This window comes from Rhamphochromis longiceps, linkage group LG2 (assembly GCF_057381845.1).
Source record: "Rhamphochromis longiceps isolate RC_006_pf linkage group LG2, R_longiceps_female_GT1.1, whole genome shotgun sequence".
In the NCBI taxonomy this organism is placed as follows: Eukaryota; Metazoa; Chordata; class Actinopteri; order Cichliformes; family Cichlidae; genus Rhamphochromis; species Rhamphochromis longiceps.
This window is the reverse complement of record NC_140558.1, coordinates 34007924-34079323: the sequence shown is the minus strand read 5'-3', so window position 1 is coordinate 34079323 and position 71400 is coordinate 34007924. Positions and strand designations below refer to the sequence as shown.

General features: G+C 41.5%; 3 protein-coding genes across 7 annotated transcripts; 1 reads left to right on the top strand and 2 right to left on the bottom strand.

The window, feature by feature from the left end:
* The first annotated feature begins 32962 nt into the window (after positions 1–32962).
* Positions 32963–42360, top strand: fgf18a (fibroblast growth factor 18a). 3 transcript variants are annotated; one of them, XM_085424537.1, is made up of 6 exons: positions 32963–33581; positions 33725–34587; positions 37974–38013; positions 38102–38282; positions 39996–40102; positions 40247–42358. In XM_085424537.1, the coding sequence occupies exons 2-6, from the start codon at positions 34556–34558 to the stop codon at positions 40517–40519; spliced, it is 633 nt and encodes a 210-aa protein (XP_085280663.1). In that variant the 5' UTR covers positions 32963–33581; positions 33725–34555; the 3' UTR covers positions 40520–42358. The 3 variants fall into 3 exon arrangements, with proteins under 3 accessions (XP_085280663.1, XP_085280682.1, XP_085280673.1); XM_085424556.1 differs by having other exon boundaries at positions 32963–34587; positions 40250–42360; XM_085424547.1 differs by having other exon boundaries at positions 32963–34587; positions 38105–38282; positions 40247–42359.
* Positions 42361–45857: 3497 nt separating this feature from the next.
* fbxw11a (F-box and WD repeat domain containing 11a) lies at positions 45858–61848 on the bottom strand. Its single transcript, XM_085424498.1, has 13 exons — positions 61695–61848; positions 56686–56754; positions 55713–55932; positions 55181–55367; positions 54828–54918; positions 54223–54360; positions 53600–53718; positions 49214–49463; positions 48888–49006; positions 47618–47728; positions 47460–47538; positions 46794–46958; positions 45858–46684 (listed from the first exon to the last, which is right to left on the bottom strand). Exons 1-12 carry the CDS (start codon positions 61731–61733, stop codon positions 46797–46799), a joined length of 1584 nt encoding a protein of 527 aa, XP_085280624.1. The 5' UTR covers positions 61734–61848; the 3' UTR covers positions 45858–46684; positions 46794–46796.
* Positions 61849–63190: 1342 nt separating this feature from the next.
* etf1a (eukaryotic translation termination factor 1a) lies at positions 63191–69938 on the bottom strand. Of its 3 annotated transcripts, none has more exons than XM_085424511.1 (11): positions 69782–69938; positions 69288–69398; positions 67806–67981; positions 67426–67565; positions 67135–67273; positions 66844–67034; positions 66144–66273; positions 65871–66044; positions 65702–65766; positions 65461–65608; positions 63191–63926 (listed from the first exon to the last, which is right to left on the bottom strand). In XM_085424511.1, the coding sequence occupies exons 2-11, from the start codon at positions 69371–69373 to the stop codon at positions 63844–63846; spliced, it is 1332 nt and encodes a 443-aa protein (XP_085280637.1). In that variant the 5' UTR covers positions 69374–69398; positions 69782–69938; the 3' UTR covers positions 63191–63843. The 3 variants fall into 3 exon arrangements, with proteins under 3 accessions (XP_085280637.1, XP_085280652.1, XP_085280644.1); XM_085424526.1 differs by having other exon boundaries at positions 69786–69923; XM_085424518.1 differs by lacking the exon at positions 69782–69938 and adding an exon at positions 69516–69667.
* Between the last annotated feature and the right edge of the window lie 1462 nt (positions 69939–71400).

Below are 71400 nucleotides of genomic sequence, written 5' to 3'. Positions count from 1 at the left end.
TTATAAGATTCCCGCAAGTAGTAGACATGTTGAAACAGACTACACACATACACATGCATACACACACAGATATATGCACACTCACTGGCATACAGGTCCATAACCACTTGGTAACAGATGCAAACTCAGGCACACATGCAGAAACACAAACAGTCTGATAGACATAACAGACGTGCACACGCATGCACACATGCTGGGAAGAGAGGAAATTCCGGAGGGAACAGGTGGGAGTGGTGATAGAAATCTATTAGGATGACTTTGATCTTCCTCGTGCCTCTGTCACCACCACTGAAGTACAGTGGATGGATCAGGACATGCTAATCATAATGCATATCTATTCCAATATGTACAGTGCCACAGCAAAATAATTGCACAGTAAAAATGTTGCTTTTGTGGATCAAGGTGAAAATAAGTGGCATGGAATTCTTTTTATACTATGCTTAATGTTTTTCTACCCACTCTTCCCTGCGTTTTCTTGCCAAAGTAAATCAGAGTCTTGGGAGCTTTTTTCAGTGAGAGAAAATTGTCTGAAGGGGGCAGTGTTGAGGGAACCCAAAGGGAGCTGAGTTGGGTTACACCTGAAACATTACAAATACCTTAATAGGAGTGTAATAGGTGAAATAAAACAGCAGAATTTGACACAGTCGACTTTGATCTTTTAATGTTTATATTTTTCCCAAGATTGTCAACAAGATGATCTGAGGTTGGAGGGAGGGAAGAAAAACACGAGGAAGGAAATAAGGAAGAGACAGAGAGGAGACAGAGACACAGAGCTGGCACAAATGCAGTGTCTACTGAGGACAGATGCCAAAGGTTAAGTATGTGTGTGTTTGTTCCCTCGTATGTGTGTGTTTTCAGGGTGACCTGAACTTAAGGACTTATTTAAAAAAAATCATTCAGTACAATGTTTCATTACAAAACAGAAAATTCCAGAATGTCCGTTACATCAGCCAAGATTGTGTGTGTGTCTGTGTTTGGGTGTGCATGTGCGTGTATGTCGGTGGGTGAGTGCCAAGGCAGAGATGAGAGTGGAGAGCCCCTGCCTTAGGGGCAACAAAGACAGTTGATTGACAAGCCGCATGAACATGAATGTGCCTGTGTAAACCTCTCTGTATTAAATTCTTGTATTCACACCACCTTTCCTCTTTTGTGCTTCCACTCCACCTGTCCCTACTTCCAGCTCCCCTCTTTCCAGTCCCCATCATTTTCTACCCTCTTACTCTTTTGACCACCTCTCTGCTTCCTCTTGGCCTACTTTGCTGAGAGTATATTAATGACCCCCATGGTAATTAGCTACTTTAAAGCATAAAAAAGTCATGAATGGAGACTAAGCTATGAACAGGTTTGCACATAAACACGTTGGTCAGCTCAGAGAGTGCGCTGCATGGCCAAAACATGCACAGCAATCGAGAAAACATGCAAGGAGGAGAAAAAACTCAATTGTGACGGAAACTGTTTGCAGAAATTATTCATTTCCCTCCTTTTTTATGTTTTCCTTATGCTGACTCTATACCCCTCCCTTTCCCCAGTCTCTTTCTTTCACTCTCACTCTTTTCCTCTTGCACATTCCACTCCATTTTGCATATCTCTGACTCTCCCCCTTCCACTATACCTCACCACTTCTTAACACAACTTGCCCCCCCCCCCAATTCTCTCTTTTTGTCTTTCTTTTTCGCCACCTCATTCCCGCTCTCCCCTCACTACCTGACATTGTGGCTCGATGCCCAATGAGTCACACCTCTGCTAAAATCATCAGAGATGGAGGGAGAGGGGAGGGAGCAAAAGAAAGAAATCGTCAGGGAGAGAGAAAAAGCAGGAGAGAATGACAGAGAGAAAAATATAGAAAATAAAAATGGGAGGAGAGAAAGTTAGAGAGGCAGAAAGAGGGAGCCTCCGGGGAAAGAAAAGAGCATAGAGTGCATTTAACTTTTTGACTCCAGTAGTCAGTGTGTGCTTGTCAGTAACAGTTAGCCTGTAGACAACAACACTTTCCACACTGTGCTCAGGCACACACATATGCACATCGAACCATATGCACATACAACCATACACAAACACAGCCATTCAGTGACATCGTGCAAAAAGCCCACCTGCAGCTTCTACAGGCACACACATATGCATACAGCAATCAGACATGCAAACAAACCAGAGTAGAACGTGTGGCTGCAGCCCTGCCTCTCTGCTTCAGCCTCCCCCACCCTCTCTAACCGTTGCCTTTGGAAACCACACAAACACTCCCTGTTGGGCAACATCGGGAGTCAGGAGAGGACGTACATCGGTCACACACCTCCCCAGTTCGAAAGTAGATGCATGTGTGAATGTATGCATTTTGTACATATGCTTCTGCTGTACGTTGTTGTGCTTTTGCATAACACGTTACACTTTCTAGAACAGTGCTCGTGCAAAAAAAAGTGAAACCGGTGCTTATTTTACAAAATGTTGCACGAATTGTTGCACGATGAATGTAGCATAGCAGTGTGCAAAACTGTCCAAAAAAACTAAAGATCTAAGAGAGCAAAGGCACACCAAGTGCAGAAATCTGGCATGATGTTATATTCACAGCAGGAAAATCCCAAAGAGATGGATTAGTGGTAGGACTGACAAGTAGTGTTTACTACAGTAAGTCTCCCTTGTCCTCTGATTTTACTCATGGCGACCCTTATCCCTCAACTGTGAACTTGGCTTGCTTGTCACAGTGGGGGCGCTGGCTTTAACGAGGCTTGTGTTTTATGAACCCTGAGGGATCGCAACAAGCTGTGTGGATGTTGCACTGTGCCACGTGCCTGTCATCATTCAGCAGTGTTGTTTTTGAACATTTTTGTGGCTCAGTCAAACATGCTGCTGCCAAACAGACTGTTTCTGTTGATGAATCAATAGATTTGCTGAAAAATCACCCTGTTCATCAATCAATTGGATTTTCTGTCTTCAAGATCCTCAGGTTGGCTTATCTCTTCATGTCCAGATGGAAAAGAACCAAGCTGGTTTCATGTTTCCTTTATCTTGGGTTTTGCACTAAGGGATTCATTTAGATTTTAGGGAAAGCAAAAGCTGAAAAATCTTTAGTACCTTTACAAATGCTACAATCTATTCTGCTTTGATGGGGTCAATCCTAACTGAAGCCCTCGGCTTAGGAAGCGAAAAGGCCTCTACCCTTAGCTGTAATGTTTTTAAAGCCATACCAGCCAGCCACAAAGCTCCTTTACCCTTTGTACAGAAACACACCAGACAAAACCTTGGAAGCCATCCACTGCAAAGCACATTCCCAAAGTATTTCTCTTCTTTTTACAAGTGTGGGATGGGGTCGAACAACAATTACGGTAAAATGTGACTAATATGTCACAGACATACTGGTGTGTGTTTTTTTCTGACCTGCTATTTCTTTTTTTCTCTTTTCCATCCATCCTCTTCTCTCTTCTTGAAAATTCTTCCCTCTCACTTCAAACCCCTGTAATTACAAACAAAAGCGCTGACTCTTCTCCAGCTGAAACAATGATAATGATGGAGAGTAGTACGTGTGTGTGTGCACGCGTGTGTGTCTTCATCAAAGCGGCGTTGACGTTGATGGCTGTAGAGAAATGTGTGGAGGACAGAGAGGATTAACACAATCTGGGCATAAAGCCCTACAACTTCGAGAGTAGTGTGTGTGTGTACATATAATGACTCTGTCTTGATAGCAACGATCCAACACACAGCTGCTCTCTGAGCTTGGCATTTCAATGAGGCAAACAGACACTTGATTCAAATGGAATACAGACAGAGGCGGTGACAACACAGACAGATCGAAGAGATTTGAGGAGCAGCAGCGGACTCAAGAGCAGGTTGAACTTGAGTAAACAACAAAGCAGTGATGTGCATAGAGAGTAAAGTTTGAGACAGAGAAGGGTGACACGATTTCTTTTTCTCGTTGTTGTTGTTGCCATTTTGTTTTGTTCCCTCTTTTTGTCACCGCCTAACTTCACACTGTCATACCAAAACCCAAAAGGACATCTAAACGTTATAGCTTTCAGACAGAAAATGTGCATTTCAGTAGTATGTAGGCCATATGTATGCATGGTTGTGAGGTAGAGAGACTGTTCTGCCCGGTTGTGTTTGGAGCAGGCCCAGGCCAGAGGAGCTCAAAGCACTGAATGTCATCATCAGAGTTGTCGGGGAGCCAAGCAGTAATCACACCCAGATCACCTACACGCTCACGCCAACTTACAACACCAGTCACTCCAGAGTGGTGTGTGTATGTGTGTCTAAGAAAAAAAAGGCAGACTGAGATTGAGAGAGGGAAAGAAAAACGAAATATAAGAAGTATATGCAGCACGTATGCATCCTCTGTTACTGTGAAAAGTGTGTGCTCAGACAAGCATGTGGTGAGTGAATGAAGGTTAGGGATGCGTGTGCTGGAGAAGCGGGTGTATTTTTCTCTACTCTTTCTTCCTCCCTCTCTTCATGTCAGTCTTTTATCCCACCCCTCTATTTTCCATTTTTACATGCAGCTCCAGATGTGAAGGCAGTGAAATATAAAATTATAGAAATTGGCTTGTTTCTGCACTTTGGCTACATCAAAAAACAACTCAGCCTCTGCTCTTTCTTGACCTGCCACACACACACATTCACACTTTTAGATAACAACATTTGAAATATGTGTGACTATTCAACAGCTATCTTGTGTCCAGGGCCTTTATCATTTGTTTGAAAACAGAGCTATCACTATGTGTTCAAGTTTTCATTTGATGTAGCTCAAAATCAGAGACGAGCAGCAATCATTGCACGGATTTTGGAGATGAAAAAGTATATTGAAATGCAGTCCCTTTAAATGCCAGCTCCATGTAAGCGCTTACTAAGCTTAAGTCAAACGACCATTTCATCATTGCAGGTTTGGAACAAAAACATGAAATGAAACATCATTGAAAGTTTACTTCATGTTTATTCCCAGAACTGGGAGGTTCTGGAAATAAAGTTAGGCCTAAAATTGTGTGTTTCAAGCCAATTCATTTCAGATGAAATTGTATATGGGGATAGGTGACAAATTGAAGGAAAAACCAACATAAAGTTTTGGCCTGCCACGTGCCACCAGAACGGTTTCACTGAACCTTGTTATTAATTCTCCAGGTCTCTGGAACACAGCTTGAGAGATTAAGCACTATTTTTCTCAAAGATATTCCCTCACTGAGAATATTATCCCCAGCATCTAATCATTTTTGATGATCATCTTACATGCTGGGAGTGGAGAGTATTGGCTCACACATGAGTCCCAAAACTCTCATAGGTGTTCAGTTGGGTTTGGATGTTACTGGGAAGGCCATGGCATATGATTCACATCATTTTTACACTCGGTGAACTGCTCACTGACCCCTGGTGACCTGTTCGTGGATCGATTGTTATCCTGGAATCTATATCAGGAGAGAAGAGTTTCATCATGGATAAAGAACCCATTCAAACTGCCTCTCTAAGGGGACAAGCGGACCCAAACCATTTTAGCAAAAATGATCCCAGACAGCATACTCTAGCTAATGGATCCATCCCCTCACTAGGTTTTTCCTTTCATTTGTAACCATCCATTTTCTTCCGCTTATCCAATTCAGGATTTATGATAGGGCTAGAGCCTATCCCAGCTGTCAAAGGAGGAGAGAGGACAACCCTGGACAGGCTGTCATGTAGGCTAATACAAAGAGACAGAAAACTATTCATACTCACACTTACACCTACGGCCAATTTAGAATCACCGAAAAACCTAATGTCTTTGTAAGAGCAGTACCTAGAGAGAGAACATACAAGAATAGGGAGAACATGAAAACTCCACACAAGAAAGGCCCCAGTCAGCCAATGGATTCAAACCCAGGACCCTCTTGCTGTGAGACAACCACATCAGGCCACCATTTGTAACTGATCCGTATATGGAAGTAGTATTTATCTCTATGCCTACCCAGACAGCACAACAATGTATTACTGACATATATCTGCTGTGTGGGTAGTGGTAGGAATTACATTGCAGTGACATGTGTTTGCTCATTGGAAAGAAGTTGTTTCTTTACCGCTTAGCACTGCTTTGTCTACATTCAAATTCTCTCTGCACAACCCACATAGAGAGGGATTCGGTAGAATTAATGTATCTTTTTAATAGGCAAGACGTCGGGGCAGTGTCACCTACCTCCACTTCACTGACGCTGTCTGCGCAATCTGACAAGGGAGGCATCAGATAGCACTGACATTGTTTTCTCACTAAAAAGGTGTAACATGTAACAGCAACTTCCTACTGCTCTCTATGTTATATTCAAAAGCCAATGATCTTCCTTGTATCTCACCAACACTATTGTCTAATGTATGCTTTAAAATGCATCAAGCTTTCCTATATTCTGCCATCTACATAAATGGTAATAATCTTTAATTAATTGAACAAATAGAGAAATATAACACCTAAATACTTTTACAGTTACATGCTAAAATTCAATGTGTAGGCTACTACAAACATCTGTTCAGTATTAAAAAATGATCTATCCAGCCATAGTTCCCACATGTGTTACATATAACCCCTCTCCATGTATGCCTTGTTCCAGTAGCCCATTTCTCATCAGTATATCCTTGTTCCTCAACACCTGACACAAACCTTGTTAATCTGGGTGATGTCCAAGCTGGTAAGCTTTAGTTATCTCTCGCTCATATTCCCAAGTACCCTTGGTTAGCATGGGGGGAGCCATTGTTGGATTCCCTGATTGAGTTTCAAATCCAAATCTGTTGTTTCAAATACAGTATTTATGAGCCCCAAGCAATCGCCAAGCTACCCAGTGCACTACCAAATCCCTCTTCATGTGGGTCATGCAGAGACAGGTAGAATGTAGGCAAAGCAGCGCTAAGTGATGTAGAAACTTCCCAATGAGCAAACACATGTCACTGCTATGTAGGGGCTAACACCACCCACATAGGGCAAATATGCTATGTCTGCAACATGTCACAGCGCTGTGCTGGATGAAGCGTGATTGAATGAATACTGCCAATGTTGCAGTGATGGAGGGTGCTGTCTGGGTAGGGTTCATTCTTAATGTATTAATTCATATATTATTTACAGTTATGGATGGAATTTACATAAATGTATCATGGGTATTGATGTCTTGGTAATTTAGGGCTTTTAATGATTTATTTGAAAAGTTCTTTCTCCAGGGATGAATGACACCTTTACCTTTAATAACTTTAAAAACACAAGAATTGGGTGGATAGGTTTGAATGGTGGCACGGTGGTTAGCACTGGTGCTGCACAGCAAGAAGGTCCTGAGTTCAATTCCACCATCAGGCTGGGGTCTTTCTGTGTGAAGTTTGCGTGGGTTCCCTCTGGGTGCTCCGACTTCTTCCCACCATCCAAAGACATGCAGTTAGTGGGGATAGGTTAATTGGTTAATCCAAATTGCCCATATGAATGTGAGCATGAATGGTTGTCTGTCCCTGTGTGTTAGCCCTGCGAAAGACTGGCGACCTGTCCAGGGTGTACCCCACCTGTCACCCTATGACAGCTGGGATAGGCTTCAGCGCCCCCCGTGACTCTGAAAAGGATAAGCAGGAGCAAATGGATGGATGAAGGTTTGAATTTCTGTAATCAACACGGGCTCAAAAGTATACATACAGGTTTAAATATATACATACAATGTCTTTTCACTTGAAAAGGGCCATGGGCTAGCTTCTCATTAGCGATCATGATTGACTGCAGCTGGTTTAACTTTGCCAGCATAAGCAGGATTTGTTTGACAGCACTCATTAAACTGACCAATACTCAGAACAATAGGAAAGTCAGATGAACTCAGTGAAACTCTAAGGAGGATAATTTTAGATTTTGTGGATTTCCTTTTTTTTTCTTGTTGAGCCTTTATATTAATAATTAAGTCTTTTTTCTAGCAAAAAAAAAGAGAATATTTCAAAAATGAGACCACCAACTTGACATTGTCCTCATGCTACTTAGCTTCTTCCTGGGAAGGCTGTGACTTTGGCGAGAGAGTGGGCTGTTCACTAATCATAAGGTCTGTCAGAAACTTTGGGTTAGATAGTGAACCCCACAAAACTAACTCAGATGGGCAATCGATGTTTGAAAGATAAAGCACTGTATGCAAATAGATACAGAGATTTCTTGATACATATTTTTTTGAAAATTTTCCCTTCAGCACTTTTCTGAAAGTATTTAAAATACCTTTTTCATGTTTTAAATAGATTTTATCACTGAATAACACAACATTTTATGAAGTGCAGTCTAAGACAATTCTTTTAATTCAAATTATTTACTTTTAATACATTTGAATAGTAGTATCAATCAATCAGTATCAATTTTAAACTTATAACTGGGATCATAGTCAGTTAAAGTGCATTGCATGCATTCAGGTAGATAAGGGTAGATATCCCTCATGGCTACAATAACAATGATTATACGAACTGTTAGTGCCACAGTACTGCTTAGTATGGCACTATCTTGTTGACAGCTGGAGGTGGAGTGAGGCCAGCCTAGTCAGGCCACAGTTTAAAGAAGCTTTAGATAGCAGTTTTTGTCAAACCTGTCTTTAATGAAATCTATTGGCGTTTGTTTTTGTAAACGGCATAGAAAAATGACATCATCGGAAAAATGACATCATTAGATTAGTTCCCCATGAATCTTTCTCTCAGAGCTGCCATCAGATTGCCAGGTTAGAATATCCCTGCACTATATCAGATGTAATTTATGGCAAAGAAGAAAATGTCACCAAGTGCACAAATAAATCTGAAAGCATTTAGTGGCTAGCTAGCACTTTGAAGCTAACAAGCGCTCAGTGGCTAGCAGTTTTGCTACTGTAAAAAGCAACACAAAACCCTAATAATTCTCTGTTAAACTCAACAGATACATTTCAGCAGTAAGCTCTAGAGCTAGTTTACTTCTTAAAGCTGCTAGATAGTGCAATCCATTGTACAGATACTGGTACATTTGGTACCGTTAGTTAATTTGCTTTACGGATACATGAATAGTTCTACTGTTAGAAATGCAACCACCCCAAAGAAAAAGGGCTGCTTTATCAAAAGAACGAGAAGTGGGAGGGTGAAAGAAGATGGGACAAAGAAACAGTTAATCTGGGACAGGCATTTACATGATGAATTTGGGGATTTAAGGTGCTTCAAAACAGACAGCCAACTGGCATTATTTCTACTGATCAGTCACAAAACATGTCTGCCTGCTAAAGAGAGGCCTGTACTACAAAACAAGTTCAACGCACCCATGGTACCTTTTGGTTTCTCAAAATTCATACTTGTGATCGTATGGACTTGAGAAATGTCACCAGTCACAGCCTAAGTACAGTTCCAATTCAAGTCAGAAAATGCTCACAATGAAAAGATGTGTTGTTGCACCGCCTATTCTATTGAGGATGCATTGGTAGTGACTTGTGTGTACCAGGTGCAGCCGAGTATCCCAGGATGCATTTTGTCCGAAAATAAAAAGGCGCAATGGCAATGACATAATACTGTTTCCGTGACAAAAAGTAAACTTTAAAGATACAGCAACACCATTCACAATTATTGATATGTGTACTGGCAACAGAGTTCCTGATTTTTCAACTCAACATTAAACTATAATTTGGGATGAATATAAAGAGGTTGAACACCCAGACTGAACAGATTGAAAGCAATACAGTAGTGTGTGGGGCATTGAAAACACTGTAGAGTAGCTCCTATTATGAAAGTTTATAATAAGTTTAGCCTATTTGAAATCAATAATGAAAGCCAGTGAAAATGCCAACTCTGTGAGTTATGAGCAGTGTTGGTCAAGGTACTTGAAAATAGTAATTTGTTACTAATTACTGATTAGGAAAGTAATCCTGTTACTTTACTGTTTACTTATTTATAAAGCAGTAGACCTTTCAGCCCAATTCTATTTTTTCTGCATAATCCATCATATAAAATTGAATCAAAATAAAAAAGTCTCTTTTTAAAAATTGTTCTATTTGTTTTAATCTTTTAACTTTATGCATCAAGCAAACATTAAATTATACGTAACATTCTTTGACTTGAAGAAATTTGTTTAACATTTAAACCTATTTTCTGCAGATTTCAGAATATAAAATAAAATTATTTTTTGTGTTCACACTCACTCTTTCAAATAGATGCAAGTAAAACACAGCAAAAAACAAAAACAAAACATAAAATCAAAGATTCAGCGGCACTAAGTCCTGTCGCTCTTAAATCTATTTTCACTTGTTTAGCAAGAGTGGGGCCATTGGAGGTTTGCCCGTTGCCGCAGCAGTCATGTCAGTGGGGGGATCCGAGGGTTTCTCTGTGAATTTCACATTCCCATGGCAGCGTGCTAGGTGCTTGCTCAGATTTGAACTGTAGAAAGAAGTTTATTTCCCACGCAGAGTGTACAGCGGACGCTAACGTTTCATCACTTTTTACCGACCCAAACTCAAAGTAATTTAAGTACTTCCAAGCTTTAAACACTGCATGGCTGTACTCTCTCCCACACTCCATATTATTATTGATCTACACACGTCTGTTGCTGACACAGACGTCACACACTCATACATTATTGTCATTGTCATTCTCACAAACAAAATCACGGTTTGGTAACGCAGTAACACAGCGTACTTACGAGAAAGTAACTAATTACTTTTTTGCAATAGTAATGCCTTACTTTACTCGTTACTTGAAAAATGTAGTATCATAGCTCTATCATTAAAAAATGGGATAATATTTCATTAAATTAACATTAAAACGCATTTAGTTTTTATTCTGTCAGCTGCAGCCTCAGTGGTGTTTCACAGAGTGCGAATAAAGAATTTAAAAAACAGAATTCAAATATATGCTTAGACTGCAGATGACAAGTGAGATCAGCAACTACAAATAGATACACTATTAAAGGCTAATATAACTGAATACGTTGAAATCGTGCTTCATAGTACAAGCCTTAGTTTAGTATTTTCGTATGACCATACCACTGAAATGTGTAGTTGGAGTTTAAAAGGACTTTATTGGGATTTGATATTGCTTTGTGCAGTATTGTTAGCATTATCCATGCTGCTAACTATTGCGGTTATCAATAGCAGTCCAAAATAATCTAGAAATTAAGAAGAAACATCCACAAACAAAAAACATCTTGTGAATTCTATTTCTTTATAAAAAATAATAATAAAAGAATAAGCGTATTAACACTAAAGATGCCAACTAATGTGATGCTAATGTGTAAATCAGATTTAATTTCCAGTAAAGAAGTGCATAACCAGTTGTGCAGAGAAATCTCCAAGTGCTTCAGTGGCTAACAGCATTGCTAGTATACAAAGCGATATAAAATCGTAAGAATTTTATGCACATGGCACAACGAACTATGGGTGGAAGTGTACAATGATGAAAATGAAAATGCTTTCATCAGTTAGATCAGTTAGATTTCTTAATTTTTCACGGTACTCATACATTTTTGTTAAATCTGCTCAACAAACCATTGCTTAATTTACCCCAAACAAAAGTGTGTACATTTAAATAACTGAAAATCTCAAAAATGTTTAATTATGCTTAGATTTAATTAAAACGAGACATACAGGTTTTTACTGAGTAATAGTTACTATTACTTTCCTATTAGATACTAATTAACCCAAGTCACAGTTTTTACAGTGTATGCTAGAATCACCATGGCCAAAATGTGTCTATGTCAGGTTTAAAGGAGGTGCCATCAGTCAAATCAAATTAAAGTCAGATCAAATCAAATTCATGACTGTCAGTTTTTGAGGCAGTAACATATAGAACATGGTACAATCACTGGTTGCTTGGCAGTGATTCATGTAGATTGCTTGTTGTCACTGGGTGAAGTCAGTTGCAAAGAAAGTGCTGCATCAAAAACCTGTTTGCATTGGTTGCTTGTAGTTTTTCATGTGTGTCTGCCCATATTTGCCAACTACTAGCCCAGTGGTAATAAAAAAGTGTGATGCAAACCAAAATAGAGGTTCACCTTCAAAGTGAAATGTGTGCTTCAGGAGTGCAGCCAACATGTTTCATAAGCTGCAGATTTTACTTTGAAGGCAAACAGTTCTCATTTCCAGTTGTGTCACACTTTTTACAGTTTCACTATAGCTCGAGTATGTGCACAGTGTTTGTAGACCAGCTCACTACTTCCATTCAAACTCAGAATGCAGCAATGTCTTAGCGACCAAAGCAATTACAAGGAGGTTTTCATCAATCAGTTGGGGAATACATGTTTTTCCCTGGTGACAGGGCATTACCACAGAGTCACTGACCATGTCTGTAGGCCTCAATGGCTGGTCTTTAGCAATAATTTTCTTTAGCGACTGCCATCAATCTCCATCAATCACTCGCAACAAGTTGGGGAAACACACATTTTCCCCCCACAACCGGTGGTTGTCAAATGGTTGCGGACGAGTCTCTAGGTTTGTGTGTTTCAATGTCTACATTGTTACACGTGCAGTGGTGTGATAGCTAACGTCACATAGTTAGTGATCATGTCTTCAAAACTCAGCATGCTACAATAACTCAGCATATTGCATAAGTTATAAATCCAGTGTCATAACACAGGAAGGCTAGCCAGTTACATCCACAGTGAAACTTATTAGACACAAGAGTAAAATAATAGAGTTTCAAGTCAAACAGCAAAATGTAAAAATACAAAAACAGAAAAAATAACAAACCAGAATGACAGAGTTTTGAACATTTCACAGCACTTTTTTAAACCACTTTAGATCTCCAGTTGCTTCCTCTGAATAATGTTTTGTTGCTTGCAGTTTTGTCTATTAGTACAGTGCTTGTTGCCTTAAGCATGCGAGTATCAGCAAAGGTAGATGACATAGCGAGTGGATGTTTATTCTGTGTTATCTGAACTGATCATTATGAGATTACACAGAAATGTGACATCATCTGTTTTGATGATGATGAAGCCTGGAACAGGAAGGAAACCCTAATAAATGAGACCACCCCTCAAACAAATGATCTCAAGCACAACACTGCTGCACATGATGTGGAAAAGGTATTTCTTTATTGAATAATAAAGAAATACCTTTTCTGCCATAGCAGAAAACTTGCTAATGTCAAAGACTGCAGTATGACCCAGGAAACTAGCATAGCATAGCTAGCAACAATTACAGTGTTAGAACATCGCTTACAATCTATCAATCTATAGTTTTCTTTCGGCACATATGATTTTGAATGTGTAGACCTCTTGCTCACCTCCGCCATAAACCCTGAGAAATCCTGGGGATACACATGACTCAGTGATTGAGTGAAGACAACCTGATAGCAGTTTAGGATCACAGTAGAGTTAACACACTGTCAAATGCCAAGCAATGAGCACCTCAACAAGGAACAGATAAGAGTAACATATGATCGCATGCTGAGTGTGTGTATGTCTGTGTGTAGTATATGTAAAGGGTGAGCGTGAAATGAGCATGTCTCTTGTGTCAGTGTGTGTGTGTGGAGGGGGGGGGGGGTGTATATGTCTGTTTGTGTGTGTGAGGGCTACCCTGCTCAGAGCATTGACTGAATTGTTTCCACATGTGTCTTAATGCAGAGTTCTGGGCGGCTCTGGAGGACAAGCAAGGAGAAGGGCTGCTATAGTTGGTGTGTAAGCGAGTGTGTGTGCATTGAGTGGGGGGGTCAGATTTCACAGTACCATGCATTACATGGGCTGCAAGGGCTGAATGAAAGTTCCCACAATTGAAAACACGTAGCCTACACCTACTCACATGCATTGACAAACACCTTGATAAACCACTATTGGTACACAAACATCTGTGATGTGTAAACAGTCAGCATGTGCATATTCTCCACCATAAATACCAGTGCAATATACAGTTTTTATGCACACACACTCAGCTACCACACACATTGTACAACCAGTTACATAGTTCCTCATTTATGCAACTGCTCTTTAGTGCCCTGTTGCTTTTTAACCCTTGTTTCTCAAACGCTTAAGATCCACACTATCATGCTTGCCTACACATTCACACACATACACACGTACACACACAAACACCACTTCTTCCCTGGCACAGCTGTCCTAAATGCTGCGGGCACGCAGGCGTTTCACTGGCACGACACATGGAAGGAAAATCTGAATGTGTTCTTACTAATCAGTCCCCTATTCCACTCAGAGAGAGAGAGAGAGAGCGATGGGGAGAACTAAAGGATGAGGACAGACCAACGTGGGGACTGCACGACCTGTATAGCAGGTGTTGAAAGGTGAGGAGGCAGGACACAATACAAGTGTCAGGCTGAAAATTCAAGAAGAAAGAGAGAGTGTCAGAGCAAGATAAAAGCAGGTTAGAGGTGAATGGCTCAGAAGGGTGGGCGGGAGAGAGAGAAAAGACGGAGTGAGATGGGATAAATGGGGGCATGCCAGTTCTATAAATGTTTAATTGCCAGCAGGTTTATACATGTTAAGAAAGAGAGAGAGCAGAAGAAAGAGAGAGCTTAAACAGTACAAAATCTGTCTAGAGCCCCCAAATCTAATTTACACAACAAACAGAGAGGAGAGAAGAGAGGGCAAAAATGGAGGGGATAAGGGGGAGAAAGAAAAGAGGGAGAAAAATGCTAATTGGGTGCAGTTGGGCATGTCTGGCCTGAGATGAAAGAGGACAGTGAATGAGGGAGAAGGAGGGAGGGAAGAGAGTGTAGAAAGAGGAGTAAAGGAGAAATGGAAGAGAATGAATGGATGGATGGATGGATGGATGGATGGATGGATGGATGGATGGATGGATGGATGGATGGATGGATGGATGGATGGATGGATGGATGGATGGATGGATGTGTCCACATAATCAGTAAGTCTCATCTGCAAAGCATATACTGTGTTCTAGCAGTTACTCTTGCTTCCTTTATGTTTTCCTCATATTCTTTACCCAAGCCAAAAAAACCAAAAAGAATAAAAGATGCTACTGCTTTTGTTTCACATCACCGGGGTTAACCATCAAAATAGACGAGAAGAGAATGTGAGCTGCACACCGTTGCATTTCAGTATTCCAAACTTATTTGCACTGCAGCACTATTTCTCCATCTGTAGATGCATAGAATTTGAATGAAGTCCACAAATGAGTCAGATTGGACTTTCCCAGCTGTGCAGAGCTTTGGCGTTGTCTGCTGTACTGGTGCAGGAGTACTGGAACAGTTTTGGAGAGTCCTTCCTGAATTGAAACCTCAACTGCAGCACAAAAGGCTTAAAATTCTATTAGTACCTCATACTCCCTCTGTATGACAGAACACGTTTGCCTCATCCCAACCCATTTAGACTCTCACTCTGTATATTTCTCCCTTTGTGTTCCTTCTCATCTCCTCTTTCATCACATTTTACACCATCTCCTTCTCTCCGCCTCCCCTGTGTTTTCACTTAAGCCTATTCCTGTAATACCCCCTCCCCCCCTTCCCCCCATGAGCTACATGTGGAGCGCACAGCCCAAATGTCACAAACAAAACATGATACCAGTTTAATAGGTCAGCCTGATCTCAAGAAAGGTCAGAGTGTTTTGGGGGTTTTTTCTCTTTCTTTGGACTCAGCCTTTGGCCTTGGCTTGATGAGGTAGTGTGTTTTGTAGCAATGTGAAAGGTAGGGACATTCTTAAACAGTTTGTCTCCTCGTCTTTCTCCCTCTGTAATGCAGACCTATGTCTTCAGGCTAATTCAGCATCTGTGCTTTGTTAAACATATTACTGTTACGCAAGCATCTGGGGCAAAAACAACAACAACACTTGCTAAATATGTTGTTTATTGAAGTTAAAAATGCATTCAATTACAGTCATGGATTCTTCTTGTGAATGCTACACTCTGATTAATCCTGAAAACAAAGCAGCATTGGAAAGGTAAATAAAGGGAGCCTGCTAGTGGGGAATTTGCCTTCGGTGTGTACCTGACCGGGTTTGGACTTGAGCCAAAACGAGGCCCGGAAAGCAGGTCATGGGGTGCTGTTCTGCGGGAGATCTGCTTAAAGTCTCCTCTGTGTATGTTTTTATGTTTAGCACGGTTTAGTCAGTCTCAGATTTGCAAACATTTAAGGCCCTGCTGCTGTGCTCTTTGATTTTTCATTTAGTTGCAGCCCAAGGCCATGTCCCAGATTGGAGGCTGCTCCACGACACACCGATGTACTCTGCACCACACCATGCCTCTCCCCTCCTCATTGTCTGGTCTGGTCTGAGCAGATGAGGACCTGTCGGTGACCCCGATGCCTGAAACACACATTCTTGCACATTTCTATATGCACACTCATGCACATGCATACGCAGTAAGCGGACATATTGCTCCCTAGCTACACAAGCACAGACACAAGTGAACTAAAGAAACACAGACAGATCACACACACGCAGACAACATGCGGAAGAAGCCGTCTAATTCCACTAATACGAAAAGATCTTTGGAGACAGACAGGTATAACACAGTAGCCATTACAAACACAGAGAGAGACATTACACACACTCTAGTACGTAGTTCTGTGTTTAGTGAGGTTTAAGGCTACACATACGTAGGTGCACATGCAGACAGCTATGCACACATACACAGAAACACCTGATAACTAGTCACATCAAAGCTAAACAGTGTTAAATGAAGGCATACACACTCAGACACACTACAAAAAATGTCTAAATACACACAGATGCATAATAACCACATTTAAACCTGCACACAGAAAATAGAAATATATGCACATAAAATTTTTACACACAGACACACATACAGTAGATACAAGTGTCTGTGCACAAACACACACCTGTGGTTTCAGGCCAGCACACAGAGAGCTCTTTAGTCTTTGAGCTGTCTGTCCCACTTAAAGTGAGCGGAGCTTGTGAAGAGGACCTGACAGTCAGAGAAAACACACACACACTGATGGGTACACTGCTGGAGCAGAAGACCTGACTAAGCTGAATTTCCCCCTGCTCCCCTTTCCTATTTTCCATCTGCCTCAGCGCAGGGGAACCTGCACAGGGAAAAATAATGCCCACCATACACACGCCACGCTTCACTTTCTCTTCCTTTGCTGTGACACTTCTTTAAACACATACACACACACATCAACACACCACTAATCCAGTCTGTCAATCTCTGCACTTTCCTTCTGCTCTATTCACTGATTTCTTTTCATGCAGCCTCTCAGTATTCTGTCTCAACTCGTTCTTTCAATTTCTTTTCGGTACCCTATCTCCTTCAGCTCTCCATCTCTTTGTCATTTCTGTGGTGCTGTGGGGTTGACCAACAGCCAGGGAGAGACAAGTGCAGGAGTTTTGGCCAGACTTGCCTGCCTCTCTGCCCAAATTACATGGGACAGTCCCAATTACCCTGTGGCCAACCAAAGCATTTCCTGGGTTAGCACTGGTGACGCGTGGCCCCCCTTTGCTGTGGTTACAGGGGGTGTCATTAGATGCTTGTTTTACTGTAACCCCAAGAACGTGCCCGCCAGCCGCATCCACGCCACGAGAAGAGCAACTGCAACGTTCCAATAACTTTGCTGGGCCTGACGGATGACAAATGGGAGAACCATAGGGGTAACACTGGAGCTAGCAGTAAATTCTAGCCAGGCTGCTGTACAAAAAATAAGTGTGAGCTGTAGTTAATGAGAGTAAAAAAGCTGAGTTAAAAAAGTTTACACCAACACAATGAACGCTGTAAAGCACAAAGGTGGAGAGAATCATATTTTCAAAAACTTTTTTTTTTTAAAATGCCTTATGCAACAAATCATAGTGCACAACTGTAAGAGATTGGGTTATAGAGGCAAATAAATGTTACAAATTATAGGACAGAGAAAAACACACTGATTTTAAAGCATTTCAAAACATCCCTGTCTGTGTAGGTGCTAGTAACCCATTGTGGAAAATGAGATCTGCTCAAGTACTGTACTGTATACTTTAAATTCATAAGAGCGATTTTACTTTTAATAGAAGTGAACTTATTTGACAGCTGCATTTGCTAATTAGTTTGAATGTAATGTTTCTATAAAATAGTAGCTAAAAATGTTGCAGTTACAGTATTGAAATGTTGACCACTACCATTGTAGTACATCACTGCTTTTACTTTGATTTTAAGCCAAATTTTCCCTCTTTTTGCACCAAACAAAGGAAAGTAGGAGTAGGAAAAAGGAAAAGAGAGAAAAAGATAGATGTTGGAGAGGAAAGTAGGAAAACAGAAAAGGAAAAGAGTTAGCGGCTGACGCACAGAACAGGGCAAGGGTTTTGGGGGAGGGGGTTTGCTGGCAAGAAGTAGAGTGAAGTAATGGGCGAGAGAGGAGAGGGATTAGCTGAGTGACAGAGATGAAGGGATGCTCTTTTGTGTCACCCGTCCTCACTTTCACTCTGTCCATCATTCACTGCGAGCATCATGGGGCGAGTGTGCAGCAGCTGTGCATACCAGCTGTGTGCAAGTGAACGTGTGTGTGCAATCAACTGCTTGCATACATTTCAAAGTCTGTTTATGAACTTGTGTGTATTGTAGGTATTAATTTTCCTCCGGTCACTCTGTCATCATTAATATGCACAGTGTGTCTGTGGACATTGTATGTCTTTTGTGTGTATTTATGGTGTGTATGTGTTATGTGAATCTACATGTGTCTACCTCAAGTTGCCCATCTGGAGCTTCTATGCTGTGCTCCTCAGCCAGCACTCTAATAGCTCCAACAAGCCTGTGGTGGCTCATACAGACACACACACACACACATGAACACATACTTATATAAGTATGTATGGTACCACTGAAAACTACTTATTGAGAAATGTTGTTGTTTTTGAAAGAAACACACATTTGGTTTTAATTAAAATAACATAAAATTGATCAGACATGTACATGGCAATTAATGATTAATGACATAATTATTTATAAATCATTTATAATTTTTAATGGAATATCTATGTAGCTGTGCAAAGGTCCATTTTCAGCAGCCATTGCTTCTGTGTTCCAATGGCACACACTGTTACCGAATGCAAATTTATCATGTTAAAAGGCTAATTGATCATTAGAAAACCCCTTTTCAGCAATGTTAGCACAGCTGAAAACTTTTGCGCTCATTAAAGAAGAAATGCATCTGGCTATTTGAGAGCATTAGCCTTTATGGGTTTGATTATAGTGTCAAAATAGCCAAAAAAAAAAGTTTATTTTGGGAAAACTGGCAGTGTTCTTGTGCAACCCTATAAAGAAAGACAGAAAGACTCTAAGAGTGAACCAGAGGAGAGGACAGGAAGGCCAAAGGTAGGCTAAAACAGAAGCGGGCAGAGGGAGGAGCAGTGGACAAACAAGAAAAGAAAGAGCCCTAAAGAGCTAAAGGTTATGAGACACTGAAAGAGTTTGCTGGTGGATGTTAAGTAGTGAGTTGTGGTTTGGTCCAGTGCAGCATTTGGTTGTATTACAGTTTGGCTGTGGCTTGTGTGGGTTGGGTTGCAATGAGTAGGGGGGGCGAGTAGGTGAATTTGCTCAAAAAACACATATAACAAGTGCTTAATAAACTTATCTTCCAAGTGATTTTCAGCCATGTTGAGGTTGTAAGTGTCTTGATGAGGCAAATTAAGGTTCACCTCAAGCAGTTCAAATATTTTGAATCATATTTATGTTTGTACAGGTCTGCTGGAGTGAGCATTTTGTCCTACCCAGCTTGCTCCTGGCCCAGCTGTTGGGGCTCCGTTCAGTAGCTGAGTGTCTTTCCAGCTTTCAGGGCCACACTCGGTCCAGGTCCAACAAACTGAGAACTTATTTACATTTGGGGGAAAATACGCCTTTTCAAATATGCCTTACAAGTCACTTCTAGCCAGAGAAATATTTCTACACATGTAAACAGCACAAATTGTCAACTTAACTTTGACGTGATTCTCCTGGATGTGGTGGATTATGCTCAGATTCAAAGCTAGGTTGTTCCAGTTTATCCAACAAAACAGGTCTCTCTTCAACTAGATGTTTATTTGAATCCCACTGGGAAAAGCCAGGTGTTGCCAGTGTACACAGGCCTAATGTGGTTTAGGGAGTTTACCTCAGAGTGCAGACTACAGGTGCTTGTAGGAGTGTGCTGTCATGCTCTGAAGATAAGATGCTGAGATGGGAGGAGAGCATCTGTTCCAATATGCAATTGATAGAATGATAGATACAGACATACACACATACAAAAAAAGCCAACTTTGCCACAGTTACCTGCTCTCTCATTCTGTTCTTCTGCTCTTTTTCATTGCTCTCTCCCTCCCTCGTCTTCTGTTAATCTGTTCCAGAGCATTGTGATCACATGGAAAAAAAACATAGCAAGTGCACATATTTCCCCCTTAGCCAAGAGTGAAAAAGCACACACAGGGGTGGGGTAGGGTGCATGGGAGGTGGGTGGGTGGGGGGAGCGGAGCGAAATAAACTGTTTATTCAAAGGCAGCGCTGAGCTCTTTTGTTGTGGTGGGGACCTGTCTTTTATTAGCAGCCTGAAAAGCCTTCAAAGGTTGGAAAGACAGAGGACATGCCAACAGACGAGTGTATACAAGGCAGAGGAAGGGAGGAGGGAATAGGTGGGATGGCAGCAAAAGGGGGACGGTGAAGGGGACCAGGCGAAAAGGACATGAATGGGTAGAAAGGTCTCACGGAGGAGCTGATGCAGGGTTAAGAACTTGAAATTGTGCCACTGGCATTGAGGACACAGTGCAAAGACCAGAATGGGGGGGGGGGGGGGGGTTGCTGGGACAACTCCAGATGTTCAGGCCTGTTCTCATATGTTTGCAGGTTTTACACTGGCAGGACTTTCAGAGAGCCTTGTAACTGATTTTGTCAATGTGTGTGTGTGTGTGTGTGTGTGTGTGTGTGTGTGTGTGTGTGTGTGTGTGTGTGTGTGTGTGTGTGTGTGTGTGTGTGTGAGATGAGAAGCTTAAGAAGAGAATGATGTTTTGAAGAAAAGCTTGATCATTTAAAAAAAGTTCTGGTGAACTATTTGGGGTGTGTGCCTGTATGTACGCAAATCTGCACACAGTTATAAGATTTTATTTGTCAGTGCGCAGTGTGGTAGCTGTTTGTGTGCATAAACGTGTATGTGTGAAAGAGATGGATGTATTTGGGGATGGCCTGGAGAAGGAGACATTCCCTCATTGCGTAAATTCATCTCTCTTATCTCAGCTCTCAAAGTAAACTGTCAATACTGCGTTCCCACCTGTCTCTCTTCTTATCTTTCTCTTTGTCAAAATCAAGTCTTCAAGAGCATATTTTTCTTCTTTCTTTCTCTCTAACCCTGCTTTCCATCTCATCTCCTGAGCATTCAATCTGTTTGTCTACTTTGGAAAAGTGCTGTGAAAGTGATGTGGCACTATGATCCGACATTAAAGCACTTTGTGTGTCCGTGTGTGCACACTCAAAATATGCTGATGGAATGAACCGACAGGAGCGTACGTGCATAATCTATTTTAGTTTTGGTGCGTTGTGTGTATGCATGTGCATGTCTTTGCACTGTGACCGCTCTTGAAGCTGAATCAAATTGCTCTGCTTTCAATAAGAGTCACAATCAGCAAAGTGGCAGCAAGCAATGACATCACTGCAGCTGGGTCCCCAGCTGGAGCACAGAAAAGACTTTGGCAAGTGCGTGTATGTGAGTGAGTGTGTGTGGACATATATGAGTAACCAGTCTATGCATAGTTTATTTGTAATATGCATATTTCATGCAGTTCGTAAACTCTATGGCAGAGCAAAATGCAAGCAGGTTCATGCCAATAGAGTTACTTTCCTCCCTGGGTTTATGAATATGTGTGCAAGTGTTTGTTAGTATATGTATAGGGGCTGAACGTATAAATGAGATTTTCAAACTCAGTCCTCCCCATCAACCTCTCTGCACATTCTGTGCCTTGTTCCTATTGGAGCAGACAGTGCTGCGGTGAGAAAAACAACAAGAATTTCATCTGTCATTGATTAAACCCATTAGCGGCGGTGTCTGATGTCTTTTACACTCATTCCACACACACCGACATGGAGCTGCACTCACAAATACACAAAGTTACATACACACACACACTGACTCCCCCCACAAAGCACCGCTACCAAGACTACCATACTGTAAGGGACACAACATGGAATATCATCAAGATCCACACCATTACTGTGTGTGTGTCTATGTGTGGGTGTTTTTGTGTAGGCATGTGTGTGTGTGTGTGTGTGTTTGTGTTGGGTGTGAATGGATTTTCACACGCTAAGTCATGCAAGCCGGAAAATACTGATCATAAACTTCCAACCAGCATGAAAAACCGACAACCCCACAGAGAGCCAACACACACACACACACACACACACGCACACACACAGAGCTACTGGATGAACAAGCTACTGACTCGATTAACAAACATACACACACGCTTATTATAAAGTGCACTCATATGAGCAAACTGTACGTTCTCACACACACACATACACACACACACACACGCACACACACAGACCACAGCCACTGAAAACACTCTGCTACTGAGCATACTGTGCAACCAGACACTCGAAACTCACTAAACAAACGTCTGATGTTGTCACTCTGGTATTTACCATTCCACCACTGTCATTTTATAAGCCAGTCGCACTACTTTGAATACGTAAGCATTGTGATTTTAGCTGTGTGCTGAAAGTACAGCTCACATAATGTGACAGTTATTGGTTGGAAACACAGCTGCAGTGCTACATCTCTGTTTCATTGCAGAAAAAAGGTGAAAACCTTCATGTATTATCTATATGAGATCTATAAATGAAGTGTAATGTAGACAAAACAGAACTCAGAAACTAATGATACAAAAAAAGAAAAACAGATTCATATTCATTGTCTTATTTTATGTGAAAAGACAACTCAGTGTACTGCAGTCCAAATACTGGAATTGTGAATTGAAAGCAGTTGTCCTGGGTCCATTTATGGTATATGATAGGATTTTCTTTTTTTTTCTTTTTTTTTAAAAAGGTGCAAAAAGCCACCATGATATCACCCAGTAGTTTGGAAACCCCATTGCCATCACTGGGATCAAAAGTAAACATCTTAGGATAAAAGAGCAAACTGCTAAGTTTTCAATAAACATTTGCAAGCTGCTTTGATTGATACCACCTGTCAATCAAAGCAGCCAGTAAAAAAGTGAGTAACATAAAAGTCCATCCAAAGTATATTTGTCATGAGTGAGGAAAATTAGCGATAGAGTTGTTTTTTTGGACCGGTCTGTAATCACCTACCTATGTTGTACATTCTAAAGCCTGCACTGCTGGAACATATTTGTTTTAAATTCCTCTTTTATGCATTTGTTCATTCATCTTAAAAAGAATCTTTTCATAAGATTCTTCGCAGTTCTGTGAAAACTAAGCACACCCTTACAGCTTCCACAGGAATTAAAAAGGTCAGTGGGAGCCAGGTGTTGCTAATCAAAACCACTTGATTAACTTATCATCAGCAAATGTTAGCAGCCCTATAAAAACAGACATTTTGGCAGGGTGCTGGCCTGGTGTGTTTGTTAGCACACCTAAATACCACAATCTTCCCAGGAGTGGACGTCCCAGCAAATACACTCCAGTGTCAGACGGTGCATTTCTCAGAGAAATTGCAAAAAAGCCAAAAGCTACATCTAAGACTCTACAGGCCTCAGCATGTTAAATGTTAAAGTTCATGACATCACAAATATTAAAAGACTGAACAAGTAAGGCTTGTTTGGAAGGAGTTCAAGGAGAAAATCTCCTTTGAAAGAGCCTTTAAGAACTCTTCTGAAAACAACAGGGTAGCAGGGCTTAGGTTTGCAAAGTTGCATCTGAACAAACTTCAAGACTTCTGGAACAGTTCCCATTGGAGACATCAAGACCAAAGTCGAGATGTGTGCCCATAATGCTCAGTGCTACATTTGAAGAAAACCATTCACAGAATAAGGACACAAACATCTTCTATCAACTATAAAGCATGGTGGTGGAGGGGCGATGATTTGGGCTTGTTTTGCAGCCACAGAATGTGGACACCATCAGCCATTAAGTGAAACATAAACTTGTCTTTATACCAAAGTATTCCAGAATCATATGTGAGGCCATCTGTCTGGCAGGTAAAGCTTGGCCCAAACTGGGAAGGAAAATGATCACAACTACAGCAGTAAAAGGAAAAATGACTTGACTACAGGCCTAGTCAAAGTCTACATATCAACACAACTGTAATGCTGTGGTTGGACCATAACAGAGCTGTGGATAAATGAATGTTTGCAAAAAAAATTGAAGCAATGTTGTAAAGGGTAGTTTCCTAAAATTCTTCCACAAAGATATGAGAGACTGATAAAGCCAAACAAAAACCAATTACTTAAATTTATTGCTGCTAAAGGCAGTTCTGCAAGCTACTGAATCATGGGATGTACTTAGTTTTCCAGGTTAAGGTGGTTTGGATATGTGCAGAGGAGGGTTAGTGGATATACTGAGCAAATTATACTGAATATGGAGCTGCCAGGCACGAGGAAAAGAGGAAGACCACAGAGATGATTTATGGATGTAGTGATGGAGCACATACAGAGTGTTGGTGTGGCAGAAGAAGGATAAAATGAGATGGTGGCAGATGATATGCTGTGGTGACCTCTAAAAGCAGCAACCAAAATAGAGAGTGTAGAGTAAAAAATATATTTTTTACATACCTGTATACAGTTTCTTGCAGGTTATTCTCATTTTTTGTTTTCTCAGTAATAACAAGTTACCCTATTCCACAAAAGCCTCTCAAAGATAATCATTGTGCCTATAAAGGCCATGATTTCCATGCTGTGAACCATGGGTTTATATGAAAGCATTTAATTATTTGATTTCTTTAGCATTTGGTGGCTGTGTGGGAATATTTTTTGGCTTTGGATGATAGCGAGACTAAAGAATTATATCAAAACCACAAGTCAATTTGATGTTTTTGTTATGTGTTTCTCTGTTCTTTTTCCACTTTCAGTATTTTATCCAATGTGTAGCTGTTTGGGTATTTATAGCCTCTGAAGTTTCCTTTCACTTGGGTCAGTGCAGTTCTCACAGGATCATTAGGGTCCAAAATAGTTCCTTCATAATAAAAATTACTTTCCCCCAATACAGCTGAATACAGGCTGTTGAGCTGAAGAGAATAATTTAACCTAATGGTTGTCTACCAGCTGTCACTACTTGATTCATTCATCCTTTTATTACAGAGGCTAATTGAACCCATGACTTGCACACTACAAAAATAGAGCTCTAAAAACTCAGTTTATTGTCACTACAGTTTAATCCTCCATCAGTCCTTCTTAGCCTTTCAAAGCAGTCAAAGATAATAAAAAACGTATCATATCATTTGTAACAAACTATAACAAAGTGCCCCAGGTAGTTACGCTTTAAACAATAGAATAGATTAGAGTACAATAGAATAGTGCTTAACACAAAGCAGCACAGCAGAACTGGAGATTTAAGCCAAAACAGAAACCTGAGGGAACAGAGCAGTGATGAGGGATGGCTACCAGAGACACCCAGCAAGTCACATGGGTGTGTACAAGGCAACGCTAGTGCACTGGGGCCTTATGGAACACACATGGTTACACACACAGACACACATACAAGCGATGCTCAGTATGTATATGTATGTGCAGACCCAAGAACAATATGCTATAAGCACAGGTTTGTTTCAGAACACACTAAACACATAACTTCCTGATTATTGTCATGCATCTCTTCTTTGTTTCTATGTTTCTTTGCATTTCTTTTTGTCTATTGTTCTTCCTCAAGTAAATTCCAGAGATCCATCACATTCCATGTTTCCATCACAGGAGACAGCTCCATGGCCGTGCTGCTCTCCAGAAGTCCACCGCTCTGTCCAACACCCTCGTCTCACTCCAGAATCCTGTCATGGTCTATAATTTAGCTCTCTCCAGAACACTTTACTTTCCCTGTGACTGTCACTTCCCATACATCATCGTCATTCAGCTCATTTGTCGGGGGTCTAGGAAAAAGGGCTCTGGGTGACTGAGCCGATGTGTCATCAAAATCCTGTCTCAATTTTTCTTCATTGTTCCCACCAATTCTAACACATACACGGGCACACATCGGACCTGTGTTTGAATGGTGAAAGGCAGGTGGGCCTAAATGGAGTGAGAGGCTGAGGAGAGAAAGGGAGAAAGTGACAGAAGCAACAGAGAGAGTGTGAGTGAGGGGAGAGAGCATGAGAGAAAGAGGAAGAATGAGAAGAAAAGGGAGAATAAAACAACAGGCAAAGTGGGAGAGAAAAAGAGAGGGGAGAAATCCTCCGGAGTGCTTTTTTGCTCCAACGGGACAAAAGGTTACAGCATGACGGGGGTAGGTGTCAGGTGATGTGTGACAAGTCCAAATTAAAGATGACATAATGGCGGGGGCCCGGATGGGGTCCAAACTGGGGGCCGACTGAGAATGAGGGTGGGGGCAGATTGTGGCAACCAAGTGTAGCTGGGCCATGCTGGGCTGGGCTGGGCTGAGCCTGGGCAGCAGGGGGCTACCCTGCAGGCTACTCCATATGGATTGTGTTAGCCTAGCGAATGCTAATGAAATGCAGGCTGACGTCAGGCAGACACCCACCCATTGTTTTGCTGCTTAATTTGTTATAATATTTGTCTTACAAATGATGATCTTTTCCAGGACAAAGGCAGAATAAGACAATAATGAAAAGAAGGTGTGCAAAGGGTATTAGAGTAAGAGCTTAAAGGGGGCTTTAGCATTCACATTACAGTTTGGGAAAAGCTTGGGGTCTTAGCATAAGTGCTAACACAAGAAGGGCTAGGGCCTTAGCTGTCTAAGTGGGAGGTATAGTGACCGGAGGACTAGTATGGGTGGGTGCACTGGAAAGGGTGGGACTGCTGTAAGACTATGTGTTGATTGCATATGGAAGTTTTTAGCATAAACAAACATTTCTGCATTACTCACAACAATTAGTTTCTGGAATGCATCATTCATGCCTGCTTCAGCAGCTCCCTGCCTGTTTTATGCATCCTCATTTACACTCCTACCTTAAGTGTTCTTTTTTATAATTTGCACTCTCCTCCTCTCCTTTCTTGCCCATTCACTCTCTTTCCAACATACAGAGAAGTATTCCTAAAACAGACTCAATGGAGGAAGTTTAAGAATGTTTTTTTTTTATCACTATTATTAATATTATTCCAAAAGCAGTTCTGCTGTAATTGCCCACCACCTGGGCATCTGGAAGAAGTCACAGATAGCCAGAGTGAAGGCAATGCAGACAGGGAGGAAGGAACTGTGGATGGAAAGAATGAAAGAAATGACAAAACAAAGATGAACAAATGGAGACTGCGGAAAGACCAGAAAAGGAGAGAGATTAATGGTAAAAGAGGGCAGATGATGGAAAGTGTGTGCTATGCCCCCTCGCTCTTTCTTTTTCTCTCCGACTCTGACATGTCAATTTGAAGGTGCTTTATTGGCATGAGTAATGATGGGAGGTGTTGCCAGGGTAATTACATAGCACATTAAAGGGTTTCATAAACATTACAGTTCCTCCTCTGCCCAGTGGCAAGGCTAAAGAGGCAGGGAAAGGGAAAAAACAGAATGGGAGAAACGGACCCACTGAGCAGGAGCTGAAGCAGAACAAAGGAGAGCAGAGCAGAGGAGAAGGGAAGAGTAAAGGGCACTTACTGAAAACAAGGGGGAGGAAGAGAAAAGGGAGGAGTGTGGAAGACATGAACAGAAAAAGATGACAGGAGTGAAGGTTACCATGCTCATGGATTCCATCACTGAGCATCTGAACATGAAACGGGAAGAAAAAAAACAGCCACGCCACATCAGCGTCCAACACAAACCACAGCTGCAATTCACATCACAGTGAATGGGAAGCAGGAGAACTCTCTTACACACATTTCAGCCATGGAACGTACAACTTTATGCATACCCCTGTTGACACAGTCTTTTCATATAACCAGTAACCATTCACACTATAGCCACAAACCCCACGTGCTCAGCTGTGCACAGGCTGTCACTGAGGGTCATGGCACACTCCCTCAACCAAACACACACAACCACAAGGACCATAATTAAACAAACATCCACCCAGTCGCAGAGCATTGCATATTTATGTAAAACATCATTGGTCAAAAGCAATTAACTTGTACATCCTCGCAGAGCACACAAAACAGCCTCAGCTGTGTCACAGAGTGCAATGCCACTCCTGTCGTACATCTCTACATCTCGCTGTTTGATTTTTAGTAGTTTATCTTGTAGTTTTGTAGCATATATTGCTATTTTGGACATCAATGTCAGTTTAAATGTTCAGCTGTTCCTTGTTGTTGATGAAATTCATTTCAGCCTCCAGTTTAATTCTATTGGGATGGTCGAACGTTTTTGAATAGTTGGCCTCTGGTATGAGTTTCTGTCATGAGTTCCTTATGTTATTGATATATGATCCAGGTGCATAAAGATGGTGCCTTCCAAGTTTGATGTCTTTATGTATTTGTTTTGTTTTGTTTTGGTTTTTTATGCTTTTTTTTCACATACCACTTCATCAGTGCAAAATATCCAAACTTCAACAAGTGGTCTTGCCAGATGGCACAGAGGCAAAGATGAGACAGTCCCGCTGCTGGATTTGATATGTTTCTGGATATACTGTAGAGGCAGCGTTATGCTCTTTGTTAATCAAGGTACAGATGTTTTGTATTATTATGTACTTTGTCAGACCTCACTCAGAATAATGACAATAAACCACTAAATAACTTACATAATTAAAATTGTACTGCTGACCAGAATACAGGTGTTGTCTGAGAAACTCGACTACCTGAGCACAATTCACTCTGTAGGACTAGGACTTGGCCTAACACTGACAAGATAGATTGCGTGAATAATTACCCTGACATGAGTCCAAAGCAGCATCAAACCCTCCAACTTGAAAGTGTCAAAGTAAAGTTATTCCAGTGCCTCAGCTGGGCTATGTATAGAGACAACAGCTGCAATGGATTCCGAGATGGAGCAGAGTAAACGTTCATATTCACTGGATTAATCTTCCTAAGCAAGAGAAGGGAGCAGGCTGTGCACCACCAACATCGCTGCTAATAAAAACAATATTTTGCTCTTCTCTTCATCTCAGCCATGGCTCGCTATTGCTCTCCACTAATTAATTCCTGCTCTTGCTTAGTTGCAGCTGTCGATTCTCTCATCTTGCAGATGCAGACAAGTGGCGAACAGGTTCTCATTTCAAAGCCAGGCACACTGTACACATTCCTTGACTTTGCATGGGCCCCCTGTCATCAAAGGGCCTTTATTAAGTGTCTCATACATTTACACATTGGGGAACAGTTTAAACTTGGCCCATGATTAACAGAGTAGGGATATCTATACCAGAAACCAATGTTAGGCTGACATCTCAACATCTGATGTGAAGTTTAGGGTCCATGTCTGCAGGTATTAATCAAAGCCACAAGTCTTCTTCTCCCTTTGGAGGTCCCACATACACACAGACCTGATCCCTCTTCACATGCTAACATATACAGCCCATATCTTATAGACAAAGTTAATTGGACACAATCCACTGCACTTGACACATCTGAAATTTCCAAGTCTGCACAGTATGTCATCAGAATGATGGATTGCATTTATACTGTTCAAAGTTTTCAAAATGTCTAGCGCTTTGGAATAAACAGCAGGGGGACGATATTGCATGCCTGCCAACTTGTCTTTGCCTATATCTAAACCAAACTATTTGACTCCCTCTCCACACCTCCACACACGTATGCACAACTGCAATAATGAGTCAACAACTGGCCTGCGGCTCAGAACCCTCTGAGCTCTGCATTAGGTTGTACTCCAGTCACCCATAACATTGAATCCTGCATGATGACCTTGGGGTCAGGGCAGAATGCCCTCATATAATGAGAGTGCTGTTTGGGGATTTGTTGGACTGTGATAGAGAAAGGGCGAGCGCACGCAATGCACCCTGGGTCTTTGTCTGGGTGCTGACGGTATTGACGAGCGCTGATCGATGTTAATTGCTTGACAGAATGACCATATTGACCAGGCTCCCTGGAAGAAGCCTGCAGGCCCAGTCAAAGAGAAAGAGAAAAATACGAAGAGAGAGCTGGGCCCAGACCTACAGCAGCTACAGGGCCCCAGACTCACACCAACACAAACACACACGGGTCTCATTCACTTTAATGAGTCATGAGAGGAGCACAAAGGCATAACGTCCATCAATGCCAAGTCTATTCAACACAACAGAGGGTATATGCAAAAAATATCTGGTGTCCTGGTGAGTGCTGCTTTGGTTCTGTTTATGCACATGGGAGCGCAGGCACATGTACATGTATGAATAATGTGTGTGACAAAACTGGGCTGCAAAGTAAGATGGTTTTGGGGCTATTGGGAAATGGGAAGGGTACATCCATGTATCTGAGGATGTTTGTGCATACAAGTTTGTGTGTCTTAGTTAAGGATCAATAAGCAGGAGCTGCAGAGGCAAAGACATGGGCAATCAATATGCTGGCTGCAAACAGAGGGAGGGACAGAGCAAGCAGATAAAAAAAAAAAAAACAGCCAGAGAGATTAAAGACAGATAGGACAGGCAGAAAATGAATGGGCAAAGAAAGGTGACAGAAGGAGAGAAGAGCAAAGAAAAGGTCTGGTTGGCTTCATGTGACGTTTTCTTGAACTTTGTTATTTTAAAGGTTGTCAATGTAGTTTGGGGGTTTTTTTTCAGCAGCATGCAGAGGTAACATACATGGATGTAACTGCTTATTGTGAAGACTGGCCTTATTTTTTTTATATTTTTAAAGTGCCTAACATACAGGAAGTTCCTAACAATATCAACATAGATTTAAGCCTATTGCGTGAAACACAATGTAAATAAAAGTGAAATTAAGACGATGCAAAGTTCTGGGGGACACCAAAGTGCTGATTTTGAGTAATGACTAAAATTGTCCTTTTATGTCAACATTTCTGATGTCAGAAGAGAGGGACAGGTCCAAAGTTTGGGAACATACAGACATACAGAGCTCCATCTCCCTTGGTCCCTGGCGTGAAAGGAAAACATGAAATCGTCCCAGTGAAAAGTATCAAACCTGAAAAACCTGGGGAACATACCCCAGATTTTCCTTCTACTGCCTTTTAGTTGTCTTTTGTTTTTCTCTTTGCACCCAGTTAGTACTGATGACCTAAGATACATTATTGCTCGTTTCCAATAGATCATTTGTGTAGCATAAATTTCATTTCACAATGAGAGCCTTTGGAAAAATCTGTTACTACAAAATACAAATCTCCTTCTACTGTTAAGCCAAAAGGCCTACTACGCTTAGGCTTTTTTTATACTGTAAATGAATAGATCTGAGCTACTCTGCCTGTTTTTTCTTACTTCAAGATGTGCTATAGTTCCTGCTCTGAACCCTTCCATCTGGGCTTAAGAGTACCAGACAGGCCCATACCTCATCACCAAAATGTGGTTCAAATCCCTCTTCACAACATTTACACTCGTGTCCCTTGCAGCATTGTGGTGAGTGGTGAAAAAGAGCCCAGACACAGGTGCAAAGACAGAGAGAGCCAGTAGTAGGAAAGAAGGCCAGAGGCTTGTCTATGGAGCATGACTGGAAAGGCATTCAACCACAGTCAACCCCTACCCAGCCCAGCTCAACTCTGTCCAGTTGCAGAAGTCTCTGCATGTGTGTGTGATTTGAAAGTAGCCTACAATGTTGAAAAGAATAAGCCTGCACTTGGAGCCAAGATAAGTGTCCCTGATGTATAAAGCCAACACCCACCAACCTCTGTTACACACACACAGATACAGACACACACAAGGATAAATTTACTCTGTCTCTCTATTATTTCCCTGTGTGTGTGTGTGTGTGTGTGTGTGTGTGTGTGTGTGTGTGTGTGTGTGTGTGTGTGTGTGTGTGTGTGAAAGGTATGGCAGGAGTGTTGTGTTGGCTTGGCTGACCGTCTGCGGTTGTGCGGCGGTGAGAGGGAGTTTTGGGAGCGCAGAGCGGGCGTTGCTGCCGAAATCCCTGAGAAATGTTCGTTTTGGATCCGTGTCCGTGCTTACATACCGCCCTCCCGACTGTCTCTCATTCTCCGTTTCATTTTTCCTTCTTAAGGTTTAACTTAAAAGTTATGAAATTGAGAGTCAAAATACATCACTTAAAAGTGCGGCGACTCTGAAGGGTGTGTGAACGCGTGCGCGTGTTTGAGCGAGAATAATAGAGAGAGACAGAGAGAGAGATATGGAGCTCTGCCCTCTCCACCTTACAACCTTTATCCAAAATCCGGGGCCACTGAGGCTACGGAGGTGATGTTATCTTTTGGAGAGATGACGGAGGGCAAGAAGTCTGCTTTGGTGATCAGAGATTTGTTCACCTGGCTAAGGCAGGTGTTTGTGTTGTGAGATTTCTTTTAAATGCACTTTTTTATTTTACATTCTCTTTGGCCAAAAATACTTTCACAAGCCCATTTGTTCTGAAAGGGACTTTTTTTTTTTTGAAAAGCGAATTACTCCCGGTACTATGACATCATTCTAATTGTTTCCAATGCATTTTAGATTAGATAGAACTTTATTAATCCCTCGGGTGGGTTCCTCTGGGAAATTCGATTTCCAAAAAAGCACAGCACCGACAGAAGTTACAGAGTTAACAGAAGTTACAGAGTTAACAGAAGTTACAGAGTTAAGCTTGATTTAGCTTGATTCAAGAATTGCCACAAACAAATATTAGCTGTAACTGGACAGACAAAGTACAGAGGAAAAGTGCCCGATTCGATAAAATCATTGAAACAAAACGGTTTGTATTGTAAACAACTGAAATTATCTCACCTCATTACCAGATGTTTTCACATGGAACGGAGCACTTGTTAAAATGGATATTTGTGTAGTGTAAGTTTTGGTCGGCAGGGCAGAGCGACCAACTAATCCCATTTTGATCCAATAAGTAAGTGTGTGTGTGTGTGTGTGTGTGTGTGTGTGTGTGTGTGTGTGTGTGTGTGTGTGTGTGTGTGTGTGTGTGTGTGTGTGTGTGTGTGTGTGTGTGAAGGAGAGCAAGAAAGAGAGAGAGAGGCAGAGAGAGAGAGCGAGAGGGGTGGGAGGGAGGGAGGATTGATCCGCGTCTGTTAAAATCTTGTTCTGGTTTTTCTTGGAGTGAGGTCTGTGCCTGCCGACGCGCCTCTCCTGTGCAGCCCCCCTCAAGAAGAGCTTCTCTTTTTTTTAAGAAAAGAAACCTTGGAATTTTTTGAAAGGGAGAAGAATCTACATAATACCAGTGAAGTGGATAAAAGCGCACGGCTGGATTCTTTTTGCGTTCCCTCCTTCGTTTCCTCCTCTGGTGCCTGAATGAAACAGGGAAACAGAAACAGATATATGGGAAAGAGGAGGTGTGCAGGGTTTGCACTGGGAGTCGATCTGTCAGTGAGATTTTGCGTAAACATGTTTCCTGCTAGCTCGCGTTAACTTTTAGTCCTTCTCAAACTGGTGAACTCGACTCCGTTCCTCTTCCACCGCGGAGTTGTTTTTTCTCGGAACGAAGAGACTTTGGTGTTTTCCCCCCTTCAGAGAAACTGCTTAAACTTTCTGCGTTTGAAAAAAATAAATAAATAAAAAGATCGGATTGCATTTTCCCCCTTCAAACATTTTGGAGGTGATGTCATCGTGCTGTGTTTTGGCAGGTATTGTGTCGAGAGGGCGCAGGGAGGACTACTGCAGCCAGGCGGTAACCAGCGGCTGAGGAAAGCGGGGAAGTCCGGAAAATCAGGTGCAAAGTGCGGCTGTCATTTCCTCGCCGTGTCGCGGGTGGCTGAGTCCGCCACCCAGTCACAGCTGTTCCCATCATCTCCAGCCACCCCTCCCTTCCTCATCTTTCTTTCCCCTTTATTTCCCCCTCCGATTCTCATTCAGCACTCTCCATATACCCCTCTGAGCTGGACCGCTCCGGGACCTTATCACCCACTTTGTCATACGCTGTTGGTCGGTGTCACCTGAGCCACAGACCAGTTGAGTCAGCGTGGGGACGCAGACATGACCGTGCCCGCCTTGCATTACCCTGGGCCCGCAGAGCAACCTTCTCCAGGTCGCAGTTTCGTCCACCAGCACGCCCAGGTACCCCACCTCCAACAGCAACTGACCCTGCTCTACTGGGACTAAACCTGCCTCCTGCTCCCGTCTGCGGCGTGGCAAACAACCCGTCTCATCCCAGCAACCACATAACTCATTTTGGTGTCCGGGAGCCTGCTGTTACGCTTAAACGTTACGCATTGGATTACACAAAAGATTACGCACGCGCCGCATCTGTTCACTCGGCCAAGCATCACTCTGAGGGTCAACAGGGTCGACTGGAATTGGCTATCTTTAAGGCGTGAGCGCGCTTTCACCTGTTCCTCTCCTTGTCGGGTACGCGCAGCGAGCGTTTAAAATTCTAACTCTTTGCTCCTCCGCCCATCCGTTCCTTCCCCGGTCTGGACAGCTGTTAGAGGTTGCCCGGCGGTCACAGTGGCACAGTTCACCCAGCTTCAGACCCCAACTTGCCTGTGCCCGCACATTTACTTACGCCGGGGCAACCGGGGCACAACGCCGCCGATGCCAACAGGAGTGTCCGCTCACTCTTTGACTCTGCACAACGTCCACCGGTTTCAAAACACAGAGGGAGACTCTGAGCCACTCTGTCGGACTGGCTCAAACCGAGCGAGGAGACTGTCTCTGGGACAAGTTCCATAGTGGAGGGGGGAAGCAATGTGGTCCCTTCTTTCCACGCTGACCGTCTTGTAAGTCACTTCTATCACTTTATCATCAAATATTATTGCTTCACTCCTCAGGTTCTATTGTGTTTCAGTTGTTTAAACTAGTTTCTGGGTAGGCGAGAAGACGATGGAGAGAAAGGTTGCAGAATCTAGCGATTACATCATTCCTAATCAGTCCCCATAGAAAACATGCCATAGAGCCCTGTTTTGATTGGCTGACAGTTCAGGGTCACTGGGTCAGAGTCAGGGCCGTGTAACTCATAAAACCTGCCATAAACATCTCCATCACCATCTGCATTTACTTCAGGGATGGCCAGGCTGGCTTAGAAAAGACCATTTCTCATCTCCAAGAAAATGTTTTTTCCTATTGAAAATATTTCAGAAGTCAAATAACACAAGCTTTATCTAGTGTGATAGGAAAATGATAAAGTGCCAAGAGGAAATCTAAGGGAGGAGGATATGGGCTCAAGGGGCTCGAGTTTGCCCATTGGAGGTGTGTCTTGTTAAAAGCCAGGGGTTTATTTTTCTTTCTTTGTGTCGGCGGTGTTCTCCCAGATGGCAGTCATCTCCAGATACTTCTCATTCCTCACACAACCTGGACAGGGTGTGTGCTCCTGCTGCTGCTGGTGTCTTCCTGACTTTCCTTCTCTTTGTGTGTCTCCCTCACCCTCTCTCCACCTACCCATCTAACTGCATACATCTGTCTTGCTTTCTTCCCTATAATGCTTTTTCCATAGATACTTGCTCAGTTAAAAAAAAAAGAAAAAAGAAAAAAGTATGAATTAATAACTGATGAATGATGACGCCCCTGGCAGTGTCTGAAGATGAGCAGACTCACTGTTTAGTCTGCTGGTTTTAGTTTAGGTCTCCCTGAGCCAATCATCTCTCCACTCATCTCTGCCTCACCTATCATTTTTACAACAGCTCCATTTATTCATCTACATACTGTTTAACCAACTTCATCATAATTCTTCAGCCAGTGAGAAAAACCAAGGGCCTTTAGCCACAACAACCTGTTACTGCTCTTCTGCTAAAGCCACAGAACAATGTCTAGGCCCTCTGGTTTTCTCACAAATGTTGCGCTGTAAGCCCTGTTACTGCCAATACCACTCACACACCCACTCGCTGAACCAGTATTCTTAAGGCCTGCCGCAGAACATCTGAAACTCTTTGCACTGTGCTGAAGCCCACTGCTCCAGCGTTGGCCTACCACGTTAACCACTGCTACACACAGCTGAAACCGCTGCTCTGTGCTAAGTCCCACCAGGTCGACCACTCTCACTCCACACCGGTGCCCAGTCCTCGATACTGAGGCCTGCTCGTCTAACCACAGACTCCATATGGTAGATCTGCTGGGACGCACATTTATGATGTCAGATCATTGCTTGCTTTGGCCACTGGCCAAGGTGTACCGGGCTTTCCCTCTCTCCATACCTCCTTCTGTCTTTACTCTCCCCAACTTTTACTCTCTCCTATTCTCATCCCTCCCCCACTCCTGGCTGATCCTGTCTCCCTCTTTCCTCTCTGCTTCTTTTTCTCTCTGTGGCTGGCATAATATGGAGTGTCTGTGGTTTTTGTGGGAGCGGGAGAATCCAGTGCTGAGGCACTTTTCCTACAGTGTCCTCGGCAGCAGTGCAGCCGTGGTGTTTTAACAGCTGAGAGTCCTCACAATGCACAGGCGCTCAGGTTTTTTCGCCTGCGCAGGCAAAATGTGAGGGCCAATGCTCTACTGCATTTCCCAGGATGTCTGCATCTATTAGAACGATTCAGAAGCCAACGCAAGGCAACGCTGAGAAAGAAGGAAAAGAGAAAGAAAACAAAAGGGTTGTGATGACGTTTTGTTTATACATGTGTGTGTGACAGGAGGCAGTAGCGTGTTACCATGGGCATGAACCGAACACCTCTTCTCTTTCCTGTTATTTATCTTTTTCTCTACTTCTCACATCAGTCTACACTGTGGTTAAACGTGTCTCTCAATTTTGAGATGCATAACCTTGTGTTGTGTTGTTTTTTTTTTCCAGCGTGTCTCCTCCACCTCACATCTGCGCATTTGCCTGTTCTTTCTGATTTTATCTCCCACCTCTTTTATTCTCTGTCAGCCTTCTTTGACTTTGTCTCTCTTTCTCTTTTCTCAGTTCACCTTCCTCCCTTCCTCTGTCGTTGTACACTTCTCTCATCTCCTTGCTCTCTTCCTCTCTCAGCAGATTGTATTCCTTTTGCTTTAGCCCAGCTGTCAGCTGCCTGCTTCTCCTGTACACACACATGCACACATCTGCACATCTGTGTGCATGCCCATGACAGTGTGGAGGAGTCGCCTCGCTAACTCTAAACATAAAGGAAGATAGGAGGCAGGCATGGATAGGAATAGGTAGAGTTCGCAGAGAAACCATGAAGTTTGAAGAGAGATAGGGAGGAGAGGAAAAGAGTGGAGCAGAAAGAGAGAAGAGGCACACAGAGAGATAGCATAAGATGAGGTGGGGAAAGACAAAATTCGTGGAATTGCTTTTCAGCCCACACACTGGGTTCTGAACTTCATCAAGTCTTCAGCCACTAATTTAGAACAGTTCAAGAACTGCCAAAGTAGGCTTTGCGCAACACAATCACTCCCTTACTGAGGCTGTAAATAACATTCAATATATCCAAGGTCAAGGTCCAGGCTTCAATTAAGCAATGTGATGAAGTGAGAAAAATTATAATTGTAACTGTAACTAAGTGTTTAAATCTAAACATTATTTAAATGTTTAGCTAGAGAGCGATAACAAATAAGAAATAACACGCAAAAGTATACTTTTACGTGTGCGGTATTTATTATTTCTGCCTGCTGCATCACCACCAGTCAATTCCTTCATAAATTATCTTTCCACGTGTTTCAGTAGCTCTTGCTCTCGTCTATTCATTTCTAAATTTAACCACAGTCCACAGCTCTTAAAAGCCACATCACAGTAGAATGTACACCTGTAGTCCAACTCAGCTGTCTACATATGCAGAGCAGCCAAATATGCCAGCCCGCTCCCTTAGATGTCCGAACCAAAACATGTTCTAGCTGTCTTGGCATGTTTGCCATTTTTTGCTATGCTCCAATCAGGTCATTTGCAGGCCAGATTTTGGTGTAGCAAAAGTCATAGACAGGTCAGAAATTGGGTTCGGGCAGAAGGCTGGTAGCGTTACAATAAACACTGCTCTGGGTGTTGTCTGTCTGCTGATCCTTGGACATCTGCCTGTCTTTATGTCAAGTTGCTGTGCCAGCAGCACACCCAGAACTGTGAGTAATGACCCAATAAGGAAATGAGATGTTGAACAGAAAGAACGGCAGAGAAGAAAGAGATGGAAATGATGGTGTCATGCTTAACTCTTCCAGCATTCAGTGTTGCTTACATTCTTCTAAGCTCATCTGTTTTATATTATTTCAGATGTATCCAGATGTTGCTGGTGATGTGCAATCCATTACAGGTGAGAAACAGCAGGCATGACAAAGAGTGATTGTGCGGCATGAAGTTGTATATTGATCTTTACTCATGGGTGGGTGTGGGTGTTCCAGCAGGTACTTGGTATGGATGGAGTCAACTTCAGTGTGCATGTGGAGAACCAGACACAGGTGCGAGACACTATGAGTCGGCGACACCACAGAGTATACCAGCTCTACAGCCGAACCAGCGGCAAGCACGTCCAGGTGCTGGGACGCAAAATCAGTGCCCGGGGTGAAGATGGAGACAAATATGGTAATACACACACACAAACATGTGGGTACGGTGCAAAGTGGACAAGTTTAAATGTTATGTGTGTATGCACGCTGAGAAAGATGCTTACTCGCACCAAAGTGCACACTCACACTATCTAACAGCTGCAAGTACAAAGACTTAAAGGTTGACCAAGTGCATGCATGAATGGAGACAGAATGCAACTGTGCAGCCACACTCACAAAAGCACACACACATCTCCCCAGGCTTTGGCAGAGGGGCAGTGGAGCTTGTCTTGGGAGTACAAAGACCTCATCGACTGGCTGCTGACTCAATGATTCACTAGAGAGGAAAAGAAAGTTAGAGAGAGAGAGAATGAAAGAGAGAGAGAATGAAAGAGAGAGAGAATGAAAGAGAGAGAGAGAAGTTGGTGTGTGAAATAAAGTGTGAGTTAGATGGAGAAGCCTGCCAGGTAGAGTGACTGGCTGAGTGTTAGAAACTCATCTCCTTCATCGATCCCTCCATTGATTTTGCATCCTCACTGTTATCTCCTCTGGATTTAAAACAGCAGGAACCCCCCCACCCACCCCCCTTCTCCCATCCATCCTCTAACACTGTCCCTGTCCATCCCCCACTTCCTCCTCTGTCTGTAATGATGGCTAACCCATTCTTAACCCCCCTGAATCAATGGGAAGAAGAAAGCCAAGCCATAAAAGTGGAGTTCACATTTCTGCATGTGGCTCAGCAGCACATCCTTTGCATTGATAAGGGTGCCAGGTCACAAACACACCACGTCAAGCTAGGAACTAGACTCCAGATGCAAGAGATAGGGAGGATTTCTTTTTTGGACAAATACTACCTGAAAGACAGCAAATCCACCTAAATCCGACCAACTGTGGCAACAAGGCATTAGACATGGGAACCAAGTGCAGAGAGCGAAGATATAAAGCAAGTGCACGAAAGTCTAAAACATTAAGTGAAAGAACAGAAGGGAGATGAGAAGAGAGTTGGGGGAAGAGAGGCGAAGGGGGCAAGAGGGAGGGAGGTATTGATTTCTCTTGACCCCTTTGTTGACTAAGGTCATGTAGGAACCATTTTAGGGATTTTATTTTTAAATAGGCACAAACGCTCTGTAAAGATGTGTAGTTAGTGAAGCGCTGTTGCCTGGAAGGATGAAGGATAAACACACATGCACCTGCACACACTCAGAGGCAGAAGCGTACATGCACACATCTTAAAACAACAATATCACAGACATTCAGTCTGAGTGTTTTCCCGCTCCTCTCTGCTCATGGTGCTCCATCTAGTCTTGGCTCTTATCTTTTTTACAAGGCCCATTTCTGGTCAGCGGCCTCACATCCATGTGTGTGACCAGGCTTATCTGACAACCATCTGTCCAACCAGAGACATTTACATCTGTCTGTGATTTATCAGTGTGTTTAATAGCAACTATGAATCCTACAACTGTGATTCAGTATGAATGCCTTATCTGCTTTAAAGGGCTGGTTTAGATTTAACAGCAGTCAGTAATCTACGGTGCTCAAGAAAAGGTCTGTCAGTGTCAGTTTGAATGTTGTTCTTGGCTAGGCCGATATGCAAAACTAAACAAGCCCTAAATTTAGGACGCCGTTAACTTTCTGTCTTGTTATTTGTGGGGTGAAAGTCTTTAAATCTTGACTATATACAAGTACATAATGTGTCCACACTACCTATGGCTCTAATGTCTGTATGTCCCTTTGTATGTCCCTTCACAAGCCCAGCTCGTAGTGGAGGCTGATACCTTTGGTAGCCAGGTGAGAATCCGTGGCAAAGAAACCAATTTCTACCTGTGCATGAACCGCCGTGGGAAGCTGGTAGGAAAGGTGAGACTTCTTCTTTTAGACACATGTTAATCCAGAATATCTTCTTACTTCTTTCTGACCAGCCTTTTTTTCTCTCTCTCTCCCTCTGTGTGTGTGTGTGTGTGTATGTGTGTGTGTATACCTGTGGTTTTTCTGCTCTCTCAGAAGGCCAGTAATCGAAGTGCAGACTGTGTCTTTGTGGAAAAGGTCCTAGAAAACCACTACACAGCTCTAATGTCAGCGCGCTACACGGGCTGGTATGTTGGCTTTACTAAAAAAGGGCGTCCTCGCCGTGGTCCGCAGACGCTTCCCAACCAGCAGGATGTACACTTCATGAAACGCTTCCCACCGGGAGAGCAGCCTGACCTCACCACTCCATTTCGCTTCACCACCGTCAGCAAGCGGGGCAAGAGGGTGCGCGCTACTGGGCCCCGCTAGTTGTGGCTAACTCTAGCACCCACTGTCTTGTCATCCAAAGCCTTGACCTGAGCCTGCCAATAGCTAACCCTTTCATTCCTTCTGTCACACATGACTGAACACTTCCCTTTGTTGGGAAAAACATTGACCAGAATATTAATGAATCATTCATGGGGTTTAGCTCTACACCTGATTTGCCACTACAGCCTCTCTAGTTAATAATCATTCCTCTCAGTTTAAGTTCCCCTTACTGGACCAACGAGACCAATAATTGGTCCAATGCTGGAAGCTCTTTGGACCTGGTGTGCTTCCCTTCATTTTCTAGATACACTGACAGTGAACCTGAAGGGCAGCCAGAGTCCCTGGGGTCTACAAAGGCCTTTAGTTCACAACCACAAAAACCACAAGGCCTTTGTGTCTCCTGTTCTGTACCAGCTGGACAATGTCAAGTATGGGATTACAACTGGACCATGCAAAACGGACAAGGGTGAGAAAGACTGACTGAACAAGAGAGTGGGTGCTTAGCCTGCAGATAAAGGGAAAGAACGATGGAGAAGACATGAAAATGGTGGAATGGACAAAAGGGATATAGTGATCTGCTCAGATCAAATGGACCAGTAATGGACTGTTGACATGTGTCGCACTTATTTGTCTCACTGCTAAATTAGTGCCATCCTGTGAGGCTATTGGATGAATGGCAGGGTGAATGAGGGAATGTTCGAATGAGTGGCTTACTGAATAATTGCATGTTTGCAAGAAGTCAATGAGAAAATGTATGTTAGAGTGTGTGTGTCAGAGTGAGCGAGTGCAACAACCATGAGTGAAGCTGGATCACGGGGGACTCTGGAAAGGGACCATGTAGTCCCTGCATGAACCTGTGACAACTCACCGCAGGGACTGAAGCTTTAGGAACTGGAATGTATAAGAATAAAAATACACACACAAAAAAAACAAACAAGCTGCACCAAAAACAGCCAGCAAAATCACAGCAAAACCAAACTAACAACCTGACCAAAGACAACTGGAAGACAACCTTCTTCATGAATCCTCCCCCCCAACAGGACATGACATCCTCAGCCTTTAGGCACAGAGGATGATGAGTGCCGGGGCCGAGCCCGCCGGGGAGGGTGCCTTTTCTTTTAGCATCGCTATGGAAACGACCCAGGGGATGATGCTCCTGTGCGATACCGTGGATACAGAGTGCTGCTACCAGGACATTCAGTGGAACAAACCAAAGTCTCATGCATAAACACAGGAGAAAAAAATATTAAAGGGAACAATTTATTGAAAGTTCTATATATATATTATATATATAAAAGAAGACAGAAACCCTAAATAAGCAATCTTACTATGATGGTTACTATAATTATTATGATAAAATTATTTCATTTATTTATTTCAGCTCTGTGTGCAGCAGTCTTTCTCGACTCAGTAAACCTTACAGAAACATTTTCTTTGTCTCCCGTCCTCATTCAACTTCTTCTTCACCTGCCCCGTTCTGTTTAAAGGGCCACTTTCACAGACACACCTCATCTGACCTTCTAGTGATTAATACGTTGTTCGAAAACCTATCACTTGGCAGCCTTTTTGTTTTAATTTAAAAATTAAATATCTAAGTAATTTATTTGGCCAAATATTAAAAGTTTTGTAAGTTCTAGCTACTGTAATACAATGGGTCGATAGCTTTCTGTGTTTTATATCATTTAGAACTTGTTTTTTCAGGTTCAGGCTCACCTCTACGTAGATTTGGTCTGCATTAAGGGTCCTCACATACAGATATTCTGAACAAGCAGACAAAAGATAAGCTAAATACAACACACTGAGAAAGATAAATTATAATAGAACTTATGCAGCATCATGTAGGATTGCAAAATTGTGACTTCTGAGTGGTAGCTGCTGGAATAAAGCTGTTTTTTGTTGTTCTACGCTTTGGCATTAGAAGCCTTTCTACAAGAGGAAGAGAAACTCACTATGCAAACTGGTTAAGTAACACCAGTACCTAGCTAACCGCTGTAACAGTCTAGGCCATATCTACAGATATCTGGGTTCAACTGTGGGTCACCAATCAGCCTCTGAGACAATTTAACAATTTGAGTAAGAGCTCTGTTCTTTACAGATGAATATTCTCACACACACACACACACACACACACACACACACACAATAACAGATTCATCACTGTTGGGTGATGAAATCTCAAGACATCACCTTTGATTGAAAAGCTTTCGAAGGCATTAGGTTTGAGTTCCATAAGCTATGATCAGGTCAATCCTTATGCTTGTTTTTTATGTAAGATGCCCTGCTTTTTGCAACCCTCAAGGGATTTGTGTGTCCTACCAGAATCAAACCAGCTATCTTTAATTTATTAGGCAAATGTGTAAACCACTAGTAAACGCAGGTTTAATCTCTTTTTTATGTTTGTGGGAGAATTCGTGATCTAATGCTGTAAATCTGAGACAAGCAGGGTTTGCAGTATTTAACTTAATATTTTAAGCATGCAGGAGATAAATATCACAGTAACAGTATCGAGTATTTTGATATAAACTTATAACTTACAACAACCAATTTTGCCCATTTGTATGAGGCTTACTTTTTGCATTTATAACAAGATACTGGCTGCAAATTAAAATTTGTTGATAGCACATTATTTTATTCATTTTTTTTGTTAAACTGTTAAAAAGTTTTGAAACGGTTTCTGAGCAAATACCACAGGAATGCTGAGTAATGGCAAAAACCTGCCTCTTTTTCACCAGCCAGGTTTGGGAGGTACTGTGAAGTTGAAATGGAAGTTGAAATACAGCAACAAAAATACATCGTCCAAACTAGAAGTTCTTTTACCAGCAGATGTCTAACAGAGTCAAGGTGCAGGGGACCTCGGCAGAACAGGTTCTCAAGTTTTCATAGTCAGTATGGGCTGAATTAGTCACTGTAGCTCAGACATTAAAATGCATGGAAAATACATCTCTAAGATTTACCAGCCTAACACAGGAACCATTTGAAAATACTTAAAAAAATACTGAGCATTAGTTGCTGTGCAAAAACCAGCAGTCACTTCCCCGCTGTAAAGCTTTGCAGTCAATTTCCATCATGGAGGATCAGACAACAAGCAGTAGTGAGATACAGTTTAATAGTTGCTTCTTTGCTCATCTTATCCCCCATCCCTCCCCTTCCTTCCCTATCCTAGCAGGAGGTCAGTGAAAAGATGTCACTGCCAAATGACCCAATCATGTCTGCAGACACAAACAGCTGACTCAGGGGGGGGGGGGGGGGGGGGGAGGGTTGTACCAGAGGATTCCTGTTGCAAAGCAGCAGGAATCGGGAGGGGGGGGGTTGTACAAGGAGGAGACAGTGAGGTGGGAGGGATAGGATAAAGACAAGTGAGTAGGGGGTGGTGGCGGTGGGGCGAGCTGTTCATTTTTGGAACGTTGCTCCAGTTCCACTCGGGAATGATGGAAATATTCCGCATAGCCAAACCCGGAGTGGAAGGTGTATGGTAATCATGTCGAGGAAGGAATGCCAAATATGTGCGTGAGAACGGAGCTGTGACCTGAGAGCTGCAGGAATTATGGGCCAAAATCCCACAGACCCAGAGGAAGCACACACACCCATATCCAACACATACACACATCATATATTAATGGTGCTCCACCAAGCACAAATCCATCCCACATAACTTATTCCCAGAATTTGAAACATTCTACTATACTGAACTAAACCCAGAAATGAAGAAAACCAACCCCCTCAGCAGGCCACCTCCCCTCCTTCTCTTCCTCCTAGAGAAAACACACTGCACAATAACAAATGTATTATAGATCTCAAATACACTACCCAGAGCTTTGCTAGAAGTCCTCCACTGTAAGCTTTTTAAAGTATACATCCCTCCTTCACAGTTAGTGTTTACAACAGTGGGCATGTGATCTGCTGTAACAGGTTGTTTAGACTCCAAACCTTGCTACCCAACAGTCACAGAGGCACAGACTCATAAACAGATCGGCCTGTAGGAGAAAGCTGAGTTTATACCCCCACCTGGTGGCTGCATTCAATACTTGAACAGTAGCAACAGGGAATACAACCTCACTAGCATGCATTCCTTTCTTTTAAAAAAAAAATCTATATCTTTCTCTCTCATAGTTGACTATTGAGGCCAAGATGCAAACTGGCTTCCGTTAAATTCAAACTCTCAGCCACTGGCACTCATTTTCTGAACGTCTTCATTAATCGGAGACTGAAATTGATGATCACTAGCAGGGAGAATTGATAATTTCCCCATGGATTTTATGTTAAACATTTTTGTACTCAAATTTTGTGCAGTACCTAATGTACATGTTCCGAACGAGGTGTGCGCTTATAATGCGTGCCATCCTTTTTAATTTTTTAAAATAATAGGAAAAAAACCCCAAAAAACACCATTTCTATTTAGAAAACGCAATAGGGTAAAAGATAAGTACCTATCAAAGGGCTATGTTCCATGTTGACAGACGGCATTTACATGCAGCATTCTTTCAGATTTGCGTGTACTCCAAACAATGTGTCTGCAAGCAATCTGATAGAATACATTAAGTGTCATTGTGTGTAAGGGTATTTTCGGTCCAACGGTTTTCTTGTAGGTAACAACAGCTACTTCCTTCCCATCTAGCCTGCTTACAATATACTTCAGATAAAGGCCTAATGAACTTTCAGTCAGATGGAGAGGCAGTGCAACACACACATACACCACACGTACCATCCACACAGACGAGAACAGATAGACAACTAGACACTCATCCATGTTACAGTTGGCTCAACACTCCACCACTGTCAAGTACTTTATTCACAATAAGGTCATTTTCTTCTTTAAAAAATCATTTTTAATATACAACACAATTTTTGACAAGACAACTCCGTTTACAGCTAAATTTGAGCTCTTGAATTCCAGCTTCTCTCATAACCAAAGCAAGCACGATGATGATGATGATGATGTAAGGAGAGAAAGATGGTGTGAAAGGGACAGATGGACAAGAGGTCAAGATTAGAAGAAAGAATGAGGAAGAAGACAGAGAAAGAGCAAGAGGGTGGGAAGAAAGGACTACGCTTAGTATGATTTTTTCTTTGTACTAAGAACCAAAAATACTCAAATAAAATTAGAAAATAACAGTAATAAAAAAACGAAAAGAGTTTAAGAAAAAAAAAAAAAAAAAAAAAAAAAAAAAGAGCAGAGGTGTACCAGGATGCTGTATCCAAGGCACCCTCACATGCATGTCTGTGACGCTTCTGCTCCGTTCTGCCATTTCACAAGTCCACATACACACACACACTCTTGCAAACTTTGAGTGTGCATGTGCGCGCACCCCCATATTCCAAACGAGTGTGCATCTCTGGAGGTTGGGGAGAGGGAGCGTAGGAAGGGTGGGGTGGGTGGAGAGAAAGAGAGAGACAGGGAGACATAAGAGAGAGTGAAAGGGAGGAAGGGATGCAATCCCAAACACTTCTCCCTCCATCCCTCCTTCACTCCCTCCAGCTCCCATCCTTCCCTTCTTTCCTAGAGCTGAGTAAAGAGTCTCTGTCTCCCGCATCACAGCTCCGGTCATCCTCTGTCCAACTGTGCCACTGTGCGTGTACATATGTGTGTCTGTGTGTGCGCGCGCGCGCGTGTGTCTATGTAATATATATTTATAAATATATATCTATAAGCGATTCCCGATATCAGTGGAAACCAGTTTTGGCTGGGACTGAAAACTGAGGAGAAGCAGCTGCTTTAAGTTTGTATCAAGGGGACAAAAAAAAAAAAAAAAAAAAAAAAAAAAAAAAAAAAAAAAAAAAAAAAAAGGGGGGGCTTGTGACTTATATAGGGTCTAAGTTAATACTGTCATTAGTGTACTTTACAAAACATAAATTAGTAGTAGAAGGTGAGCTTCTTGGGAGCGCTGCATTGGTTTTGTAGTAGGGAATCCTCAACAGTGTTGACCTGTGTGTGTGTGTATATATATATATATATATATATATGTCGCTTTACTGGGCAGGCAATGGGCACAAGCTTAGAGTCTGTCAGAACTGGCAGAGAGGAGGAGGTGGTGGGGTCTGAGTGGGAGATGGACAGAGAGATGACAAGGAGGAACGAGAAGAGATGGGCTCCTTTCCATGACGGATGCACCGATCAACCAATCAGCCCTGGGTTCCTCCAAGAAAGGGTACGGTTGATGGTGACACCTGGGAGAGAAAGCCAGAGTGTCACACAGGTGGGTCTGCACCACAAGGGTAAACACAGAATGCTGGATTTTTATAGAAAGGTTTTACAGTGCCAGGTGTCGCTAGGTACCTGCTATCTAGAAATATACGTGTAGGTACGCGAAGGAGACCGTCCCTCTGACTGGCCGTTGGTTGAGACGTTCAGGAAGTCCCATATCAGAATGGTGTCGTCGTGAGAACTGCTGATGATCTGAAACTCATCAAACTGCAGACGGAACACGCGACCAGAGTGCTCCTGAAAACACAACAAATTAGGAAATAATTTTTACATAATTAGCACACAGAGCTAGATTATTAAAAGAACTACTGTTCTCCATAAATTAAAGAGGCCCGACTAGAAGTTCAAGCAATGGGTTTTCCACCAGAGTCACACAGTTAATTTGTAATGAATCATCCATGCCCAGTGCTCCCCACACCCACACCCACACACACACAAAATTATTTAATAAAGAGCAATAAGATTTAGTGGAGAGTATTTTCAAGAGCATTCATAATGTTTTTTGTTTGTTTTAGGTGAATGTACAAACTAATATCTGGATGGTGACTACGTTGAATATCAACAAATACGCACATTAAATGTAGTGACATTTACTGGTAGTTAAAATTATCCAAATTAAAAATTTCCTTGTATTTTTAGTATAAAAAAGGCAAACATCTACATTTTTCCCCTCCCCCAGAGGTGCTGCACTCACATCATTAGTCAGACACTTGGGGATGCTAAATCGCTGTTACTCACCACTAGAGTGCGCAGACATAATGTGCTGGCTGGGGCTCGTGGGTCCAGGGCTGCCTGCAGGTCCCATACCTTAATTTTGCTGCACGGTACATCAAAATGTCACAAAACAAACCCAAAACAAAAGTCTGTGCACAAAACGGTGTATTTACATGACTTACCCGTCGTAGGCGCCGCTGACAATCCTTTTGTTGTCAAAGCGAATGCAGCGCACCAACTCCTCGTGACCTTCCAACACTCGTAAGCATGCCCCGCACTCTATGTCCCATAACCTGCAGAAAGAGAAGCCTTTGTAAACAAACACCAAGATCCAGACCCTGCAGTTTTTACACAGCAATGATTCCAAACACTGACAAGTCAAACTGGGACTTTTAAACTTTCAGCTCACTTGTTGAGAGAAAAAGAAATTGCTAATGCTTGTAAATAAAGTGTTCATGTTAAATTCAGCTAAAATATTACAACCTTTGAAACTGACAGACTTCAAACAGACAACTAACAGTTGTGCATAACTCCTTATGTTTAAGTCAGTCACGAAGCCACAATCTAGTTGCCAAATAAAGTGACTGCTAAGACCAAAGACTCAATATTTATCCATTTGCCCTAACGTGTTTGCTGATTGTGTATTATGCTGATGCAATCACAATTCCTTTCGCTGTGCCTTCACATAAAAATCTCACCTGTGAAAACTGCAAGTTAAGAAATAGAAATGCAACACATTATTGACATTGAGCTTTGGAACCAAATTCTACTGTACATCAAAAATCCATCAAAATAACAGAACAAAGCTTCAAAGATTTTTCAACTGCAATCAGTTTGTAGTACTGCAGGGATTCAAATAAGACACAGCGACTAGGACTGAGCTGTTAGGTGACAGATTGCAGGTAAGAGTCAGGTGATTGGGGGCACATCTCCAAGAGGTACCTAAGATTTCCACTTATGTACACCACAAAAATAATAATGCTGATGGCTGCTCACAGAATGACGCCACACCTAAGTATTTAACAAATATGTCTGTTGCCAAAACTGAGCATAAACAAGCCAACTCTGGGATCTTCATTACACTGGCTGCCCTCTACACTCATGCTGTCATTTGATGGTGAATACAAATAAAAGAAGATGTAAACATAACTGAACAAACATATCAGACATTCTTTTTTGCATACTCAATCATAAACTCAGCTACTGTAATCTTGCCCCATCAGGAGACTGAACACGTTAGCCAGACATTTAATTTATGTAAGAGGTGTTTAATGGTGAAACATTGACAGGTATTCTACATAATCCCAAATTACTTTGCTTCTTTGCTTGCCTGTATTACTTAGCATGACTTTATCTGCTAACAAAGGCCGTGGTTTTAACTGACTACCGGATTTTAAATTAGAGGACATATGTTTGCTAGTTTAGCCATGAATTTCACACACACACACATACCGAATTGTGTTGTCAGATGAGCCACTAACCACCAAACGATCTCTGTATTGTAGACAGGCAATTCCCCGCTTGTGACCATTTAGAGTACGAACAAACTCACAGGTGCTGGTGCTCCATACCTACACAGGGGGACAACACAAAGTTTACAATATTTAAGGAAAATTTTAGTCGGAGGGTTTTTAATCATGTACATCTGTTCTACTGATAAATAAAACTAAAACTCTGACATCAAATTAATCCAAATTTTATCAGATGGATAATATTTCTGTAAAAGAAAAAGAAAGATGAAATGATTTGTAAAGGAACATTTCTCTAACTGTCGTCACCTTAATAGTGCGGTCCCCTGAGGCAGACACAATGTATTTGTCGTCAAAGTCAACCACATTGACGGCAGCCCGATGTCCCACCAGGACGCGGCGTAGACTGATGTCAGTAGGCGAGGCCATATCCCAGACTGCAATTGAACGGTCCTTGGAGCAGGTGACCATCAACCCATTTGCAAAACGCAGATGAAGAACTGCCTCATTGTGGTGGATCAGTGTGTTCAGCACCTCACCCGTCGTTACCTCCCACACCCTGTAGAGTGGAGGGAGACGTCAGCAGGGTCGAATGTTAAAGGCAAAGGTGACAGAAAGAGGAAGAAAACAGAACATGGCAAGAAGGAAAAACAGACATGTCAAGGGACGGGGTGTAAAAACAAAGAAAGAAGAAATGACACAGTGGAAAATGATTGAAGGAAAGAAAAATGAGATGGGGGCAACAGGAAGAGAGGTCAAAAAGGAGATGGAAAGGACATGGAAGAAAAACAAAGGAAAATGAAAAACAATAGAGACACACGAGATTTTAGGTTTTTTTTCTAGATTTGTAATAGAGAGTATTTCACACTTCAGACATGTACATACAGTGAGCTGTACTAAGGCGCCAAGAGTCAAACGCACAACACTCTGGAAAAGCTGACAACCAATCCCACAAACAAAGTGCCTGTCAAACTGTTGCTAAGGAAGTGAAGTCACATTTTCCTTGGATACTGCCCAGTGAGTACGCCTGAAGTGTGAAGTAATAAGAGAAATAATGTTGAGCTTCTGTGTGCAGTAGCCAAGCAAGTGTCAACCTATACACAACAAGCCAAGACGTTCAATATCTGCAATGAAATGCATCCAACTATCTCCAATAAAAACAGTAAAACGAATTTATTTTGATAGGATATATGCTAAAGTTTTTATATTCAATTTCTTAGATGCACAACACCAGCTGTAGTCATGACCGGCTGTGAAACAAGCACACATTAGGATTCCTCAATACATGCAGAAAGTATTTTGAGCATTCTAAGCTTTTACAAGACGGATGGGATGCTGTTAGAAAAGCACATTTACCAAACATATTACTAAATGATGTCAAATTAACATAAAAAAAAGAAAAAATACATAAGACTACTAAAAATCTCCAGGAGCTCTCATTTTCTCTTGCAGTCCAAAGACATGCAAGTTATGTTAGCTGGGAATATTAACCTGGCTGTAAGTGTGGACATGAGACAAGGATTTCAAGCTCATAGCATAAACTGCTGCTGTGTAGATGGGAGAACAGTGTAAAGGATTCTGAGTGGTTGCTTTTTCTTTCTAATCCAATTGGAGCTCTTTGCTGGAAAAAAGTCCAGGTTCTAGGTCATGTTCTTACACTGAATTTTATGTTTTACTTTGGATGCATCAGTAACCAATCTAAGAGATCTAAAAGAAAATGCAGACAAAAAACAAAACAAAAACAAACAAAAAAAAAAAAAAAAACAAAACAAACAAACCCTGTACCACATAGGATCTATCGCACATGTGTCAAAGTCAAGGCCCACGGGCCACATCTGGCCCGGCGTACATTTATATCCGGCCCGCGAGATTATTTTATATAGATGTACTATGTACCATGTTATGCATGGCCCGGCGATATGAGGCGCTAATAATATACAAACTACAGATCCCATAATGCAGCGCTGCAGCCTCCTTGCTGAACGCTAGGCTAACTGGGAACATTCCCGCGTCAATCAAGTCCAACTTCTGTTACTGCGAAGCTAGCCGCTCACAATGGTGGAGAGAAAAGTTGATTCTGAAAGCACAGCCTTTCAGCACCAGTGGGTGACTGAATATGTGTTTACAGACATTGCTGGTAAACCCATGTGTCTTATTAGTGGAACTAATGTGGCTGTAATTAAGGAATTTAATTTAAGACTGCACTACGAGACAAAACGTCAGGATAAGCTGAAAAACCTAAATGCAGAAACTACAGAAAGTAGAAGAGCTAAAGAAGAATCTGACATTTCAGCAGACATTTTTCACCAGAGCAAAATCGCAAAGTGAAGCTGTTGTGAAAGCAAGTTTTATTGTAGCAGATGAGCCAAATCAGCCTGCATGATGAAGGTGTGTGACGTCTTGTGTCCAGACAAAACGCAGATTTTGGCAAATGTGAGCCCGAGGAGAAATACAATTGCTGATCGGGTTTGTGAGATGGCCACTGATTTAACTCATTCACTGCCATTGACATCTATAGACGTCAATTGAAAAACTTACGTTGACTGCCATTGACGTCTATAGACGTCAATTACGTTTTTCAATGGGAGGGGCTAGAATACAACCTCGGGCAGCTTGTCAGTGAAAACTGAAGCCCACCAGCAGTAAAAGTAGACCTGCAAGGAGGTGCAGGGTTTGCGCACGTAAGGGATTGCGCAGTGAGACAAAAATGTGGTGCAAGTCTTGTTGTGTGCCCTTGCATCCCGGAAAGTGTTATAATGATTACCACACAAAAGTGAATTATTCATTGTGAATAAATGTTTCACTATGTACATTTTATTTTTCCATATATTTGTAAATAAATTGTTTTGATAAAACAAAACCTTTCTCAGTGTTATTTCTGTTTTATAGAAGTGAAAAACTATTTTATATGTTAGAGGTGTCACAAAGCAAGAAATATTAGTGTCAAAGGCACTTTTCTGCTTGAAATGTATTTTTCACAAAAAGCTCGTTTTCTCCCTTTTTTTGGTCAAAACAGGCATTTTTGGTGGAACCCACCTCTCCTCTACAGCTGATTACTAAAGAATGGAAAATGGTAGAAACAAGCTTTTTTTTTTGGATGAAAGAAGAGAGTCTGTTCTTCATTTTGGTAGGTTCAGCGTTTATATGATCATAACACACAGTTTTCTGTGGCTCTTCATAAATGAGTAAAAATGCTCAAAAACCCTGGCAGTGGGGAGTTACCTGATTTGAAAATGGCTGGCAGTGAATGAGTTAAGAACACAGTTGTGTGAAAGAAGCAAAAACTTCATTGCATACTCTCTTGCTATGGATGAGAGTATAGACATGCATTGCACAGCTGACCATCTTCATCCATGGAGAGGAAATATTGAACATTAAATCGATGCACGGGACAACGACAGGAAAAGCCTTTTTTTTTTTTTTTAAACGTATATCAAAGTGTAACCGACATGAAACTGCCCTGGGACAAACTTGTTGGACTTACAACAGATGGAGCGCCGGTGTTGTGCGGTGAAAAAAAGCGGACTAGTCGGCAGAATGCGAGTAAAGATGCAAGAGGAGAAATGTACTGGTGAGTTAACAGCATATCACTGCATCATACACCAGGAAACGTTGTGTGGTAAAGTCCTAAAAATGGAGCATGTAATGATCACCGTAACACAATCGTGGGATGTGTGGGAAATAGATTCAGAGTTTGCTGACATTCCTTATCATACAGAGGTCCGTTGGCTGAGTTGGGGAAAAGTTCTCAATAGAGTTTTTGAGCTCAGCAAGGAAATCTGTCAGTTCATGGACATGGCATGTATGATGCAGTGAAGGCATTTCAAGTGAAGCTGTCACAAATGCACTAGTGCAACCTGCCTCACTTTCCCTGTTGCAAAGTAATGTTGAACCAAGTCAGCGCACTTTGCTGAACTGCACCTGTGCAGATTCAGATGGAGCTGCAGTGTAATGATACACTCAAGGCAAAGTACGACAATGAATGGCCCGCACAGTTTATTAGTTCCATTCCTGAAGCAATGTCCCAGCTCCGTCTACATGCGGCTCCAACCTTGTGTATGCTTTCATTTATTTTTTCTGGGGTTTCTGGCAGCATGTTCATATTTCTAACTTGCATAATTTTGACAGGATATATTTTTATGAAGAGCAAAATATTTAAAGTTAAAGTTCATTTTTTTAAGTTTATTTAATCTGGAATAATATTCCTGTCTGTTTTTATTCATATTTATTTTTAAAATACATTGTTTTAGTGTGTTCAATAAATCTTTATCTTGTTTGGCCAGCGACCTAAAGTGTGCCTTGAGTTTTGGCCCCCTGTGCAATTGAGTTTGACAGCCCTGTCCTATGGCTTTAAACCAACTTCCAATTACCTACATAGATATCCATGCCATGGGATTGTAAAAAAAGAAAAAAAAAGGTTTATAAAAAAAAGAAGAAGGTTATTTTCAGATATTTGCCTGCCTTTTGAGACCGTTTTTAAAATGTTAAAGTTATGAGTGTTGAAACTGAAACTGTAGCACAAGCAGAAGTAAATATAGAGATACGATGTATTCATACTGAGTGGTATCCTCTGCTTTATTCAGACTTCCACAACTTTCTCTTCAGTAACTTGAACCATTTGTTCAGCTTGCTGACATAGCTTTGACCTACTCCAAAAAACACCCTGTGTTATTTCTGGAAAAAGATGCGCTGTACCTGACAGTTGAGTCAGAAGACCCGGTCACAATGACTCTCTCATCATACTGGAGACACAATACTGAGCCTGTGTGACCGGTCAGTATCTTCAGACACTCCAGAGTCTGTTTATCCCAGATCTAAAAGGAGCACAAAAAAAAAAACAAAAAAAAAAAAACAAAAAAAAAAATGGAAGATATGAGTGAAGCACAGGAAGATTTAGACAAAGAAAGAATTTTTTTTTTTTTAAAAGAATGCAGATTTGGGTCATGCTAAGAATGGCCCAGTCTCACAGCAGCATTCATGCCCCATTTCCCTACTGCTGCACTGATGTGCATAAGAGCCATTCAGCTGTTCCCTTGCTGTGCATCAGCCTCCTACATAACAATAAGATGACAAATCTGCTCTTCTCCTCCCCTATCCACCCCTTCTCTTCATCCTCATCTTCTTGCAGGCCCCTCACAGGCAGACAGATAAGTGGAACACACAGCATGCCTGGGAGTTGAGACTTTCTTTCCTATAATTCACTTGTTCTCTGTCTCACTCTGCTGGTCCAGACCAACACCACACACAGTAAGATGGTAAGCCATAAAGAGAAAAAACACAAGAATAATATGTTTTATTTATAACCAAGTCTCGGTTACCTTGATTGAATTGTCCCTAAGGCCACTGATGATCTTGTCGTCATCGTACTGGAGACAATAAACCCCTTTACTGTTTTCTGAGCGACACTGAATCCTCTGCAAGTTGTGTCTGCCACATCGCCAATTAGCCTCAATAGTCTAGATGGAAAGAGAAACAAAGAGGTCTGTAACAGATGCAACATCTACCACGCTACAAAATGGTTTCAGCATTATTGTGATGATAATTTAACACGAAAACAATAAATCATCTTTTCATTTATTACTCATAATCAAGAAGTATTTGTACAAGTGTAGCAAAATGTGAACGTGAAAATAAAACTTTAGACATTAATCATTCGAGAGGATAATTACATTCACATTGCTCTTTGCTGAATCCAAAATAATAATCCATGTAAAGCTCAGTAACTAATTGTTATTTTCAAACTTATACAGTTATGCCTATAAATGGTTTGCTTACTTAAGTCCATTTTTTAAAATCATGATGACAAATAATATCTGGTGCAATAATACAAACTGATAAAAAAAAAAAAAAAAAAAAAAAAAAAAAAAAAATCGAAGGTCATAAAAATAATGAGAATGTAATCACGTTAGGCGTTATGACTTACCTCTATATCTTGAATGATCTTGGGATAGAGGGAGTGATAGTAGGAGTTGGGTGGGATTTCTGAGGTGCGGTTCTTGAACAGATATTTCTCCCTGGGGGGGGGAAGAGAGAGAGAGAGAGAGAGAGAGAATGACACTCTCCTTTGTGCACTGGGAATTTCTGCATGTGAAGCACACACTAAAGCCCAACCAAGGATAACCTTTCCACTTTATCCTCAGGCTTTCCTGTATGTAAAATTAACCTTTTACATTTTTTTTTACCCATATTTTAAACAGATTTCTTTCAATACACATTACAATATCATTTTCATTTTCTTATTAACCTGCATCTGGGAGTGCCTGCATTCGGTCTTACCACTGGTGTCTCTCGGACAGGCCTTTCCAGAGCGGATCAGTTCGGACCATGCGTTCAATGAGCTTCTTCCACAGCATACCCTCAGAGATGACCCTCTGCCACTCCTTACATACCAGCTCTGCTGCACACAGCGAGCGTGCATCCAGGAAAGACAGGATGTTCTCCGCTATGTGATCCAAGCCTTGGGCTAGACAGAGGGGGAAAAGAGATGACCAAGTGCAAGCAGTGACATTACCTCACCTCGTTAGTTTATCTGTCCCCAGAGCTCATTTATTCTGAATTGTTCAAAGACAATCAATAAATCAAGTTGCGTTTATTCCTTTAAAATGCTTCTAAAAGGTTAAAAAGGGTTTTATGTTTCTGTTTACCTTTTAAAATAAAAAAAATAAAATTTATACACACATATATACACACAGTTGGGTGGTCAAAGACTTTTTGACCACCCAACTTTGTTGAGCTACGATGCCGTTAGGGAAGATGCACGTCATGCAAAACCTGTGGGTAACAAACATCCACTAATCTCTGTTGGTACCTGGCAGCGCAGTAATGAAATCCCTCTGCAGCATTGGTTTGAGGTAGGAATTGATGTGGCCGTGCTGGTAGTGGCACATACGGGAAATCAGGCGCTCAACAAACTCCACCTGCTCGGCCTCCGACCACTGGTCAAACAGGGCGATGCAATGCTCCTTCTCCTTCTCATAGTTCCCCTCTGACGGGCGTTTACGAGATCCCACAACAGGACCGTTACTAAGCTGTAAATATCAGGAGCACATGAAGATTAAATGTCTAGTTGTGTTAGACTGAGAAGATGTTGATAAATAGTCACATAATGCAAATCCAGTCAGTTAAATCTTTCAGGCTCCTGCTGTGACACAGGAAATCATTTCAACTGTATACCAAACTTTGAGCAGCAGCTCATTTTTGTATGAAGAGAAAATGCTGACTGGGAGTGTCACCTGTGGATTGGTGAACTTACTTGAAGTTCTTCAGTGCATAGTTTCCCAGCTAACACCATGGCATTAAAAAAAATTTGAACTCAAATGTAGTTTTTCAAGTAATGCAATCTAATGTTACTAAATGATTTTATTTTTCCCGTCTAGAAAGCTTTCTAAATAAAAATAAATACATTGAGGCAAAAAAGGTGGGGGAGACACCGAAGCTCAAAGTTGCTGTGCTTATTGAAGCCCATGTATAGGCGTGAATGAAGGGGATTAATGCTGCCCAAAGTTCAAAATAAATTTTTACTGCCACGCAATAAAGCTCCAGACACACAGTAGAGAGAAAGAGAGAGAGACTGATTAGTGGTGTTTTCATTTGAACTGCAGCAGGAGACAACAAAACCTTTCATGTAAATATCAAAGGTTACTGTATTTTAAGAATCCAAAAAGGTCCAAATCGTAATAGTTTTAAAGTCAGCTGAAGCTTTAACAAAAGTTAAAACAATTCTTAAATAATAAACCATACCAATGTTGTATGTACATTTGAAATAGTGTAATAAAGCACACCTTGAGAACTGTATTCTTCTTTGGCGACAGATCGTCCACAAGGTTCTGTGACTCCATCCCTGATGTGTTCTGTGGATAAAGAACAAAACAAAGACGTGCCCCAGGTTAGTGTTTCATTCTCACTCAGTCTGTGTTTAAAGGCACTTTCAGAGCTGGGACAGCAGTGTGGATAGCGTTTGGCGCAAGAATGCAACAAACACAGCCAAGGAGGGGGTAACCATCAAGTTTCTGAGACGTGCCCGCACAAACAGCCTTGCGCACGCACACACGCACGCACGCACGCACACAAAGTGAGGAAAGAAAAGAAAATAAGAAAAGAGAAAAAGCGCTGCAACAAAGAATCTATCCTCTTGCTTGTCTGTGATGTGGGTCAAATAGTCTGGACAGGAAATTAAAAGGCAAAATCTTGGGTATGTCACTGGCACTCAGCTCAGGTATAACTGTAATAAAAGAGATATTGGTCTTTGAGAAACAAATGATAGAAAGAAAATAAGATTAAGCTATTTCTAGCATCCTTTGTAAATTGACTGCAAACATGCTATAGAAACTTTAATACTAACATTGTTATCCACAGCTCATGTACTGACATGTTCTGTACATTCAACTAAAACTATTAGACTCCTTAGAGTATGTATATTTGTTTGGAAGCCAAAGGCAGACAGCAATTGTTATTCCTAATTAGACCCATCCAGCAAAAATCACAGACCAACTGTACTCTTGGGGGCTCCTGGTTTATCATTTAGAGTTGTTAAAAATACGAACTGCTGATGTTATGAGGCTTGTTTCTACTCTGTAAGATTAACAGTTTAATTAAAAAAAAATTTTTTTTTTAAAAAGCATATTCCTGAGCTAACAGGCCTTCACAACAAACTGTACACTCAGCAAAAATAAAAAAGCAAAAACCATCTAAATCATATCTACATTTGAAACACACCAATTCATCGATGTAATTTATAGGTTTACTGCTATACTTAATGTTTACATTTTTGTATCCCCAGGTTCCCAAACAGGAAGAGGTTTACCTCAGAGAGGGTCAGAGCTATTGTATACATGTGTGGGTGATGAATGACCCATAGGTATCATCTGAAAACAGTAATGTCAGGGGGGTAAAACAAATCTACAGTGTGTACCTGTTGGTCCATACATTATAAAAGCCCATCTGTTAAAGCTTTTTTCAGGAGCTGAAAAGTTTTCTTTGCAGTATAAACAAGCTCTATCCTGAAAGCTGCTTGCACGGTCATGTAGACACTGTTGTTTATTTTACTTTTTTTATACTTCAAGTGTGAGCTGTTGCAAGTTTGCTCAGTGCAGATAACCATCTTTTGGTGATGCTGCTACAGGAAGAGCTTGAGCAAAATCAACAGAACTGAGTGGCTGCAATCAGTACAACCACACAAACAAAAAGATCCAAATACCAAGACTTTGTACTTGGATTTTTTTCAAGTTCCAAGTCAAATGGGATAAGAAGCCATAATGGTCTTCTCAATTACCAAAGCAGACAGGATAAGAAGCGATGGTGGTCTTACTAGTGTTAATGATCATGCATAGAAGAAAAGAAAAAGCAAAAAGAAATAAAATTCACACACACAAAAAAGACATCAGGTTTAGCTAGGCAGGCAAGCAAGCAAACATGTAGCCTCTCAGAGCTTGAAGGAGGACCCCCACCTCGTCCCTCACACCTCCAGGTAGAAGGAGAGAAAACAATACTCCTCAGTGCATGGTTATTCTTTGGTACCCTTGCATCCCTTCTCTTACCATACCAAAGTACTGAGGAAATAGTTTACTATTCAAACTTGGCATATCCAGATTATTTAATTTTTTTGGTTAAACAAGACAAAGCACTGGCAACTTTATCGTTTTCACTGTTCTGTTTCAAAAGATCTGAAAGTAGTATGTTATACTTTGTATAAATAAAATTACTTTTAAGCAGAGTGTTTGAGGAGGCACCAAAGAAGAACCCAAGAGCAGAGTGCTTCGAACAGGGAGGACAGGACAACGGAAGGTGAGGAGGTAGGAGGGTGAGGGGGTGAGTGGGTGCTGTGTGCACCAAGGTGGTATGAGGAGTTGTGTGGGGTGGGCAAAGAAAAAGTAAAGGGTGAGGAGATGGCAAGGGAGGAGGGGAAAGGAGGAGGAGCAGCAGAATTAAGAGGAGAGAGGCAGAACCTGGTTGTGAGCCCGGGTGGAGGGGATGCTCTGCAGGCACCTGAGTGCACACAAACTCTCAGCCACCGAGGAGCAGCCCAGCCAGAGAGAGCGAGGCACAGAGCACTGTGTGAAAGAGAGAGAGGAAGGGAGGAGGAGAACGAAGTGGACAGGGTGAGGGAGGAAGAGAAAGGGAAGAGCAAGAGAGACGTGGGAAGTAAAGGAGGGGGGGGGATGTTGGGAAGTTGGGAGGTGGAAACCAAAAAGGGTGAGTGAATAGATGGATCAATGAATGGATAGATGGATGGAAGTGGTGGGGAGTGAGAAGCAGGACAAGTGAAGTGTAAATGTGTGTAACGGGACAAAAAGAATGGATAAATAAATACGGTTTGGTTTGAAATTGAGAGGACGTGAGCGTGTAACCATCAAAGGTGGAGAGAGAGGAGGAAGAGAGGTGGGGGATAGTGAGGGGGAAAAACCAGTATTAGAGCTACACACATTGGCACGGTGAGCGCAGGAACACACACCCCGTCACACACAGATACAGACTGATAAACATACACACGGAAGCATTATTAGACATGAACTGGGTGGGGATAGGTAGAGGAGAGGGAGGGGCAATGGTATTAATCGTCAATTAATGTCACTCTCGCTTTGACATGAGCCCCACCCACTGTTCTGCCATCCCCACTCTCATGAGAGGTTAGTGAATAACACTGGGACAAATAAATAAATTAAATTAAACACATGAACACAACCCAGACAAAATTCTCAATTTTCTGTGTAGGTAAACAATTTATGCTCCACTTTGTCTTATTCTTTAGTGTAATTTAATGACTTTAGTCACATGTTAAGCTTTTTTTTCCTTGGTCAAGAAAATTATGACCAAGCGTTGAATTGAAAACCATGGGCTGAATAGATGATAAATAGCTTTTATCACTAGACACATATTCTAAGGCTGTTCAAGCACTTAAATTCAGTTTTAAGTTTTACCATTTACTTCAACTAAAAGGCCAAATTACTACTCAAATCATACAAAAAGGTCACTTTATCTACCCACATTGCAATTTAAACCTCCAATTTTTCCAGATAAACTTTTAAGCCCCTTTGTGATGTATGGTGAGATTACCAATTTAAGACAACTTGCTCTTAATTACTGAGGAATGATTTAGGTCATTCATAGATGTTGTACCAAAAAGTGATTATTTGTCAAAGGAAAAAAAAAAATATTGCGGATTCTCAAACTGTTGTGAATGGCGTGTTAAAATATAGTTTATCATTCATGAAATATTTTTGACATCAATTTTGTGATTTTTATCCCTCCTTTAAAAAGTCTAATTGAGATTAACAGCATGTTTTTAAGACATCTGGATAAGAAAGCAACAGATATTACAACAAACAACATACCAGCTCTAGAAATGTTTTAAGTGGAAAAAAAGAACTGGCTTGACTATATTTAGAAAGAAGAGCAGGTACAATACTGTAGAGTTATATACTTACAATACACATAATTTCTTTATTTTATAATAGCCCCTTCGTAAATCTTATTGATTACATTTAGCAAATCTTATTGATTACATTTAGCAAGTATATTAGACATAAAAACGAATGCAAACATCTGGGGAATCACTATTTGGCAGACAGCGGCTATAGACACCTGTAATGCTTAAGCAAATGACTCTTTAGTACAAGTACATATTAGGTGCTCTTTTACGAAACTTTTTTTCCAATTTAACAGGACTACATCTTATTATCTACTACGGAATATAAGACATTATTTACTAGGCCCGGCTTTCAACCTTTAATTTGTACAGTACCACTGTATTTCTTGCACAAACCGATAGATCTTCCAAACACGTGTAAACTGAAATTCTTTTAAAGGTCAGTTTCGCTGACATAACAAATCAGATCCTCGTATTAATTGACGTCTTCCTTACGACCACTTTGACCCCACAGAGTAAATGTTAGCGGCTGGTAGGCTACAGTTAGCCTAGCTGGCTAGTTTATCGAGGCAGAAAATCAATATACAATAAACCCAATAGTTTTTGGCAAAATTTAATTGACTAAAAATGAAAATAATACCGTCGTCTTAATTTATGTTTGTGGCTACAAAAATAGTTTTTCTAGACATAGTCAGCAGTTTGTTTTTAAATGTAGAAGTTGGTGTCAAGCAGCGTATTTAGCAAGCTTGCTATTAAGCTAATTGCTAATGCTCGCTAGTGGAGGTAACGCTGTGTGAATGAAAAAGCAATACACTTCCTTCTACGCACTTTAAAAAAATATAAACACACAAGCAACGCATTGTTATGATTTTATCTATGTTCACATAAAGTATAAAAATGTGACTGACACATCATTTATCGAGTAAGTCGTCTTACCCTAAAACTACATGATATAACATCGCGTTGCCCGTAAATTTACGTACTTCACGACATTCTAGTCAGTGTTAGCATGGCGGCTAGCTAAGAATCAGGCAGGGCCCAGTTAAAGTGGCGCAGCGTCACCGCAGTAAACGCTACCCCAAGAATTCTCGTCTGCCTTCGACCGACGATTGCACATCAACCTCTTAATTTTTCCCATTATGTACAAACTGTACCCAAACCAACACAGGTTTTAAATTTATCAGAGAGAGATGTCTAAGACTTGTTAATCAATCCAACCAGTATGCGGAGCATTCGTAGCAAAATGTATCGATAATTTCAGGCCCTCCCTCTGATTTCTGGTTCCCCCTCCTTTTTCCTCCACCTCTCCCGACAAGTCGCTTCAGCCCGTTCCTGGCGTCGAATCGAGCCTCGGCGATTTCCTCAATAAAACACTGACAGCGATCAATTCGGTTGTTCATAATGCCGTATAGAAAAAGATCTTACCACCAGTTCCACCGTTTTGTCCTCCATCTCCTGCTCCATGTTGACGATCCCCCCCGAAACTCGCTATGAAAATGGAAACCCAGCCCTGCGTCGGCGGCCCGCAAATTCAGAGACGTCATCCACTTCGCTCAGCCACACAGCTTTGGTAGGGCAGTGTCAAAAAGGTGGGTGGGGGATGGTAACGCCCATGGACTTTAATAACACGCCGATTGGATAGATTTTGGCTAAGTGGGCGTGGTTTCGCCTCTTTGCCTTTTATTGATTGGCCTGCCGTGCTACCAAGGCTTCCCCGGTGACTCCCCCAAACAAAAAGGCAAACTGATGAAGATGCTGTTGCTATCCTGAAGAGGAATACACCAAGGCAAAATCAATCATCCGCATAGCTTTTCTCTGAGATGCTGCAGGATGTTGGCTATTTTAAATATGTGGCATGACAGAAACAGATACTTTATGACGCTTAATTTAAAGTTCTCAAATACACACTTTAGCAAACTCAGGATTATGCATGGGTAAAACAAATTCAACGAAGTAGTGACAGATAATCAAAACTGGTAACAAGAACAACTAACAACCAGAAACCAGTTCAATAGATGAATTAACATTGCAGCTTAAAACCTGAAACTCCATCAATACAGACGCAGGAAAGCCTGGTCCAGATTTTTTGTTTCGTCTTTTAAGCCGAGCAATCCAGACAAGGCAATAAACCAGGATCTTTGGGATAACTTCACCTTAGCTGAACTGTTGTTGCTTTCCTGCGAATCCCTGCGAAGTGTATGGGTTTGAATTACTCACATCCCCAACCCTCCGGTCTATTACGCCATCATTGGTTTAATACCATAATAAGCAGGTCAGTTTGTTTGCCTTCTCAGCAACTGGAGCCAGAAAACTCATCATTCACCAGTGTAGGTTTACTTCCTCAGCTTGCTATATTTATAATCTAAGGCATGATTTACCAAGGTCATTCTCTACAAATCTTAAGGGAACACGTCTTCACGAATTCTGCTCTTTGCATTATGAATGAGAACCTGGTCATTTGCTCTTACCTTTGCTCCCCTATTCGACACGCAAATGTCAAAACCAACTTTCTAGACCAACACATCCTATAAAAACTGTCGGCAGGAATGCAATGACAAATTGAGATTTTTAATTAATTTAGATTTATAAAAGTGGTCAGATAAATGTACAAATGCAATCCAATGTGTACACGGGATATTTCATTTAAGGGAAGTTCATTTAAAGAGATGACTGCATGTAAAGGCCAAGATTTATAATGAATAGCTGTATTAAAGATGTGATTTTACTGCCTTTTGAAATTTAAAATGTAGAAAATTTCAACATTATGTGGCAAGTCTGACGATTGAATAAGATGACTAAACTGTCTAAAAGTCATGCACGCATCACTCACAAAACATATCAATTTTGTTGTCAGGAAAAGGTCAGCCTTTTAAGTAAATGAGATGGCACAGGAGTGAGACCACAGCAGATGAGGAGGTAGCAATGGTTTTCAGCAGTTGAAATTTAATACTTTGTCCCCCTTTCTCTACAGAAACCCAGGTAAAAAAAATCCCCCACTCTCATAAAATACAACAGCAGCAGTTACCAGTAAAAAAATGAAATGCAAAAAAGAAAAAAAAAGAGAGAGAGAGAAAGCATAGAAGGAAGGGAGAGGGGATAGGGACATGACGATGCATTAAAGGAAAATATATTTTCTGTATGTCAGGAGTGAATCCAAAGTTCATCTTAGGACCGGGGACAGCGGCAACGAGGAATCTGGGAACTTGCTGTTGTGTTCATTCAAAATCGAGGGGAGGAAGAAAAAAAAAAAAAAAAAAAAAAAAAAAAAAGAACAAAAATGAGTCAAGTCCAATCCAACTAGGGGAAGGAACCAGCACTCTAAGGCAGGGATTTATTCAGGAAGGGCTTTCTCCCTCTCTGGATGAAAGAAAATCTCACTCCTCTTCGGCCTGTGTGATGCATTTTGTTGTGTAAGTATGTGCAAGTTTGTGTATGCAACAGGTGAACTGGAAGGTGTGTCTGTCATATATATAGGTCAACACAGTTGCACCTCTCGCTTGCTGCAAGAGAGGTGGCATTTTCATTTCCTTATTTCTTCATTCATTTTTTTCTCCCAATATCAGTCCAAGACTACCTAGTAGTCATCCAAATCAAAGAACTCATCGTCCTCTCCTTGGTACTCCATGCCCTGGAAATCCACCCTGTACCGCAAGATACCTGAGGAATACAAAAGATGAGAGATTAAGTAGTGTGATATGATGGCAACTTGTTTTGGCTAAACAGTGGCAGGGGAAAACATGAATTCTGAAAGTATTAGACTTTAGTATTAGAAGTGCCAAGGGGGTCATTTTAGGGTTATCAAACAAACAAAACTCTGAAGACAAAAAAGATTTCATGACTAACTAAAAATGGATTCACTCATCATTTAGGAGTGTGTGGAATAAAAAGATATACTTACCACATGTCACTTTGACCCCACAGAAATTAATGTAAAATCCACTCACCCTGCCCAGTTGCCTAGCAACATGTATCATTTACACTCATTTTGATATGAAGACTGCATAAGCCAGAGCTGGCTAGATAACATTGATAAATATACAGGGGACTGTAGTTGGATAGAAGACGAGGAATGTCTGCCAGGCTGAACAGGTCATGGATGGGATATGGAGCCGGAGAAGTGTGGAATGTGGAGAACCAGACGGGTTGCTGAACTGAGCAGAGAACCCTGAGTGTGGCGATCTACTCAGGCCTAATAAAAAGCAAAGTCCAAAGCAGAATACCTAAAATGAATGAGTCCAAGGCCTGCTGAGCTACAAACTGAGGTGGAACAGTGTGGATGATGGATAAGACAGGTGTAGGTGCATTGCGATAAAACTTCACAATAATTAATGAAATTGTGTTTGTTTTATTTCAGCCAACTGTGACGTCAGTCAAATTCAAATAGTTTCACAATAGTGCTCTTTTCCTAATAAATGCTTTTGTTTTAGCATAACGACCATAACCTGTTACGCAAAATTCCTTCAACTTGTCCATAACAGTTTTCTTCTATAATAATTCAATTATTTAGATGTGTTGGGTATTATAGTTTTGTACCATTTGTTTATTACTGAATTCTAAAATATATTTTGTTTATTACCTATAATTAAATAACCTAAATCATTTGCATAACTAATAAAACCCCTAATAGTTAAATGCTTCCTTTGTCTAAAATTACTTCTAATTTAAAATATTAGGTGAAAATTAACAATTTAACTACTACTTCTTCAAAAAAAAAAAACAACAGTGCTTTTAGGGGTCCTGGAATGATGGTGTTTCTATTGTGAAAAGCACAAAGTCCTGAAATCCTTTTAGGATCCTCATTAAAATGTATTACACCACTAAACCAATTTAAATTGCCACAAGTATCTCTACTTTTTATACAACTAACAATTCAACAGTGCCTCTGCCCCAATTCTCCTATTTTACATGGTGAAGCCCTCTATAATACAAATTTCTACTGTACAACAATGTCTATATGAGGCCTTACCTGTACCAAGATGAAGCATGAATCAGAATAAGCAGAAGAGGAACTGTTTATCTTCTCTACTGCTACTATCTTCAAGTGCATAATACATGAATTATACTCGAGTACAATTACTAGATCATCATAACAACCCAATGACGAAATCATCACTGAACCACATATATCAAATATATTCCTAACTTCATTTTGATCAAACATTCAACTGTTATTAAACAACAGTGTGCTCACCCCCAATGCCTCCAAAGCCCTTGACAAACTGGGACCCCTCCTGACTCTTGTCTGTTACTATCTCCAACGTGGCTCCAAATTTCTTGTAGTTGTTCGCAAACCACTCCAGTAGTGGCATGCTCTCGATCAGCTCATGTTCCTGCCCCGTCTAGAAACGCAACCAGCGTTAGTAAGGTATAACATCACAGGCAATGGGTCCAACTTAACTCCCAGAGATCAGTTCCTCTTCCGCAGCACTTACCTCCTTGTCCGTGAAGTGAGACTTGTCTTTCTCCTGCTCTGGCGTTAGGTACAAAGTCTTCTCATCTGAAGAACAAAGAAGAAACTTTTGAATTGTAGGATCACAATTAGAATTCATTTACTGCTTTTTGTCTCAGCTACTGCAGATAACACTGTAGTTGTTTGTTTACCATTCTCTGCTCCATTGCTCTCTGCCCCATGCACACGAAGAACATAACGCATGGTGTCTAAGTTCTCATAGACTATGAGAATCTCCACAGCTCCCATTTCAAGGGCTTTCAGTGTATCCTCTACACCAAAGCAGTATTTCCCTGTATCCTGACTGATCTCATCAAAGTACCGCCCTGTATATACAGAAGAATCATCAGGAAAAAGTTTGAAGATTTTACCTTTAACAAAAAAAAGAAAACCACACACACACACACACACACACACACACTCACCTATGAGCTTCTTTTCTTGGATGAACTTCACATTCGACAGGACCTCTGCTGAAAGCTCAATAGCCTGGTTGAAACCATTCTCTCCTCCATAGGAGATGTCCACTAGCTTCAGAACCTTTGCCTGTAACCTCTGTAGAAATCAAAGAGTTGTTAGTAACGTTTACAGACAAAGTAGGAACCAAACAAAGTTGCTGACAAGATAAAGAAAATAGAGAAAGCTACCACAATAAATATGCTGACAATAATGATAGACTATGCTGCTGGTTATATTCCCCAAAGCCTTGGAAAATCCCTCAAACTCATTAACTGCTAACCAAAGCTTGCAGTGAAGTGTGGGATATGCAGATTTTCATATCTGTCTCTTTCTTTGTTTGTGCAACCACATTCCATTATTGGTTGTAAAGACATAAGAGTTAGCTATATCAGTGGCTTACTGGCAAATTAAAGAAGGCACTTTCCATTTACAGTATGGCTGCACACATCATGTGCCAAGTTTAAAATAAACTTGCTATGTCACTATTTCATCACTACTACCAAATACCAGTGTTTATTTCTTACAATAGTAGATAGTTATTAAATATACCTATTTATACAACTCAGAGAAAACACTTAAAAGATCACCAGCCTTCTTTTGGACATCTATTCACTGCAGTGAGAAATTTGTGGGAAAAAAAAAGTTGTTTCATTACATCATACTTACTGGATCAAACATGTCAGACTGGCTGAGTTCAGTCTTGAAATCAGCAGAGCCAGCCAAGACCATTCCTGCCACATTAACTTTGTCATTGGACACAAAGAGCTGGACAGCTGTCTCAGCTACTTTTCTCACATAGTTGTGTCTCTTCTCCATTCTCAGTCGAGCAAAACGCAGAGCAGACTGTCCTCCTCTGCCTGAAAGAGCAAAGCAAAGATTAAAAAAAACCCAACAACAAATAAACAAAAACAAAACAAACAACGTAAAATGTATTTTCTAAACATTCCAGTTCAGTACCGTGCTTCTTGGGTAGGTCCACAGTGAACTTGTGCAGCACCTCCCTGGTGTTGCCCTGCAGTGTGCCAAAGAGTGCCCCACTACCGTCGATCACAATAAAGCCAAACTTACTGTCATCAGACAGCAGGGCTGTCAATGCCTGTGTTGGGACATTAGTGAGGGAAGAACGGATCATAAGAATGCGGAAGACAGAAAGAATAATAAAAAGACCAAGGCGATGTTTACATACCACAGAGTTTCTCTAAAAAAATATTTTGCATGTGCATCAAAATACTAAGGAAATTCTCTCACCTCGGTGTGGAACTTGTTGTCACAGAGGTACAGGGAGGTGTTGATTGGTTTAAAAGGCTCAAAGTCAATATTGACTTTCTTCTCCTTGCCTTCCTCTGTCACAATTGTGCCACAATACACAACCAAGCCATTGGGTGGCACTGGGAAGGGAAGAAAAAAGCCAGAGACCATGAATATTCAAAGGAGGACTGGAGCTGAATGTTTTGAAAGTAAATACATCCTATGTTTTAAGTTGTCTCTTTTTTCAAAAACCCCCTTGGAACAATTATAGCTGAAAATATTACAATAATACAATGATATGCCAATATGAATTTCTTTTGTTGCCCCCAAGAACCACTACCATTTCCCAAAAGAAAATAGGCATTCTTTTACATGCATACCCTTGTTGTAGAGTTTTAGTCTTTGCTGTACAGAGGTGATGGCCCCGAGAACAGAGAGCCTGTTGACGCGACTCTTAATGTTGGAAGCAGTGCCAAACTCATCAGCCAACATCTTGGCCACTCTTGATATCTGGTCCTTTGGAGGGATGATCAGAGAGATCATGCTGGTGCCATTACTATAGAGAAAGTGAGGATGTAATGTTAGTGCATATAACAGCATTTGTACACAGCCAAGAAGCCATAGAAGTGATGGAATAGACTGAATAACTGACAATTATGCCACTCCTAGGTATGCCATAGTGAAACTGGCATCTAATATCAAGGCCATATAATAATCAACTTTGATTATGCCAAACCAGTTGAGCCATGTTTATTACCAGTTGATTACCTCCAAGATAGCGTAATTGTTTGCTCTAATTTAGTTTTGTAAATACACAACGCTTCTTGGCAAAATATCACCTTGACAAGGTCTGGCAGGTTGAGGGACAAATGGTATGGGCTTTCAGTTACACAGTACACAATCTTTGTCCTTGAAACAAGGACTAAGTCTTGCTACTTTGCATTGTTGTCCTTTCATTTACAACCAATCAACAGATGAATCACAGCAGTACAGGCTGACACGTACACAGCCAGGTAGAAGAGGCTGGATAAATGTAGGGCAAACAGTCAACTGAGTGTGTGACATGGCAGGCAGGGGAGCACAGGACAGCAAATTCTGCGCAACACTAGACGTCAAACTGTCGCAGAGCAAGCTACAAGCCAGTGAAGTAACACCCACATTCACATGCCTTGTTTGATAATTCAAGAGGCCCACAATGTCCCAGTCGGCCAACAACTGATCTCGAATTCTTTTTGACCTGACCAGTTTGAAACCAGTAACGCTGTAATGAACTGGCAAGCAGTTCGGCTGCCATGAGGTGACTAACTTAGTGGACTCTAGAGGAAATTAAGAGGCTCTGTCGTATGATTTGCGTGTAAAAAGAGCAGACGAACGTCATTTGGACTGTGAAACTGTAACTACAAGCTTGCCGGCCTTCCCTTTTTCGTCAACGTTCTGCTTTTTTTGTTTAAGACACCCATGCCGGCCTCTTTCCAAAGATGACGTCTATTAGCGGTTCTCATTAGCAACAAAACTAGCATCAACCTTACTAGCTTGAACTGAATAAAAATCTTCGGAATGCCAGCTACAAAATATAAACACTGACAAAAAAATGTGTTTTGTCCAAAATAAACCATGTTTTCAACTTCCAGGGAGATTAAATGCGACATCCGTTAGCGCCTAGCAATTGGCTAACTAGCGACAAGCAAAAGCAACGATTAGCTAAGTTAGCTATGCTAAGCTAACCACTCCCAAATTCGGCCCCATTTATACCATTTCCAGCTGCTGCGGCGGTATACATTGACACAATCACCCGAACCCTTAAACTCAAGTACTGCCGACCAGACAATTACCTCGAAATGTGACAAAAATGTATTACTTACCCACGGGCAGCTTCTAAACTTTTGATCAGCTTCTTGATTTTCCATATCTCCACGTTCCTATCCGCCGCGCTGGGGTCGTCCGCCATCTTTCTGCTGTGATCGCTTCAGCACCTGAAAGACGTGGAAAAAGAAGAGCTAAACATCTGCGCTGCACCCGCCAGTTAACAAACTGACTATCGTTTACAGTGTTATCGGATAAATTAATTTATCTATCGCTGAACCGTGTACCTCTCCAAACTAGTGGCGCGGTGTCCGTTAAGGCACCTTGCCAGTGCTGGCAGCTGGACTGACCGTAAAGGAAAGACTCAAACCGGGATGTGTTGCTCAATGCAGAGCGCGGGGGAAACAGGCCTACAGTCTACCAGGCCCTAGTGTCCACCCTGTTCTTATCTAATACGACCTACTTTCCTCGTGTTCCCCTGGAAACAATATGGAAACCAACTGCCAGCTTTTTAGACCCTATGAATATTGGCATATACTGGATGGTACTTTACCTGCCTCGGACAACGCGGCTCCGCTCCGCTCTCTGTCTGCTGCGCTACGTCAAGTCGGTGGTCCGAGGAATGACGTTGCTTTCCGACCGGTTTCTCTCTCCTCTACACGCTGCGCGTGGTGCTAACGACGGGGGCTCACATGTGGGAGGTGGTTAGATCGGTGGCGTTCACTTCCTGGAAACCACTTAGAAACCAATGACATGCCTTAGCTGCCGTGTCAATTGTAGAATCTCAATAACAATTGGACGGAACCTAAAGAATATCGCCAAAGCTGGTAATAGGTGGATTATGGGGCTTGTAGTCAAAGTCAAACTTGCAAAACAAGTTACCTGATTTTGCAAAACTAATATGTCCATACATGACTCTTGTTGTTTAGAAGTTCTAACCATTTGTTATACACTGCCCTCTTTTTCCAGGGGCTTAAAAGTAAATGAACATGACATAATTTTAAATATAAGGATAGTTTTGAATAACTGGATGAACCTATGGACATCACCAAAATGCTTTATTTCGTGCCAAGCCTTTAATCCAGTTTCTTTTAATTGCTGCTTGTTTGTGGGTCTATCTTCCTTTAGTTTTGTCTTCAGTAACTCTTGTTTTCCTCTATTCAAAGATTTTTATTATTTATTTATTTATTTTCAGGACTGTGCAGCTTCTTTTAGATGGGAGAAACAGTTCATTACTCACCCAAGTGACTTCACTCAGACACTGAATACTGTGACGTTTATCTCATGTTAATTGAGGCTGAGTTTATGATGTGCAGTGCATTTCACTGTGTTTATCTAGGCTACGTCGGCTCTTCCACTTTGAGTAAGTACACTATAGGTGTGGGTAATGGCAGACACTATTGTCCTTTAGTATTCACTGTCACTCCCATACGATCCAAAGCTTCAGTTCATTTAATGTTTAGTTTCAATGCACTTGGTTAATTTCTTCTAGATTTCATGAGAAATGTTAGAAAGTTCAGTATGTAAGGATGTAGATTTCTTCCTTCATAACAAACCATTAGCATGACAATGTGGGTTCCATTTTGTATTTGTTGTTGTATTTGTGACCTTGACACAGATAAGCAGAGGAGAGTGGATGGATTTTTTTTAAACCAAATTTGCCTTCTTTGTTCGTTGATTAATGGTGAACACAACTGATGGAAACCAGACAGCTATAGGTAAACTAAGTAACAAAAGAAGCAAAGATGTTTGCTGGTGCCTGTGTAATAAATTCTGGCAAGACTGACCAGGCGAGCGGAGGCACGTCTCCTCTGCTCATTATTTCTCTAGTTTTACAGGACTGTAATCCGTCTTCACGCTCACAACAACAGGGCCTGTTACAGAAGCACTCCTGCTGTATTTCTACCTAGTGGAGGAGGGGAGTGAAATTAAATTTATTTGGGTACTGGCACATTTCGGTATTAGGGGAAATCAGATGGCAGCTGCTTTGGCCAAGGAGTAACTTAAATGAGATCGGGTGGAGGTGGCATTTTGTAAACTGGAAGTAAATGCACTAATATTATTAAAAAGAAATGGCAGCACAGGTGGGAAACAGGGACAAAAAGTATTCAGGAAAAAATGATAAATTCAAGACAATAAGGAGAAAAGGAAGGGAAGGAATCATATTTTCTG

Excerpts from the sequence above, each read along its gene's own strand:
- fgf18a (XM_085424537.1), top strand. The coding sequence starts at position 34,556 with ATGTGGTCCCTTCTTTCCACGCTGACCGTCTT. Across the intron at positions 38,014-38,101 it reads TGATGTGCAATCCATTACAG|CAGGTACTTGGTATGGATGG; the intron begins GTGAGAAACAGC and ends TGGGTGTTCCAG. Across the intron at positions 40,103-40,246 it reads GTGGGAAGCTGGTAGGAAAG|AAGGCCAGTAATCGAAGTGC; the intron begins GTGAGACTTCTT and ends CTGCTCTCTCAG.
- fbxw11a (XM_085424498.1), bottom strand. The coding sequence starts at position 61,733 with ATGGAGCAGGAGATGGAGGACAAAACGGTGGAACTGGTG. Across the intron at positions 54,919-55,180 it reads CTGTCCGAGAGACACCAGTG|GGAGAAATATCTGTTCAAGA; the intron begins GTAAGACCGAAT and ends TCCCCCCCCCAG. Across the intron at positions 49,464-53,599 it reads TCTTCTGACTCAACTGTCAG|GGTGTGGGAGGTAACGACGG; the intron begins GTACAGCGCATC and ends TCCACTCTACAG.
- etf1a (XM_085424511.1), bottom strand. The coding sequence starts at position 69,373 with ATGGCGGACGACCCCAGCGCGGCGGATAGGAACGTGGAGATATGGAAA. Across the intron at positions 67,566-67,805 it reads ACTAAAACTCTACAACAAGG|TGCCACCCAATGGCTTGGTT; the intron begins GTATGCATGTAA and ends TTCCCTTCCCAG. Across the intron at positions 66,045-66,143 it reads CCAAGAAAAGAAGCTCATAG|GGCGGTACTTTGATGAGATC; the intron begins GTGAGTGTGTGT and ends CTGTATATACAG.